The sequence below is a fragment of the Pholis gunnellus genome (assembly GCF_910591455.1).
Source record: "Pholis gunnellus genome assembly, chromosome: 18".
NCBI lineage: Eukaryota > Metazoa > Chordata > Actinopteri > Perciformes > Pholidae > Pholis > Pholis gunnellus.
The window spans coordinates 3541595-3593418 of record NC_136545.1 but is presented as its reverse complement, the minus strand read 5'-3'; the positions used below and the strand labels follow the sequence as shown (position 1 = coordinate 3593418).

Genomic DNA, 51824 nt, shown 5'->3' with positions numbered 1-51824 from the left:
TCTGATGTACTGTAAATCATCCAACAGTGCATTATTCAGTAGTTACTATCATATAAACCATTGATTATTGAAGGGTTGTCGGTTTCTTTAATGCTAATTGACTTGTCGATTGGCCGATTCAGCACTACCCGAGCTAACACACCGTCCTCTGTCCCCTTCAGGTGTCGGCCCTGTGTCAGAATAGCTCCAGCCTTCAACACGTTGAGTAACAAGTACCCACAGGTCGTCTTCCTCGAAGTAGATGTTCACGTCTGTCAGGTGAGTCAGTGATTTAAGGAGAGCGATGGCTGTTGAATCACTTTCCTCTGCAACCCCAGGTGTAGCATTGATGTTAATGTTTATTAGATGATTATCTGAGTGTCAGGCCAGACTAAAGCCAGGCCGGAAAACCTGTGGGGATCCGGTTAGACTAATGACTTTCCTGTTTAGTTTTTTTAATGTTGTTTTTTAGTGTTGAAGCAACATTAAATAAAAAAGAAAATGATCTTTTTCATTACTGAATTCCTTTATGAACCAACAGCAATAAACAATGGCGCTGACAAGTTTTACTCACGTAATCAAAGTTTTTCTAGAAGCTTTCATCTCATCTCATTACATTTTTGCTTAGGTAACTAGTCGACCAAACTTCCCCCAAAAAGTCAGTGTAGTCTGAAGGAAGTAGAGTTTCTAAAGGATAAAGTTGTTGTTGGTCAATATTTTTAATATTATCAACAAAAAGTCCAAAACCAATGATGTGATATTCCTTCACTCAAAGCCTTTGACTTCCCTATCCTCACTGTGTCACTCGACTCCAAGCGCATTGGTGCTTCTGAAGACTTGAATCTTTAAAAGTGGCTCCCAAATATAGAGTGTCGTTTTCTTAAAGGCTCAGTCATTTCTTAAAACAGCTGATCACTGTAGTTTGGAGCCAGTGTCACTCAAACTCAAATTTCAAAAGGAAATAGCACATTTGTTGGGGGACTATTTTCTTCGGCGCATTAATCCACTCTTGGTGCTCTAGTGAGTATTTGGGGCAGCAGGGTGTGGCATTGAGTCCCAAAGAAACTACAGTATGTGGGTGTGTTCATGGCCACATGTCACCCAGTGAACCAGTGTGGCTTGTTGATGTGGTTTTATAGTTGTTCTGTAACAATGGAGCTCTTTGGCACAGAGGAAGAAGATACTGTATACCAGACTTTAGCTACACAAACACAAACTTGATAGCAGGATCAGTTCAGTGTTGGTTTGGTCTTTTCATGAGATTTGTTCACAGTAACAAAAAATCCAGAACTTCACCAGACTTGTCCTTCAATTTGAAATGGCACAAGAAGTCGTTACTCTCCCAAGATGTTACCAGCCATTAGGCATTAGAATTCAAACTCTCTGTGAAGTTGGCTTTGTGAAAAAGTTGGACCCAAAAAACGTTAATTTCCTGTGTGTCAAAGCAGCAGAAAGTTGATCTGTAACAGAAATGTAAAAAAAAAATGTTTTCCTTCTCAGGCAACAGCGGCCGCCAACAGCATCTCAGCCACGCCGACGTTCTTGTTCTTCAGGAACCGGGTTCGGGTGGACCAGTATCAGGGGGCAGACTCTGCGGGTCTGGAGGAGAAGATCAAACAGCACACAGAGAACGACCCGGGAAACAGCGAGGACTCCGACATTCCAAAGGGATACGTGAGTTGACAATTTCTGCCTTTCTTTTTTTAAATAGTTCCAAATACCCCATAAGCTATTTTTGTAGGAATCCAGACATAGAGGGTAAGAAATGACATCTGAACACAAGCATGTGCAGAATTAGTGTGAACCGGAGAGGATGCGAGTCAGTCAGATGCCTCAAAAGGACATGTATAAATGTTTTTTTTTGTCTTGTTTGGTTTGTTTGCAGATGGACCTCATGCCTTTCGTCAGCAAAAACGGCTGCGAGTGCCTCAACGAGAGCGACGACTGCGGCTTCGATAACTGCCTAATCAAAGACTCCTCCTACATGGAGTCCGACTGTGATGAGCAGGTACGAGCTGTTCACTCAGAATGTCATTTTCCCCTTTCCCAATATTTGTGCAAAAAAAAAAAAATTACGAAAAATGATCTTACAGGAGAGCCGTGTCAACCTTAGCCACCACACAGCACACCAGCGTTGGTCAATCTGCGTACTCGTAGCTAAACACGTGTGGTTGGTTAATTGTACTGAACTATAAGTTGAACTTGATGGTAATGTGTCTGTTTTGTTGCCGTCCATTAATCTTGTCTAGTTGCTGATAACTATCGCCTTCAACCAGCCTGTGAAGCTCTACTCTATGAAGCTCCTGTCCTCAGACTTTGGTGAGTTTTTAATGCCGCTCTACATCTAAATAATCGTAATCTCCCATCTGGAGGTATTGTGATGAAAATACACTTTTGTTCTCCGATAGCTAACGTCCTTTCCTTTGCTCCCTCCTCTTGCTGTCTCCCTCCCTCTCGCCCGTCAGCCCAAGCCCCCAAGGTGGTGAAGGTGTTCATCAACCTCCCCCGGTCGATGGGCTTCGACGACGCCGAGCGGAGCGAAGCCACTCAGAGTCTGGAGCTGTCGGAGGAAGACTACAAAGAAGACGGTCTGATCCCGCTGCGCTACGTCAAGTTTCAGAACGTACAGAGCGTCACGGTGAGGGCCAGGTTGCCAACACATACTGCTGAGACAAAGCCATGGTCAGGCTTCAGACCACATGTCACGCTGAATGTGCTGAAATGCACCGGCTAATGTATTTCAATCAGGCGAGACACCAAGTAGTCATTTATTGGCTCAGTTTCTTTCTATGCCCTTTGTGTTTACAGTCTATCATGAAAGCCATATTTGAACCCACAAGAATAGTTTCTGATTTAATGAGTGAACGATCAACTGGGGGTCAGAACACCAGGGGCCCGTATTTATCAAGCAGTTCTGAGTACGAAATCTGGAGATAACTGAACGAAGAAAATCTCATAGTTAGACATTTCTGGTCCTTTTATAGTACTAAGAGTGAACGCGTTTTATCATCACGTGTAAATTTACGCTCGATACATGCATACAGTCTTTTCAAAATAAACTTCCGACCTCGCAGGACACTTACTTAGTTAGGTTTAGGAAAACAACAACGTTTAGATTAGAATAACTACGGGCATAGCATTATTTAAGTACGGAGGTTATGCATCAAATAGATGAAGCATGACTTCCCGTTTCACACGGGGAGCGAACAGCGGCCTCCTGGGTGAAAGATCACTATTCGTTTGACCCGCCTGCCCTATGTGGGCCTTTATGAGGCCTGGTCCATGATTACGTGGATTACATCCGTTTTGTTTTGTCTACCAATTACAGCGAGTAATGAGAGCAGCCTGACCGGTTAGTGTGTTTATTGACCCCATTTATTTTTTTCACCAGTTGTTTATCAAGTCAAACCAAGGAGGCGAGGAGACGACAAAAATCAACTACCTGACGTTCATAGGCACTCCAGTACAGGCCACCAACATGAGCGACTTCAAGAGGGTACGGACCAGTTACAGCCGCCTGGGCTCTTTTATGTTCAGCTTTGTCTGTGACTCACTCGTCATTTTACTCTGTCGCCATGTAGGTCGTGGGAAAGAAAGGAGAGAGTCACTGAGCAGGAGAACCAAGGAGAGGACAAGAAGAAGAGGAAGAGGAGGCTGCAGATACATCCAAGGACTTTCTCTCTGCCAAAGCTGCCACACACACTCACACACACACACACACACACACACACACACACACACACACACACACACAGCCTCCAGCTGACCTCCTCAAGCTCTGAGGGAATTCTCCGTCTGTGGAGACTCAGTCTACAAATCGTTTGTATTGTAATTCTGATGAATATGACTGTAAATAAAACACAATCCTTTTTCAAAGGCATGTGAGTTGTGTCTGCTTTCTGTGGGAACTACTGGAGGACGAGGAGGAGGAGGAGGAGGAGGAGGGGGGGGGGTATCTGTAGCAGTGAATGTGGCACTGGTAACAGTTCTAGTATTGCAATAAAGACAGGAGCAGCATGGATGTCGTTATATATATTAGTATATATGTATGTATATACCATATATATATATATATATATATATATGCACACAATCTGTATAAATAGGTATGTGTATATATATATATATATATATATATATATACACAATATCTATGTATATGTATGTATATATACATGTATGTGTATATGAGGAAAGTGAGAACAAATTAATTCTGAGTCTGATCACAATAGTTTTCTCCTATTTATGATTTGAGAAGTTTTTCTAAAAATGGCTTTGCCAGGGTAATCTCTCTAAACTACTTAATCTGTATTTAATCTGTGAAACAGTAGAAAAGAATCATTTTTACAAATTACTTTCTTTCATATAAAAACAGGTGAAACAAATGTTTTTTTCTGTCAGGATCATTTTGTAACTGTTGGTTGTGTAATAGACCTTTCGGTTACAAGAGGCTGAAGTGCGCCACCTCCTTCCAGGTGAGTTTTAATTTCTCCACGCACTCTAAATACAAGCTTCATATATCTTGTGTTAGCAAGTTATGTAAAGTAAACAAAATACAGATGTAAGACACAAAACCTGTTTTCTTCTGTTAGGAGAGAAAACATTTGATATATTAGTTTTTTCACTTGCCTCTCATGGGCTTCCGAAGGATCATGATTTGTGAAAGATAAAACGATTTCAAAAGCTGTCAACTAACAGCACAAACATTTTATTTTCTACACTCTTCACAATTGATAAAACATGAGTGAGTGAACCAGCTTTGTTTGACGATCATGAAGCCCACTGATCCTGTCCGGGTTAGTGTCGTCCTGGAGTGAATCTAACCCTCATAGCTCCTCCTCCTCCTCCTTCTTCCTGCTCTCTAACGAAAGTCTGAGTGGTGAAATGGCGCAGAGAGGAATTCAGCTGGACCAGGACAAGCTCTGCTGTTCGATCTGTCTGGACCTACTGAAGGATCCAGTGACTATTCCCTGTGGACACAACTACTGTATGAGCTGTATCAAAAGCCACTGGGATGAAGAGGACAAGAATAAACTCCACAGCTGTCCTCAGTGCAGACAGGAATTTATTCCGAGGCCTTCCATGGTGAGAAACACTATGCTGGCAGATTTAGTGGAGGAACTGATGAAGATGGGACTCCAAGCTGCTCCAGCTGATCACTGCTATGCTGGACCTGAAGATGTGGCTTGTGATTTCTGCACTGGGAGAAAACTGAAAGCTCTCAAGTCCTGTCTGCAGTGTGTGGTCTCTTATTGTGAGCAGCACCTCCAGCCTCACTATGAATCCTCTGCCTTTGAGAAGCACAAGCTGATCGACCCCTCCAAGAAGCTTCAGGAGAACATCTGTACTCGTCACAATGAGGTGATGAAGATATTTTGCCAAACTGATCAACAATGTATCTGTTATCTGTGCTCCATGGATGAACATAAAGGCCACGACACAGTCTCAGCTGCAGCAGAAATGGCCAAGAGGCAGAAAGAGCTCGGGGCGAGTCGACAGAAGATCCAGCAGAGAATCCAGAACAGAGAGAAAGATGAGAAGGTGCTTCAGCAGGAGGTGGAGGATATCAATCGCTCCGCTGATAATGCTGTGAGGGACAGCGAGAAGATCTTCACGGACGCGAAGCGACAGATCAGATCGCGTCAGAAATCGGAAGTGAGTCACGTGAACGGGCTTCAGGAGAAGCTGCAGCAGGAGATCTCCGAGCTGAGCGGGAAAGACGCCGAGCTGGAGCGGCTCTCTCGCGCGGCGGATCACACCCGGTTTCTGCACAGCTACGCCTCGCTCTCGCGTCTCGCCGAGGCTACAGAGTCGCCCAGCGTCACGATCCGTTCCCAGAGGTACGCCGGGGATGTGACCGCGGCTGTGTCGGAGGCCAGAGAGAAACTACAGGGCATTCTCAGCGAGGAATGGAGCAGGATCTCACTGCTAGGGGTCGAAGATGTTTTACCGCCACAAGCAGAGCCCGAGACCAGAACAGATTTCCTCAAATACTCGTGTGAAATCACACTGGATAAAACCACAGCACATAAATTTGCGGGGATTATAAGTAGACTGCAGGTACAATACAAATTTACAAATGACCATTTCTATCCTGTTCACCCAGACAAATTCACTGACTGGCACCAGGTTTTGTGTAGAGAAAGTCTGACTGGACGTTGTTACTGGGAGGTGGAGTGGTATGGGGAAGGCGTTTTTGTAGCAGTCGCATACAAGAACATGAGCAGGGCAGGAAGAGAGAGTGCATTTGGAAACAACGACAAGTCGTGGGCACTACAATGTTTCTCCGACGGTTATGAATTAAGTCATAACAACATCAGAACCTCCATCTCAGGCCCTCAGTCCTCCACAGTAGGAGTGTACCTGGACCACAGTGCAGGTATTCTGTCCTTCTACAGCGTCTCTGAAACCATCATGACTCTCCTCCACAGAGTCCAGACCACGTTCACTCAGCCTCTCTGTCCTGGATTTGGTATTCACCTTAATGGAGCCTGTGTTCAAATCTGTGGAGCCTCAAACACACAAGAACTAGCGTAGAGTTTCTGTATGTAGCGTTCTATCTCTTCTCAGCCATGGTGGTTATCACTGCTCATGAGGACCAGCGAGTTTTCATCTTTTAAAAAACTTTTAGTCTTTCAAGTAAAATATGAAAGACAAGTACGAGTAAACAATTGCAAAATAGTCAACTTAAATGTAAAAAGACAAAAAGAAATAAAACAAAAAAAAGTGTAATTAAATACAAATGGATAAGCAGACAATTGTGTGAGGGATAGTGATAGAATAAAAACAACAATATTATATTGGGATATTTCTTGTTTTAAATATGTTGGGAAATAATAAGTAACTTGTTATGTTTCTTTTTATTTTCTGTAAATTATTTAAGGATTGTGGGAGACCTCTACATTTTAAGTAGAGTACAGCATTGTGGGATTTAATAATCATATTTTTGCCAATAAATAACTGAACAGAATAATTGATATTGTCATATAGACTTCTCTGAACAAACATTGGCTTGTTGTGATGATTGAGCCCCTCACCTGTTATTTGTAGGGGTGTAACGGTTCACAAAATTCACGGTTCGGTACGATACAGTGGTGCCACGGTTCGGTACGTTTCGGTACGTTTTCAATACAGTAGAAAACTATAAATGCCAGAGAAACATACTTAATTTTTAAATATATTTATTCATTAAAACTAACATCATAAAGTTATTCTTTGACTTTGAACAATGATGGAACTATACCTGAGTGACCCATCTTCTGGGGTGTCTTCTTAGCAACACATAAGCATAAAAAACTGCTCCTTAATTAAAAAAATAAATGTAGTATTGTTACTTACATCTTCCCCATCATCATTTTACTGCCGTTGTGCTTCTGTGAAAGAAGGTCACAATCTTTCTGATCTTTGCTAGGAGGCCAGAGATCTGCTGCACTGCCGTTGCTTTATGAGATGCTGGATTAATGACATGGGCAAAGCATCCTATTTGTGGTCCTACTCCAGCAGCTCCAGCAGCATTTACTATATCCCTGGCATTATCAGTAGTCACAGGAATAGTTACATTAGCTCGCTCCAACTTTTACTTGGACCAAATCTTCGCTCGTGTGACTCTCAAGTGGTCTGCAGAACGTAGCTCTCCATCTCCCGTTCAGCGGTGAGGTACAGTCGGGTAGATTTGTGTAGCTTGACGTCCAGGCATACGTTGTCAGAGCAGCAGCGGGTGCCTCGGACATTTGATTCTCTATTTATGCTTTTGTTTTCTTGTACAAAACAGGAATTACGGTTTAGCTGAAATGGGCTTGTGAAGGAATTGTGTAATGGGGCTCAATAACATTCAGCAGGTTCATAAAGCGTTTTACACTACAGAGTCCGGTCTCATGTCCGCGGCTATAAATGGACCAATCGCCGTGGTGATCGCTTTAGCCTTGTTCGAATCGGCAGGGAACAGCTGCTTAAACGCTTCAGGGAGAGTTTGAAGCGTGTGTGCTGCTCCAGGTTTTCGTTTAGTTCCACCCACTGCCACACTGCGGTGATGTCGGCGTAAATGGGTTAACATGTTTGAGGTGTTCCCACTGATGTAGCCTACACTCGTGTAGCAAATGCGACATACCGTTGTTTTTGTATCCACCACTCTCTCGCCATCGCCCTTATAGTTCACAGAGAAACCAAAGTGGCTCCAAACACCAGACCTGTAGGCCGTTGGAGGATCTTCTATTTCTGGTCTATTAGCCATATTGCACCGAGCTAGCTTTGTGTAGCGTGTCTCACGGCGCAAAAGTGCCCGACTGGAATTGTTTTTCTTTGGCGTGTCAGAGAGCACGCTGTCCGTTACGTCATGTGTGTTGCCAGTTTGAGAACAGTGGCTCCACCGAAAACATAATATTTCCCACAACTTCTGCATTTTCCAAATGGACTAGTATTATTAAAACGTATTGTTCGGTTCGTCATGCATACCGAACCGTGAGCCTCGTACCGAACGGTTCAATACGAATACGCGTATTGTTACACCCCTAGTTATTTGGTCTGTATAGTTTGATGTATGTTTGTATTGTTGCTGTAATGTTTTCAGTTATCTCTGTTCAGCTGCATGAGGCACTTCTCCTTATCACAGCATTTTAATAAATCAAACATTAAAACCCCTTCTGAGTCAATGGTTTAATAATTGACCCCATCACTTGCCCAAATACCTTAAAAATTAACTGAACCAAAAAACGATTTTATATTATTTCATTTTAACTCAACATTATCAGTTTAGTAGCGTAGTATTTATGTATAGTATTGCGTCATACACTTTTTTTTTTTTTAGCAAAAACTGATTTGTCTCAAGATTGACGCTTTTTGATGAGTTTTTTTCTAATTGGCCAACCAGATAACCGACAAGTAAGACAACCAATCGGATTCGGTGTCAAGGAAGTGACGTTTTAATGCTCGCCAATCAGCGCTGGTGAAATATGCACAAAAAAAAAATCGGCGAGTCGACTCACCTCTTCCTCCTCCCGTGTCGACAACCAATGACAGCGAGCTGCGGCCGGGTTGATGTAAAGTTGCATTTCCGCAGCTGAATAGACACCGCCGACAGTAGCGTCTGGGGTTTCGTTTCCATTTTTCCCAATACAAAAATATTTAGTTCCCCCTCCTCAGCGGACGGTCGAAGCACCTGCGCAGACATGGCGACGGAGTTAACGAAAGGTGTGGAACAAGTATCAGTGGGTAAGTTAGAATTAAACAGCTAGCCAGAGCTAGCCCGTTAGCTAGCTCCCAAAGACATGTGTGTCTTGCATATTGCATCATTTGCAGTGATGTTAGCAGTTAGCATGCTAGCTAACGCCGATATCTGAATCTGTAGGTGTCAGGTTAGATATACGGAGCCGGATTACACAGTCGCATACATTTTGTGTGGATACCGAACGAAGTTGAACATAAAAACTGAGTCAGAGAACGGGCATTGTGTGCTAACGTTTAGCCATGACATCTGTCAGTCTGTCTGCTGTGCAGCAGCTAAGGGGCTCCGACAGCCATTGAACGTTAACGCGGTGTGATTTTGCTTTGTAGTTTTACTCTTTTAGTCAACGGAGTGTAAAATAGTCTGCAGGGTTGCTCTCAGTAACACATGACGTTATTTGTCTTTTGAGATTCAGCTTGTGACGCTTTTAGTTTCATTTCCTAGCGTGTCACCATATGCAGCGTGAAGATGGTCTGGATCCATCCACAGATACCTATGGTTGGTGTGTGTGTGTGTGTGTGTGTGTGTGTGTGTGTGTCTGTGTACCAAGCCAAAAGTCTTAAGTGTGATGAGCTGAAGGTTTGTATCATTATTCATCCAGCAGCTTGTGCCATATCGGCCGACATCAGTGTTGGTCCTCACTAAATGCTCTCCTGGGGGCAAAATCAGCTTGTGAGCCTCAAACCGTGGAGGCTGTTCAGGAGTGTTCAGACGTCCACGTACTTTCGGCCATGTAGTGTACGCTTTCTGTTGGGGTTTTGCCTTTGATTGATGGGTGTGTTTGCTGGCACTCTTCCCAAAATGTGGACAAGAAATGCTGGTGAGCAGTAAACCTCCCTGCAGACTCTTGTTTTGCCAACAATCAGAGAGTTGAGAACTCAAATATCACAATGTCTTTTGACCATTTACCCGGTCGATATCGTATGGGTGCTTTTACTAAATATTTGCACGATGAGATTTTTTGATCAACAACCATCAGCAATGTGGATGTAATGACTTAAGTGGGTAAAGGCAAATAATAGAACAGCTAAAACAGTCTGGTAAGTTATGGAAATTACACCACTTTAATGTAGTTTTTAAATGCAGGAAATGATCAAACTTATGCCGTATTACGACATCCAAAATCTAAGACGATATCTAGTCTGATCCAATATCGATATAATACAGTTATTGGTTATTGCCCAGCCCTACCAACACTACATCCAAGTTGTCTATCTCTGTCCAGCCTAGTAAAGCTGCAGATGACTAGGCTCTTTAGTTTCAATTTGGCTTCAGGAGGCTAAAGTTCAAAACCTGACTCATCCTTAAGCAAGACGGTGGCAGGTTCACTGGAAATAGACTTGTGTGGACGTTGACGTGAGACGGCCAACTCATGGAATTTATGTTTCAGGAAAATCAAAATAGTCACCAGCTATTCCTCGCAGTAGCTTTAAATCCAAGGTATTTAATACGACTGGGAGGGAGTGCTGCGTCTCACTCTGCCTCTGCTTCACAGGGGAGCTGTATGTGTCGGACAAATGTGGCAGCGACCAGGACGGAGACGGCACGGAGCAGAAACCCTTCAAAACTCCCCTCAAGGTAAACGGTCATGTAGCTTAAAGTACATCCTGTTATCTGCCTTAACTCTATTCAGGCGTGTTGTTTAATATGCTTAATGCTACAGGATGTAGCGTCATCAGGAGAAACAGTGGGCATATCATCGATATTTGCGCCAATGTCTGTCAGCATCTCATTGTGTTTGTGTACAAATCTCCTCACAGGCTCTGATATTTGCTGGAAAGGAGCCGTTCCCCACCATCTACGTAGAATCACAGAAGGAGGGAGAGGTCGGTTTAAAACATTTTCTTTTTAATGTCTTAAACTTTACACAGGAAATTATGGGTCAAAAATCCTCTCTTTACTGTTTTCTACACTGTTTAAACTTGGCAGGTTCACCCCAAGGTTGTTTTTTTCTCGCTGTTGCAGAGTTTGACTTCAGTAAAAACCTGCAGAATTAGAAACTCATAAACTGCACTTTATACGTTGCTTTTATTTTTTCTTATCCCATCATATATGCGTTCCTCCTCTTCGTCTTCCTCAGCGTTGGGCGGTGATCTCTAAGACGCAGATGAAGAACTCAAAGAAAGCCTTTAACCGTGAGCAGACGAAGTGCGATTCCAAAGAAAAGAAGGAGGTGTGTGTCACATTTACTTCACTTAAAAGGAACTCTGGGCACATTCAGGGTGTTTCTTCCTCTCTCTGGGCGGTTTTGCATAGTTGAGCTATAATTCATAAGTCTATTTGATTAAGAAGCAGAGGTAGTGTCTTTAAATGTTTGCTTTGTGTGTCAGGCAGAGGACACCGAGAGGAGAGAGAAGAACCTAGAAGAAGCCAAGAAGATCAACATTGAGAAGGACCCCAGCCTGCCTGAGCCTGATACGGTCAGCCATATTGTTTCCACTCGTATATTCATCTAATAATACTTATTGGATATTGGCTCAAGTAACCACTAAAACATTGTATTGTAACCTGCATTCTCAGGGTTTATTACCGTGTTTGTCTTAAATAACATAAAGCGTTGGTAACTGGTGAACAAACAGTTACTGAACATAGTTAATAAATCTGTTCATATCTGTTGAATATTCAAACAGTGGCTCACTCTTCACGTCAGGCCAAACAACGGCCCATAGCTGTGAGATAATCCCAACATATCACAGCCTGAAGTGAGCTGTTTATTTGATCAAATACTCATCAAGTTCTAGATACATTTAATTATATATATTTTTAATGAATGATATTTGTTCACAATAAAATAGGCCGTCCTGGGATAGCTGCCTGCACATACCGAGGCGGCTGCTTTGGAACGCACACTAGCAGCTAGAACATTTCTGTTTTTAATAGGAGGCTAGTGTTTTATTGATTTCATCATCCGGCTCTTTTTTACTTTTATTTTGCCATTTATTGTTCAACTACTGAGAAGACCCAGGTCAGATAGTTTGAGTCGTGGTGGTCAGCGCTGTAGAACTTCCTCTTTACGTAGCGCTGCATGTCGTTCAGAAAGTGGATCGTTTTTCTGGAGACGGGGCACTGCTCAAGCAGAACTTATCCGTTAAATGTTTCCCGTTGTAGCAGCTGACTTTGTTACTTTGTATTGTCGGTGGAAGTGATCCAGCTGTGTCAACACATACTGTATCTCAGACAAGGAGTGATACTGAAAGTGCAAAGGAATTAGTTATGGAATATGTTATGGAGACAGTTCAGACTGCATTTCTTTCCTAAAGTAGGTTTTAGTTGTCTTGTGCTGCAAGAAGCCACGTAGGTCCTTTTTAAAACGAGGATGAACACTGGGCTCGTCTCAGTGTTAAATGTTGTCTAAAGGTACACAAGCCGTCTAAAATGAGCAAAATAAAGTTCTTAATCAGAAACTGTCTGAGCAAAGAACATATAGAGAAGATCACAAATCTGACCAGATAGTCGGTACAGCTTTCAGTGCTTCACAGTTGTTGATACCCAGCCCTAAATCCAGCTGTGCCCTATTGTGCTTGTGAGCTAAAGGTGAGTGTGGACTGTTTTGCAGGTTAAAATCCATCATCTGGAGGCCAAGAGAGGGCAGAGAGTCAAAGTGTTCGGATGGGTTCATCGCCTCAGGAGGCAGGGTGAGGAGACCGGCACATGAAAACAAAACATATAAATCGAACTGCTGAGTTTGTCTCTGGTCTTTAAACCCGAAAAGGCAACACTGAAGGCCTTTACACACTTGTTTTTGATACACACTTCAATGTATTTGTTAGAACTGTTGTTTTTGTCATGAATACTTTCACACAGAATGCAAATATTATTATGGATGAAAAAGTAATATTATCTGAAACAAGTTTGACTTTTCTGAGCTCTAGCACTGAGAGTAAAGGCATCAACCAATCACGTGTAAAACGGACATATTCAAGACTTCCACTTTTAACAGAGTGTGAACCAAGACGGTAAACTTTATGTCTACTTTCAACCTGACAAAGGTCCAGATCCACTTCTTCTCTTCTTACCGCTCACAAGAACAGCCCGAGACTTACACAGAGGGAGCTTCAAAGGAAACTCAATAAAATAGCTTACAGTAGCTTAGCTTAACCCTTTCCTTAAATAGTGTTGTTACTGTCGCAAAATCTGCATCACTGCCGGTATGAATCGTTCTGAAGCAAAATATCAGCAGGCGAGTATTTCAGGTTTTCACGTAGTTTATTCGTAACGCTGGCGGTGTGTAAAGGCCTTTGAATTCAGAGTGTCTTCCTATTTGAACCTTTTCTCTCCTACAGGGAAGAACCTGATGTTTGTCGTGCTGAGAGACGGATCTGGTTTCCTGCAGTGTGTCCTGTCTGATAAACTGGTACAGCTTTACAACCCATTTTAGTTTTGTTTTTAATGTGTTACATCATTGTGCAATTCATCAGCAATTCAAGCTTTTTTGTCGTTTTGTATTCTTCCCGCTGACTAACACTTGTCTCCTCGCTCTCGCCTCCAGTGCCAGTGCTACAACGGCTTGGTGTTGTCCACAGAGAGCACCGTCGCTCTGTACGGGACCGTCACTCCAGTTCCTGAAGGCAAACAGGTAAACACACCCGCTGCGTAACAGACGGAACCTGCAGTACGCTCCGTGCACGCCACAAGCTCAGAAGAAATCAGGTTGTGCAGGAAATCAGACAACCTGGTTATATGAGCTGTAATAACCTCGTCATTGTAAGATCCACATATACACGCAGCAGGGTGGAAATCAGATGTTTGGTCATGCTCACCTGACCCTGCTTTGGATCAGTGTGATACTAGTTTGATCCGCTCTGCTGGCAGACACACTGGGAGATACTTTGAAGTCATACTGCAGTACAGAAACATGACGAGGGTGGTCAGTGAGTTCCTGTCTTCCTCTTCCAGGCGCCGGGAGGCCACGAGCTGCACTGTGACTTCTGGGAGCTGATCGGCTTATCTCCGGCGGGCGGCGCCGACAACCTGCTGAACGAGGAGTCGGACGTGGACGTCCAGCTGAACAACCGACACATGCTGATCAGAGGAGAGAACGTCTCCAAGGTCCTCCGGGTGCGCTCCACCGTCACGCAGTGCTTCAGGGAGCACTTCTTCAGCCGCGGATACTGCGAGGTGACGCACGCCAGCAACACTGAGAAATCTTTTGTCTCCCCCAGGCTTTTGCTTTTTAGTTTCTTAGCGAAGAGCATTGAATAAAACCAGGATTTTATCCAGTCAGAGTGTTGTTTAAATGATGGCAGATTATATCAGTCCAATTGAGGAAAAAAAGGTGTCAGGTTTCTCAAAGTCAACGTGTTGACCTTCACTTTAATAAACCAACAGTGTGTGCAGCTTTATCTCCTATTTCAACCACTATATCTGTTTCTTCTGGCTGTAGATCACTCCTCCCACCATGGTGCAGACGCAGGTGGAGGGCGGCTCCACGCTGTTCAACTTCAACTACTTTGGCGAGGAGGCGTACCTGACGCAGTCCTCTCAGCTCTACCTGGAGACCTGCATCCCCGCCCTGGGCGACACCTTCTGCATCGCCCAGTCGTACCGGGCCGAGCAGTCGCGCACCCGCAGACACCTGTCCGAGTGAGCAAACCGTCCGACACGTTCACAAAGTACACTCAGGTCGCCCCCGTGTAGGAAAGGCACAACAAGGGGGATTAGATTCATACGTATTAAGGCTGTGAATTATTTCAAATATTTGCCCTGAAGCCACACAATTGGTTAATTAACAGTACGCTTTTTTTCCATCACTACAAAGACTTTAGAAGGTTGAGAGCAGACACAGAGACACGTTGTTAATCAGGCCAGCTAGTCTGGGTGAACTGTTGTGACCAGCAAACATGTTTAGAGGCCGTGGCAGGTTTGACGAATTGATTAGCAGGCAGAGGTGATCAATGTGTGTCTGTGAGTACTACTAAGGAGTACTACTACATGTATGAGAAAAAGGTTGTATAAAGGCTTTTTATTGCTCCGGAGTCTGATGAAGAAACCCTGCAGTAGTGGGTTTACCTGGGCATAGCTGTGTGTAAGCTGAGAGCCCTCTAATTATAAGACGTTATAGACAGCAGCACTGTGTGATGTGGCATTTCCTCCACAACGAGGGTTGCTACAGCAACTGTAGCTTAAAGGGATGATTCGCCACCTTTTTTCTCTGTGAATGTCCAATCAGTGTTGATGGTAAATGTAGTTCAATAAAGCAATACATTCCTCAGTGCGTGCTATGTTGACCCAGAATGCTAAGTTTTCCTGCCGTGCCAGCAGTGCATGTACCAGGATGCATTGCGCTCGAGCTTCTGATGCCCAGGCCCCCCCGCCCGTCGGCCGTCGGCCGTATCCTCTCATCTGTCCCACTGCGTTTCTTCAGCCCGCTCCAATAAATCCAGCTGAATATCCGAGTGAGCCCAAACACTGTTGAACATGTATCCCCTCCTCTGCACTGTTGGGATGTTGGAAACCTAGCTGGTTTGAAATACAAGTGAAGGGGGGAAAAAAGGAGGTTCAGCAGTTCTTCCTTGCATCCAGCTACGTCACTGTCACACCACATGGACCACATGGTGGCGCCGGATGCAGGAAAAACAGATTTTGCACTGAGGAGTTTATTGCTTCAATCGACCTCATTTACCATCGACACCGATCGGACGAATTTTCTTTTAACTTCTAACAAAGGACAGCACAGTATATACCCATTAAAAAAACCCGATATGTTAATCACACCAGAGCCACACAACACCTTGTGTCATCTCCTGAATCGGAGCCTGTCGGCCTCCTGCGTGTTGATTGGTTGATTTGCCGTCTGTGTTCAGGTACACTCACATCGAGGCCGAGTGTCCCTTCATGTCGTTTGATGATCTGCTGAACCGACTGGAGGATCTGGTGTGTGACGTGGTGGACCGAGTGCTCAAATCCCCCGCCGCACAGCTGCTCTACGACATCAACCCCGTACGTCATGTTATTTTTTATGTTTCACAGTTTTCATCCTAACTTATAGTTGCGTCGTGCTGAAACACATGGGGGATGGAGAAAGTTCATCCATTACATGATCTGTCTTAGCCTTTGATCACACGCCCTTCATAAGAACATGGAGTTGATGTTTTATATTTCTCTGTATTTTCATTGTAGTGTTAATATTTTCTTTGATGGTGTAGTTTTGATGGTGTGTCCCCCCCCAGAACTTCAAACCCCCCAAGAGGCCGTTCAAGCGGATGAACTACACCGAAGCCATCGAGTGGCTCCGAGAGCACGACGTCAAGAAGGACGACGGCTCCTACTACGAGTTTGGAGAGGTGACGACTGAACACGACACACACACACACACACGTACACACCCGTCAGAGTATCTAACGCACACATCGTTCTACGAATGAGTTCTTGTGCACTGAGCTCCCATCGTGACTCGGTAGCCCAGAATTCACTTTGATTTCAGGCCAGCAGCAGTTTTATAGGAGTATGGTGTTGGTTTGTACTGTCCTGTGTAGTTTTCCGGTAGTTATCCAGGGTCTGCAACAGACAACTGAACAAATAATAGAAGTTAAACAAAACCTTACATCAATGAAAGTTTAAAAATAATAATAAAGTATGATTTAAGAAAAACAATTCAATGTTGGCAAACTCCCAAGAGACAGAATAGACTGGTCAAAGGAGCAGGGGCTGAAAGTTAGTACCTAGCATAGATCCTACATTTCCCATAATGCAACTCAACCGCATCTTTTAATTAGACCCTGCCTGCATGCTGAACTCCTACATCTTTCAAACTCCACTCGTCCAGTTTGTTCCAGATGTGCTGTCTCCAGGGCTTGACAAAGCTCCTCCAGAGCCACAGAAGTCATTCTACGGTTCTGACGGGCCTGGGTGGTGCTCTTCATGACGACAAACTGAACTTGACGTGTAGACTTGATGGGGTGCCCCTTTAATGTCATTATTGTAATCCTTTAGTTGTTTAGCAGGTAGTTAAAGAGCTTGTAGTTTATTGGTCATCAGCTCCCCTGCAGTTGTCAGACTCACCTGTAGAGGGCATGAGTGTCTTCTCTGTCAGCTGTATGTCAGAAACATGTGACTGCTTTGATCTGTGTTCAAGATGTTTCTGTCACCACGTTCAGTATTCTGTCTACAGTCCTATTACTTTGAAAAACCACGTTAAATTGTATTCATTCAATTTCAAAAGCTATTTTGACATTTTTAGACGGCATTGAAAACAGAATTGTCCTCTTTGTGGAGTTTTCTTTTTGTTGAAATAACGAGGCCGGAAGTAAATTGTTACCAAAAGTTTCTTAAATAATTGTTTGATAAATTCTGTGTTTTTTTTTTTAAATGTATTTTTAATCTTCCCACTCTCAGGACATCCCCGAAGCTCCAGAGAGGTTGATGACGGACTCCTTCAACGAGACCATCCTGCTCTGCCGCTTCCCGGCCGAGATCAAGTCCTTCTACATGCAGCGCTGCCCCGAGGACAAACGCCTCACCGAGTCGGTACGAACCTCAGGGGTCAAACTCTGGCTGTGAAACCTGGAGGTGTATCAGGGTGCTGCGTGGCTCCCTCCTGCTGTGGAGCCAAGATGAAAGCTCTCAACCTAAAGACACATTTTTGGGGTGCAGGAAGCCCTGAAGTTACTTTATAACTGATTAGCTGTCTGATCTTGTGTGTGTGTGTCTGTGCCGCAGGTCGACGTGTTGATGCCAAATGTGGGTGAGATCGTCGGAGGCTCGATGCGTATCTGGGACGCTGAGGAGCTGCTGGAGGGATACAAGAGGGAGGGGATCGACCCGACCCCGTACTACTGGTACACCGACCAGGTAACACAAAACTCACTGTGTCACATCTCGGCCCAGAAAGGAATAGAACTTCTGTAATAGAGCGCAAACTACTTCACCCTCAAAACGACCATTTGTAAGTCAATGACTCACCCGGTGTTCCCTTAAACTCTTGAAGAAAACTGTCGAGTTTCGCGACAGCAAAACTTTATGAAAATGTCCGTTTACAAACTCTCACACAACTCGTGCAGGTCAATCCATGTCTCATTTATCTAGTCGTATGCTCACTACTTCACAAAACAGTGCGTCTTCACTAACACCGTACTATCCACAGTCCCAGGGAGGCGGGAGTTCCAGCGTCTTTAGCTTCTGTGCTCTCACAGTGAAACTGAATTTTTGAGCGATGTGCAGTTACAAGAGGGATTTCAATCAAATCCTTCGCTTTTGATTGGGCCGCTAATAAGTGGGCGGACTTAGAGTTCAGAGCGATACAGAGCTACAGAAGAACACACACACACACACACACACACACACACACACACACACACACACACACACACACTCTGATATCAAACACACTCCTGTCTCTCTTTAAGCTGCTCCGACCCACAAACTGACCCGTGTGGTCAGCTCGCTGACCAAAGTCTCATGTGATTGGATGATTTTTCAAGTGCTGCATGAGTCCTCAAACATTTGAAACCAGAAGAGAAAAGACAGACTTGGTGCAACATATACTCCGATACTGCTTTTATTTGACTTGTATATGAATACAGGGACAAATGATTCAAATTGGTGAAATCTATTCTTCATTTTACTGGGTCTTTAAAAGCACTTCCTCCACTACTGTCTCGTACTAGAGCTGTGAGTCCGTGCATGAGACGGTAGTAGCGAGTAAATATGTTTTAAGAGAGTAGTCGTGGTTACCACAATCCCAGCCGGTGAGAGGGAACTGTGAGGCTTGTTTGCAACAAATGATGTAGAGGATGTTTGAATCTGAGGAACAGCGGGACGTGGACGAGGCCTACGCATCTCAGCAGAAGTGTGTGTTAACAGGCTGCTGTGTGTGTGTGTTTGTTTCAGAGGAAGTACGGCACGTGTCCTCACGGCGGTTACGGTCTGGGCCTGGAGCGTTTCCTCACCTGGCTGCTGAACAGACATCACATCAGAGACGTCTGCCTGTACCCACGCTTCATCCAGCGCTGCCGACCCTGAGCATGCGCGCACACACACACACGCACATTCTGTTGGTATACCTGGACCCTGGCATGTGGCAGCATCCACATAAAATGTGTCTCTATAATATTAAATTAAATCAAATCTAAAGGAATTCTATGTTTCGTCCCTTTTGGGGGGTTTCTGTTTCTGTGTCAACACTCTGGTGAAGAGTTCAAATCATGACGTCTCACCGGTTAGATGCCGCCCGCTGTGCTCCGCCTCACACTTTACAGCTTCTTTCTTGTTTGTTGTGACTCCAAACCTTCTGCCTCAGCTGGTGCTCGTGGGCTGGTTTAGATAAGAAACACTGTAGTTTCCTGTGATTCTTCACCTGAGGGGAAAGAAATCGCTCAGTCATAGCTTTTCAACTTATTTAATTATTAGTCAGTGAAATGGTCGGTGTGGTTCAGAGATGTGACGTCGGGGACTCGTCATGTTTGTGTTTGTGTCGTGTTTCCATCAGAAAATACATTGAACTCAATAAATGTGACTCAAACGGATGGCTGTGTGAGGGTTTTCTTTAGGTTGGGTGTGTTACCGCTACTGATAACTGTGATATTTTCATAATGAAATATTGATATCATCTTAATAATGAACATGTGATAATATTGTATAAATAATCCAGCCCTCTGAAATCTTTGTCTACAGTTCTGGTTACAGACTCCATCTCCCTACAAATGGATTTTGAGTGTAATTAATATGCCAAAAAAGAGACAAAATGCACAATAAGTTAAAAGATGAATTTTACTAATAGCGTTGTACTTTTTTATTTTCTACATTTTTATTTTTCTGATAACTGCACTTTATTTAGGAAGGGCTTTTCAAGAAGCTCAAAGACACTTTACAAAGGACATAAAGAAGAGAAATATTTAAATATACATGACAGGATATCATTAGGATTTTTTTGGGGGTCACAAAAATGTTGATAATCTGAAATGACATCTGTGTGAGGACTTCCTCACACTTCTACCTTGTCTTTGAACTGTGGCTAACTCACTGACCAGTTAATTCTGTAAATAACTTTCATGCTGCTTCTCTCTAAACTTAAGGCACATTTTTCATTTTAAAGGCGTTCAGAGTACTTTACAAACGGTTAAACACAGGAAAAAGAAAATTCACATTTTAAAAACCAATTGAAATGACTGGTTGAGTCCCAGTTCTAGTATAACTGGTAGAAATATGCAAAAAGGTAATTTACGTTTGAACACTGAACAGTACAGGCATCATACACTTAGAAATAGAAAAAATAGACAACCTTTAAAAAAAGTATAACTTTAGCTAAGTTTCCACACTAACTATGAAAGCACTAAAGGAAACCTTAAGTTTGATTCAGTGTAAGAAAACAAAGATTAAGAAAATAAAATGAGGCCTGTATAAAAATACAAGCATTAACACAAGTACCACGAAAGTGCCTGTTGAAGTAAACTGAACATTCACTGTAAAAGCACAACAACAATATCACCTTAGAAACGAACTACTATGTATGTAATGATGTAGCATTAAAAAGGTATTGTCAATAAACACCTCGGTAGAAGTTCACTTATTCAAACCTTAACGGACTTAGTAAGGGAGTGGAAGAGCGTTGTGTGATGTGCTTCGAATATAAACTATCATATTACAAAGTTTGGCCAATAAAGGAATTAAAAGTTCCTATTGAGTTACTTGAGGATGAAAAAAGTCTATGTTTTGATCAATCTTTTCCTAAATCGTGTTAACATTATTAGCACTTGCCTTTAATAACAGACAGAGTCAACGACGAGCTTGTGTGAGAGCGCTCCCTTCTTTAGGAGCAGGTGTGTGTTTTCTTGCTTTGTGTGTTCTTTAATCCACTTCCTGGTTCCTGGTTCCTCTTCGGATCTCTGCTTCCTTCTATCGAAGCGATTTTGAAAGGAGGAGGAAACCTCAGATCGAGAAAAACTGGTCTCATTTCATAAGAACCTGAGTAGTTTTAAAAACACTTAAACTTAAACTGAGCAAACAAGTATTCTCCAGGAAGACAAAATGATTTCTCCCCACGCGCTGATTTAAGTTTTGATCGTGCTGCATATATTTGTCATTCTTTTATTTATTTTGATTTGAGCAAGCCATTATATTGGTTCGTGTTGCTTCAGTGATGCTCTCAAATCTCTCTTCTCAAAAAGCTGTTTGAATTCCTTCCTTGGAACCAGAAAGCGGGTTGAACAGTGACTGTTACAACCACGGTGTTTGTAGCTGATAAACTATCTCAGAACAGGCACACGTCTCTGTAGGGGGTGTGACCGGCGGGGGCGTGGTTATTTTATAACGTAGACAAACGTAGTTGTGACGCCATACTAAGATAGCGGCCCTGCGTCAAGAAAACCACACTAGACCGGAAAGTAGCAAAGTGGTCTCCACAATAAAAGCATAAAATTATTCATATTTCAAAAAAATATGTATCAAAATACAATACAATTATTTATACAATCACGACTCACAAGCCATGGCTTTGAATTTACTTTCAGTCCCGCAACTTTTAGAATAGATTTTCTTTTAAATATTTTTGTATTAAATGCTTATTTTCTCCGCGGATCCTCACAGAGTCTTTTCTTAATGAAAACAGACAACAAAGAGAACACATAAAAAACAACACTAGCCTATTTAAAACAGTAATTAGATAGCAATGGCAATTAGAAATTAGAAATGAGTAAGTCAATAACATATTCATAAAATAAGGGATGAATCCCTGGAATTACCACTAATCAAAGTCTCTGAAATGTTGCATCATCCCAGGTTCGTTCTATTTTGAATTTAAAAACCGGAAGTGTTGTAGCCATCGCTGTGGAGCTTGACAGAGTCTGTACGCCGGTAGCTGAAGGAATCCGGCTGACATATCGGCGTGGCCAGCGAGTCACTCAGTGAAGGGAAACACTCGTGGAATCGGCCGCAGAGAGCACAAGTGTCCAGCCTTCATCACAGCGGGAACGGAGACTTTATCGGCGGTGAAAACAGGAAATGACCATGATGGCAGTCCTGGGCAGCACCGGTCGCTTGATCCAATGTGAGTGTGACTATGAGCTAACGTTATATCTTAGCCTGGCCAACGCTGCGCAACGAGCTCAATCAAGTTTCATGATTGAGTTCAGCATTTAATGTCACGGAGTAAACTGTGCTCCTCTGCTTCTTTGCGGCAGTTTGAAGGCAGTTTTGAGTGATGGAGCTTCGTTGCTCGGTCCAACGGAGTGTAAACTCAACAACACGCTGACATTGCCGTCAATATTTTGTAATGGGGCGTTAAGCTAGCAAGGATGGTGGAAGTCCAACTTCCTGTTAGGAGTTTCACAATACCATCTTTGCTGTAATATTAATGTGCAATTCTTTGAATTATTTACTCTTATATCGTCCACGTCCATGTATTCTTACTCCAATGAGTCACGAATTGTATTCCTTTTCCATGTTTGCCGTTTGGTCGGGTCGAAATCCTAATATTAGCTGAACGGTGACCATTCATGTGCTTTTATTTTCTAGACAAATAGCGGCGTTTCCGTAGCTAGCCAGTCGCTAAGCCCAACATTACTGTAGGTTACAGATTACAGGTTAATGCTACACAATGGACTTGTCCGGTACTTGTGCAACGTTTAATATAAGCCAATGATCCGTAAACAGTGCCCGTAGTCATTGACGGCCCGTGTTTTTCACGGTGAGTGAGGAGGAACTAAACATTTGCACGGAGTTACACAATTCCAGCATTGTGAACTTGCATAATCACAGTGGGCCTCCTGGCGACGTTGCGGGGTACTGCAGCTCAGGTTATGAAACTAAAGCCGACCCTAAAGACGGAGTTAGAGTATAAGTCACTAGAGCTATCAGACCGTGTTTACATAAATCAGTACATACTGGTTTCGGTGTCCTGTGCAGCTTGTAGTACAACGTCTTTTTTTTTTTTCACAAACTGGTTTGGTGCTAATTAGTAAAGTTAAGGGCACTTAATGTGATAATATGTAAGAGGACGTTATAGAATAAGTAACACATTATTTTTACTTTACTTTTGTTGCATCTGTCAAGCCAAAGTCACGTTTACCGGATATTATTTGTATGCATTTCTGGAGAAGATCACCGACTTTCCAAATAGGAAATGCACCTGGCTGGATTTTAGTGTAAAGTGAGTCACATGACCCCTAGAATATTTTAATTTGATGAAATGGTGCAAGGTATCATGACCAATAATGTGTGACAAAAGCAGACGTACCACTAATTATAAGAAGGGCTTGAGGATGCAGTGTGTTCACACTAGAAAAATCACAAAATAAATAAAATAACAGACACAAATATAGTATATTCAAAACAGTCAGTGTGCATGGTAAAATACTTTTGAGTGTGCTGTTAGTGTACTTTATTGTCATGTAAGTTGTAACGAAGTAGCTGTTCACACCTGGATAAAGCTCCCGGAGCCCCTTGGATAACGAATAACCGTTGAGTAATAGGGGAAAAAAACAACATTTTGCTGTCTCATTGTTAAGTAAGGAGAAAGTCAAGAGGTGAAACAAAATCCGATTTGCTTCTACCAAAGCAGGTATGGAGTATTAATAAAAGCAATCATTCATTGAAATCATTAATTGCTATTATTTTCTAAAACTTTCGGAGGCAGGAAATGTTTGTTTTGCATGCCCAGTAATATTCACTCACCCGGATAAAATAATGTGTGTGTGAGTGACTGATGAACACGTTTCCTTCTTCTGCTTTAGTTGCCAGGAGCGGCGTCAGTCTGGGTGTAAGGAGACGCTCCACTGCAGCAGCTTTAGCCCAGACTTCGACTCCAGAACCACAGGACAACAGGTGACACTCTCACAAACAACACACTCTGTGGCAGTTTTATACTGAGTGGATGCAGACGAACATAAATACACACTTTAGTAGCATCGATGCAGCTTCAGAGAACCCTGACACAACCTGACAACAGTCTGTCCCAGGTTACAATCACAGGTTTTTCACAGATTCAATGAGGATGACTGGTTGATGGTGCGTGAGCAGAAAGCTGATTGGCCAGATGTGATAAAAGAGAGAAATTAACAAATAGAGATGAAGAAAAACAAAGCAAGAGACACATCGTCCTCATTAAACCTACACCAAAGCTTTGTGAATCTAGTTTGTTTTATTTGTCTTCCTGAATGTTTTTTATTCTCAATACAGACGGGTGACTTCTCTTCCACCTTGCCAGCCGTCTGTAGGCAACTTTTGCTTTCCGTTAAAGTCATTTGTCACACAATTCTTCTCGTCTCTGTCTGGCTCTTATCTGTGCTTTGAAGATGAAAGCCAAACATTATTTATGAATGAGACGGCAGATTCTTCAGGGGCATTAAGAGTCATTACAGCACCCATCAGAACTTGGTGACAAGCTAATGTTAGCTGCTGACACTGAAGTTGGCTTCACAAGCCGACAGAACAAGCTAACATTAGCTGTTTGAGCTAACATTAACTTCATAGACTAAGAGGAAAATACACACTACTTGAGTGCATGTTAATTTCACAAGCTGACAGAACAAGCAAACATTAGCTGCATGAGCTTGTGCTACTTTCATAGACTGACATAACCAGCTAGGATTAGCTGCTTGAGCTAACATCAGCTTCATAGATTGTGAGGAAAATATACAGAATGCTTGAGTGCATGTTCATTTCACAAGCTACACTACAAACCAACATTAACTGCTTGAGCTCAAGTTATTTCACTGTATAAAAGAGCAAATTGCTGCTTGAGCTGAGCTGCATTTTACAAGGTGACACAACAAGCGAACATTGGCTACTTGAGCTAACGCTAGTTTCATAGACTGGCATGACAAGCTAACATTAGCGTCATAGATGGCGCGTAAAATACACATACTGTGTGCATGTTCATTTCACGAGCTACCCTACAAGCTAACATTAGTGACTGGAGCGAGTATGAATTTACCATGATGGTCCAGCTCCTGTAGGTCTGTGTAACATTATACATTTAAACAAAACCGCTATATACTTTTTCATTAAATAGGTTTGTTATTTAGCTTCTTTGCTCTTAACGTTATCTAAGTTGTTACTTATTCTTTTTTATGCTATTTTATTCTTTGTTTTTTTTAACTGAATCAGGCACAAAGCTAGTCATTTGGTTCATTGCTCTGCTGCTTTTTTCCAATAAATAAAAACAACATTTCAAAAAGTTGGCTTCTGGAGCTAAATGTAATATCGCGGCTGACCGGACAAGCTAACTTTAAAACGTGCATACGATGTCCCGGAAACTGGTTGAAAGCCCAAGACACTGGTATTCATTATTAATATACTATATATTTGTACAAATGTATGTACTACAAATTGTGTATTTTGTTAGTGTAATGACATTGGCAAACAATAGTTTACAATAATCTGTGCACAAAGACAGATAAAGTAGAAGATAAGAATCTATATATTGTGAGATATAGATGTTGAAAGACTCATTGACTAAACATCAGTTCTAATCAATGAGATACATTTTCTTTTAGGGAAGTCGAGGCATTGTTAAATATGAATTATTGATTAGGAATCCCTGGTGCCTGCAGGAAACCTAAGACGGGCATCTTGATGCTGAACATGGGAGGACCTGAGAAACTGGAAGACGTGCACGACTTCCTGCTGCGGTTGTTCCTGGACACAGACCTGATGAAACTCCCCATACAGAAGTAAGCACCGTGGACACACACACACACACACACACACACACACACACACCTACACACACACATCAACACCTAACGGCATGTCTTCGCCAGTTTCATGGCAAACAACATCACAGTTATCAGCAGGTAGTTAATAAGTGTAACATTCATTTAGTGTGTGTGTGTTTGTTTTGAGGATAGAAAACCTGGCCAGGGACTTGCACTAGCTGTTTTTACATCTAAAAATAACATTGCAAATGCAGTCTGGAAAGCACAGCTGATGGCCTCTATAAATCATGTGTGCACACACACACACACACACACACACACTATGAGCAGTTCAACGATGTGTTTTTTGCTGAAAATGTAGTTGTGACACTAGTTAAGGGTGTCGCATATTACATGTTCTTTTTTAAAGTTGACACACACACACTAAAGAGAACAGATGGGGGAAGGTTGTTAGGTCACATGCTTTGCTGCATCTCTGCTCGTTTGTTTAATAGTAACTGACCAGTGAACCAACAAAGTGTTTCTTGTTCCTGCTGAGAAGAAAACATGTATAATGAACCACACTGATCCTTATAAAGCACTTGTTTCCAACCTTTTTGGGCTTTATGGCTCCTTTTTTAAAAAGAAGCAATATTTTCTTGTGATCCGTTATTGGCAAAAAAGGAAACGTTTGTGTTTTTTATATTTTTTATTATACCGTTTAATCATCATCTGAGTCCTCAGATTCATCTGTGAACCTGGACAGCCTTTGGTCACATGATACCATGCCCTTGACTGACCCAAAACAATAATGATTTGATTAGCACATATGTTTTTTCTACATGACTCTAAACTGAAACTTTTAGTTTTATCCTGATGTTAGAGGGATCACATCTCTGGGTGTGTAATTCCCCTCTGTGGTTGTAAACCAATAGTACAAAGATACTGTTTTGGTTTTGCATTCCTGAAATATGCTAAAATGTGAAATTTGGTTCAGACATTCAAGCCCCCCTCGGGATAAATTTCAATTTGATCCTCTGACCTTTCATTGAAACGCCATCATCAGTTAAAAATGTTATTTTGTCCAATACTTCCCTGGTATATGGTGTGTTAAATTTAGTTTATTAGTATATTAATCTACTGTAATAACATTTATTGAGGCAGTTCTATACTGTTAGCTGCTTGAGCTAACGTTAGCTTCATAGACTCAGAGGAAAATACACATACTGTTAATTTCTCATGCTGCACTACAAACCAACTGCTGCTTGACAACATTCGTTATTTCACCGTACACAAAGAGCAAATGGCTTCTTGAGCTAAGGTGCATTGTACAGTAATGTACTGTTTTATAGTCTACGAGTGTTGTCGTCAACAATCTGCCCTTTGCTCTGCAGTAAGCTCGGCCCGTTCATCGCCAAGCGCCGCACGCCAAAGATCCAGGAGCAGTATAGCAAGATCGGAGGAGGCTCGCCCATCAAACACTGGACCTCCATGCAGGGGGAGGGCATGGTGAAGCTGCTGGATGAGATGTGTCCTGAGACGGGTGAGACAGTCCCAGATCTCTTCTACACCGCTGCCTGTCTGAGCTCTCACTCCTCACTGTCGTAGGCTTTAGGAAGTCCAGGTTTAGAGTAGGTGCTAATCGTCAGGGGAGGATATATCATCATGGTTGAAAATAGACAACAAAACAGAGCTCTTGTGTTTCCTGCTGGTGGACTCCAGAGATGCCGAAAGAGTGTGAAGTGTAGATAGGGACAAAGTGAGGGCGTGTGGTGGCACGCCTGCACACACCTCACTGATAACGACCCAAACGGCGGTCTGGAAACTGATCACAACTAGTAACAACTAAATACTTCCCGTTATTACTTTCTTTACTGTATTTATTTGATTATTCCAATATTTCAGTATTCCAGATTTGTGTTTTTAACACAGTAATGAGTGTATTTCACCTGGTTGCCAGTTGTTGACTGACGGTCTCTCTGTCCAGCTCCTCACAAGTTCTACATCGGTTTCCGGTACGTTCAGCCGCTGACGGAGGAAGCCATCGAGGAGATGGAGAAGGACGGAGTGGAGCGAGCCGTGGCCTTCACACAGTATCCTCAGTACAGCTGCTCCACCACAGGTGACAGTCACACACAGAAAATCAAATTTCACGATATATTTGACCAATTACACAATGAGATTTTTCATAAACAATATGAAGTGTTGTGGATATGACGAAGTGGGTAAAGGCAAAAAAAAACATCCATTTTGAAAGTGCAGCGGCCAATGAGTGAACAGCAACACTCTAGCTACTCATTCAGTGACAGACTTTCGTGTTGATTGGCCCCCGCTTTGCCAAAAATAGCATCAGAAAAATGGGCACAAAAATATTGTCAAGTTAATGCTCATTCAAGGGAAGGTTGTACTGTGTACATCAATCTTTACCTGCAAAAAGCTGCACATATTTAGCATCAACCATTTAGAACAATATTTCAGTCTAGTGTGTATTTTGTTTCACATCAGCACCTTATTGTAATGATCTCAACCTTTCCCAACTTTATGGACTTTTATTGTCCAGGTTGCCACTGGCTGCCATCTTTGTTCGGATTTGGAAACAAAGTCGCAACTTCTGAAATGTGTTAAAATGATTTTTGGTCGAGCAGCTGAAGAGTCTTCGAGGATTCTGGAAAAGTGTTGTGAAGGCTAAACTGTGGAAGGTCTGAAAGCTCTGTCCCTCTAATGTCTATCTGGGGGGGTAGAGGGAGACCACACAGCCAAGTCAGATCACATAACACTGTTGACCAGTCTGCTGTGTTTTAGGAGGAGAAGGAAGTTCCGGATACCTCACACTGCACTTCAAACAAACATCTTTAAATCATAAGAGCCAAAGTGTTCGACAGAGGAGAACCTGGGACCACTTATGGATCACATATTCTATTGAAACTCTACATGTCTGAAAGACGGACGATGTGCAGTATATCATTTTGTTTTTAAATGTTCGTAAAGGAAACGCTGGCTCAGACGATGCTCCGCCTTGTGGATTAGTTTCCCCTCTTCGACTCTTGTACCTTCGAGCAAGGCACTTAATCCCAAACCCGCTCTCAAACCGAGGACTGCTTGTTGCGTAATGGAACACGTTTCTAATATTAGTGCGTTGTGTTTGTTTGTTTGTCGTGGACACAGGCAGCAGTCTGAACGCCATCTACCGTTACTACAGAAACAGAGGCGACAGGCCAAAGATGCGCTGGAGTGTCATCGACCGTTGGCCCACACACCCTCTGCTGGTGGAGGTTAGACACACACACACACACACACACACAAGTGCCCTACAGGCTCCTCCTCCTCTCAGAGACAACCAAGAAAAAGATATATCGGATAATTAATTGACGAGGACAAGAAGTCGTCATAGCAACTAATGAGCTGAAAGTGTCCGTGCTTGGTCATCATAGCAACTAACAAGTCTGTCTGTATTTTTAGATCTCAGCATGTGTCATTAGTCAGAAACTTCTTTTTTAATCAGTTGAGGAAAATGATTATAGTTTCAGTACGTCAATAAAAAAAAAAACCTTTTAATACAACAAATGTTCAATCTGTGTGTGTGTGTGTGTGTGTGTGTGTGTGCAGTGTTTTGCAGATCACGTCCGTAACGAGCTGCTGAAGTTTCCAGAAGACAAGAGGGAAGATGTTGTCATTCTCTTCTCAGCACACTCACTTCCAATGGCTGTGAGTACTATGAAGTACTAGTGCTGACACTACTGGTACTAATATATTAATACCCCTGCCTGTCACAAGCCTGCAGGACTATTGACGTGACTAATGACTTGTCGAACTCGAGCCTTCAAAACGTCCACAAACCAATGTGTGACGTCACGCTGACTACGTCCAGTCCTTATAGACAGTCTGTGACTACCACTGATGGTGCCGCTGCTGTGTTCCCTGTGCAGGTTGTAAACAGAGGCGACCCGTATCCTCAGGAAGTGGGAGCCACTGTTCAGAGAGTCATGGAGAGACTGGGACACTGTAACCCTTACAGACTAGTGTGGCAGTCCAGGGTGAGTGCGCACACACACACACACACACACACACTGGACCTAGAGACATGAGCGAAGGGGCGGTCTTACAGTCGGTTCTCCAAGCCGTTGGGGGTTCGATGCCTTGCTCAAGGGTACCACATCAGTGTGTTGTTCGCTGAAACTGAACCGTGACGAAGACAACCAGCAGTACTAGAACAGTCAGTTTGTAACGCTACATCTACACAATGAGCTGAAACTCACTTTAAAGCTGATAATTATCTGTAGGTTCGTCAGTACAAGCCACACCTTTCACTTGTTCACATTCACAATGTTAATGTTATTGATTATAGCCTCTAAAGTAAACTTAAGCAACCAGCTGAAACCAGTAAGCGTTGAATTGGTACCTGATTCATTCAATGAAATGACACTATAAATTGCAGGCTCCAACATCACCTGACATTTGACCTTTTTAAGTAAATCTGCAGGTATCAGACAGCAGGGGTTGAAAGGATTTTGCGGCCACGTATTTATTAATAATTCACAAACTCTGATGCTGCACATCACTGCAGGTGAGCAGAAACCTTTACAGCATGTATAATTATGTAACAACAACTTTGTCAGGATGATGAACTCAAGTGTAGTTCAGTGCTGCTGTCACAGGATGTTTGTTTGCTTGGAATGCCACAAGATGGAGCCACCCGTCCATCTAATACTGTGAACTGTGTTAGAGCAGGAACCTCAAAGCTCTTAGTCCTCAGGTCTCTGTGTTCCTGCAGCCTGTCAGCTGCACACAACAGAGGAGGACTGGGGTGTGTTGCTGGCTACCCGTTAAGCAGAAAATAAACCTTATGTTTAAATACTACTACTATAGAACACATACACAATGTGTACAACGCAGCACCGGATACATAAGAAATAATTCCTGCGTGAAGAATTTCTGAGTCGTTATGGCATCTTTTCATTTACCTTTTAAGGCGGACATTTTGCTCGTTGAAAAATGAGACGCTTCCAGTGGAATTCTTTTATGGGGCAGTCATGTTAAATTGAGGTGAAGTCACGCCTCACAAGCTTGATTTAACAAGACTTTTCACACCTGTGGTTGGGTTCATTTGTTCCGGACCAAGAAGAAGAAGAAGAAAAAAAGGATGGTTCACAAATAAACCAAGAGGAGTAAACACGAAGTTGTAGAGACTAAAGCCAAAGGTGTAGTTTCCGCGATCGTTGGTACGAGAAGGTCTGCGTGACGTAAGTTTCATCATATGACGGGTGTACGCCAAAGCTCCGTGTGCATGTGTGGGAGGAGCAGACAGTATGAACAGAGCTATTACATGTCCGTAGTGTCCGCAGTGCAACCGAGTCTGACCAGGTAACTCTGTTATTGGACAGTTGTGCCGATAGTCATCCTGCATCATCAGGACCCATGTGAAGAATTCCAGTGACCTACAGAAGTCAGCACTCGAATGCTTTGGATGTGTACAAGCAGAGCAGTTTTAACAGCTTTTTGACTTATCAATCAGGGAAAATACCAACGCTGACACGCATACGTGTTTGCATAAATAGGTTATGTACACGGCCTTACACAGATCAATTATAACGATCGCTTCCTAAACAGATGACGCCATCTGCAGATTTATTAGTAGTTTAGCTTTTGAAATCATGCTAAAATCTCACAGCTGCCATCATAAAATCTTAGCTTTTGTTTTCACACCACAAACGAAATGTTTTCAAGCGATCTCGGTTCGGTTGTTTGGACCACGACAGGGTTTGATTTGCATTTTTTCCACCAGCCCAAACTAACCGGTGAGGTGTGAAAGCCCCCGAAGATTCTTGAGTCCTTGTGATGACCCGTCGCCGCTCTAGCGTTCATATAAACTCAATATCAAAGTGTTGGACAGTACAAACACACTGATGATTCAGCTATTCTCAGAGCCTCCCCGGTAGTGGAGTTCAGTTTGTAAAGTTTGTCCTCAAGGTGGCGGTAGGTCATGCGGAAGGTCATGCTTTCATTAAAAAAATCAAAAGGGACCATCCTCTGGGGACCAGGACCGGGTCTGGAACCAAAGCAGTTAGAAACAAATGGACGAACCGTTGCATCACGATGACACAAAAACGGGAGCCGCACATCTCCACCACAGTGAAACTGAACTGTTGTCATGTCTCGTGTTTGGTCATTCAGGTGGGGCCCATGCAGTGGCTCGGCCCCCAGACGGACGACGTGATCAAAGGCCTGTGTGAGCGAGGGAAGAAGAACATCCTGCTGGTGCCCATCGCCTTCACCTCCGACCACATAGAGACTCTACACGAGCTGGACATCGAGTACGGACAGGTGCTGGGGGAGGAGGTAAGGAAGAGCAAGCGCTGAACAATGAGCAAGAGGCGCGTTTTGAGAAAAGAGAATGTGGTTGTTTCTTGCATCGAAAAGAGGGGACGCTGTTCAGCTGAGCGACCGTGAATGCACCAGCAGGGAGCAGTTTGGAAACAGTCCTTGTTTTGAGTTCATTCGTATTGGGATCAATTAATGATGGTTTAACGTGTGTGTGTGTGTGTGTGTGTGTGTGTGTGTGTGTGTGTGTGTGTGTGTGTGTGTGTGTGTGTGTGTGTGTGTGTGTGTGTGTGTGTGTGTGTGTGTGTGTGTGTGTGTGTGTGTGTGTGTGTGTGTGTGTGTGTGTCACCAGTGAGGTGACCACCAATCAATGTGAGCGGTGCCACAAAGGCACACACACACTCTTTCTACTATACTTGTGAGAACCGTGACATTGTTCAAAATTCATCCCCGAGCTTTTAACCGTAATATGAAATATAAAAAATGAAAACCGCTGTTGAAAATAATTGGAACACTCAGAAGACAATTATTTTCTTTCTTGAAGTCCCCGATTAAAAAAAAATCATTATCTCGACTTTAATGCTACTTTTTTCCAGTACGGATAGAGAGGTTTGTTTGATTTAATTCATATGAACTGTGGTGCCTTTGCATGTTTGGTTCCGTTATAAACGTGTGCCAACGACTTGTTCTGTGTTTCTTTCTTTTCTGTCTTCAGTGCGGGGTGGAGAACATCAAGAGAGCGGAGTCGTTAAATGGGAACCCTCTCTTTATGAAGGTACGTTTCACACACACTCAGCTCACTCATCATGTCTACAAACATTAAGGGCCGACGCATAAAGTAGGTAACTATCCACTCATTTAAATGGAATTTAAAATGGAGCGGCAGGTTTAAGTTTGTTCATGAAGGAGCATGTCTGTGTTTAACAAACAAGAACAGACTTTCAGCTAGAGAGAGAGACAGACAGAGAGAGAGAGAGAGAGAGAGAGAGAGAGAGAGAGGGGGGGGAAGATACAGATTGTGAAATGTTCAAATAAGTTTGGGTAACGGGAAAGATGATTAAAACACAAAAAAGAAAAGCAAATAATGAGAAATAGATAAAGGATTGGAAGAAAGGAGGGAAGACTGTACGAAGGCAGGAAGGGCTCTAATAATAGAAAAAGGAGACCTCTGTGAAGTAAGCGAACTCCAGCGCAGGAGATGGTCAATACATGGATTCCTTCTTCCTTACTTCCTTTCCTCTCTCTCTCTCTCCCTTGTCTCCTTTCTTACGTCCATCCTTCCCTCCTTTCCCTTCCAACCTCCCTCCTTCCCTTCATCCTCAACCCCGCAACCTTTCTCAGAACAGGCAACTCCTCCAGCTGCGTGCGTGCATGCGTGTGTGCGTGCGTGTGTGTGTGTGTGTGTGTGTGTGTGTGTGTGTGTGTGTGTGTGTGTGTGCAGGGTTTATTAAAGGAAGGGGGCAGATCAATGGGAACCTTTAGAGCTGACTACAGTAGAACTGAACCGCCCGGCTGGCTGGCTGGTCAAACCCGCCGCGCTCAGAGACCCCTCGCCAAGTCTCTGAGTGTGTTTGTGTGTGTGTGAGAGTGAGAGAGTGAGAGAGAGAGTGTATAAATCAATATCCAGAGGATGATTAGTTGGTAGTTACTGAAGGATGGTTTCCTTGGTGTGGTTTTAGTTTCTCAGTGAGCAGCATCAGTCTGCTGCCGTCTGCTTGCAGCTGCCGGCTGGAAAATAAAGCAAAATACATTCACCACCATTTTTAACTGCAGAGCCCGGCTGGTGTCAAGAGTTTATTTCCTGATAAATCCCCGCTCAGAATGCTATCTTGTACGATCAGCTTACTAACTATATTTTCATTTAGACATTCTTACCTTTGAATTCTCTCTGATTATTCTTTTGACTCAAAGATAACACGTGTTTACAAAAGCCAAAACCTCAAGTATAGACATTTATTATAAATACAAGTGTGAATCAAATAATAGCCATGACCAGCACAAACGAATGAAGGTCGAATCTAATAAAGGTCAGGGAACAAGGTGGGGGAATTGTTTGCACTCTAATAGCCCACATAGTTCCCATCAGAACAACAAAAGTCATGTCATACTCTTAGTTTTGGAATACTTCAACATAAATGGGTGTTAGAAAAATTCACGCAAGACCGAATGGAAAATCATAAATCAGTTAACATTTATTCTTTGCAAAGAAGGAGACAGAGTTGATTCACATACAGTATACATGGATCAAGGCTGCTCAGAGGTCTGACTCTGAGCCTCGGATATTTATACCAAGTAAACAATACAGTGTCACAGGCAATACGTCACGAAAGCATAACACACACACACAAAATGGCTTCCACACCATGTAGTAGTCAGGAGGCTATGTTCTCATAACATAGCTCTGTACCCATCTTAACGCTCCCACAGTCCTTATTATCATTTCAATCCAGGACATGCTGCTGAGTGTTCTTTCGCATAGACTAAACAACTGTGGTGAGGCAGTTCACACAACAAGGACACATAAGGACACCAAAATTTTAAAGCACACCTTATAATTAGTCATTTAGATTTTCCCCAACAATGGGAAAAACATATATTCAATTTGTTGTCGAGATAGATGAGAAGATTTATACTACTGTCATGTTTTCAGGTAAACGTGAAGCTACAGCCAGCAGCTGGTTAGCTTAGCTTAGTTTAGCTTAGCTTAGCGTGGAGACTAGAAACGGTGGGAAACAGCTAGTCTGAATCTGTCCAATGGTCATCTGCTTACCAGCACATTTTAAAGCTCACTAATTAACCCATTTGTCCCCGTTTCCAGTTTAATGCTAAGCTAAGCTAACCATTAAGGCAAAGAAGCCTATTTCCCAAAATGCCAGACTATTACTTTTAACACAAGTACTGTTTTTAATCACTACTTCTTTTCAGTTGCTTCACCTCGAGCAGTTTCTCTGAACACAGTTACATTTCTGTAAATTAAACTCAACACCTGCAAATATTTCAAAATAAAAGCCTGCTAGGAAACCGAGGGATGATGCTACAGACTAAAGTTATATTCAGTGCAAATCACCGAAGTACATAGTGTGTATCCTTGAGGTCTCACAAAAGTGGGTAAAGTAGTAGTCTTCTTATTTCCTGCTTTTTGCTGGCCCATTACTGTGCATCATGGTTTGTTACCGTCTCCTATAGATCAGTGGATTAATGTGACACCACTGGAGGGAATGTGTATCAAGGCGGCAACCTCCGGTTCTGAAAAGTGAAGCAGAGGCTGAAATGCCTTAAAACTGCATTCTCTCTCCTGACCATCAGGGGGCGACTCCTCTGGTTGTATAGAAGTCTATGAGAAAATGACTCTACTTCTCTCTTGATTTATTACCTCAGTAAACATTGTAAACATGAGTTTATGGTCTCAATCTCTAGTTTCAAGTCTTCTTCAATACAGCATGATGTTCATTTAGTAAATGATGGTCCATTTAGAGTCAAACAGACCATAAAGCAGAGTATGATTTAGGGCGGGGCTACCTTGTGATTGACAGGTTGCTACCAGAGCCGTATACGACGTCCAAATATATTTACTTCTGTTCATTGGTTGCAAAAAAACCAAAAAGGGGACCCGCTTATTAGAGCTGGTTTGATTTCTGGGTTAGGATCTTAAACCGGTTTGATGACCGGTTTAACAACAACCCTACCCTCCTCTCATAGATAAACACCTCCATAGCGCAACTGGAGGTCAAAAACTCCACAGGGTACTTTTTAAATGTGAAAGCATGTGTGCAGGAAGTGTTATTTACTGCATATTTAAACTGGCGGAAAATCTGCAAAGTTGAAGCGACTGTAAACAACTAGTGAATAAATGCAGTATTTGCGGAATGAATTTAACCGTTTTTCTGGCAAAACAACCAGCAGTTCACAGCGCTAAAGAAGAGAGCAACCCCCTTCATTATTTCTGCCTCAATACTAACTGTATGCCATTTGTCCTGTCCAGGCTCTGGCGGACCTGGTCCAGTCCCACCTGAAGTCCAACGAGTCCTGTTCCCGTCAGCTGACCCTCCGCTGCCCGCTGTGCACCAACCCCACCTGTGGAGAGACCAAGGCCTTCTTCGCCAACCAGACGCTCTCATAGAAACAAACACGCACACTCAGGTGCCCTTCCTGCAGCACAGCTACCTGTGAAGAAACTTGAGGCCTTCTCCAGATAAACAGATGACTCACGCGCGCACACACACACACACACACACACACCGAAAAACGGGACAAAATGGTTTCTGCAAATACATTGTTCGTTTAACCACAGCAAGTGCTTTACTTTATGGGGGAAATAATTACAGAGCAGAAAATGTGTCTTAGCATTTTGTAAATCATATTTTAATAATCAGAGGAATAGATGGGATTGAGATTATTGGTGATTCATTTCAATGGCTGTCGAAAGATGCAAATATGATCAATAATACGCAAAATGCTCATCAATTTGAAAATATGACCCGGTGGCACGAACATCTGCCCCTAACAATCCCCTCAGATCAGCTGAATATGTTTGATTAGCTAAATAGCCCCCCCCCCCCACACACACACAAAAAAAGTGCTGACACTCTGCAGAAACCGCTCGCATCAAAGCTTCAGGGAAAGTCCTTGCACTAGTTTTTCTTTTTGTTCTTTTTGTTTTCTTATTGCAGTTCCTTTGGTTACGATACATTCCATTCGCTTGGCCCCCTGCAAACCCCCATCAGAGACCCTGTTTCAATTCTTGCTAGCGCTAAACGAATAACGGTCGGCCATGACGACAACGACGACGACGCCACTCACAAGGGATCCGGTCGGTTGGCTGTTTCCCTCCCCTGCCTTCTCACCCGCCATTGACCCCCATTATTTAGACAGAATCCTGTCACTAATTATTTGATCAGTTACTGAAAGCCATTTTGAGGCTCTGAGCTAACTGTGTGCAGATACCACTGTTCCTTACCAACACTGATCTAAGACTGTTCCTCAACAAAATAGAAGTCTGATTTTTAGATATATTTAGCGGTTAACGGGAACCTTTTGTTCCGTTAACCACTAAATATGTACTGTATAGGCTGTACAATTTAAAGTGATAGGACAAAAATGTTTTTACAATTTAATGCTGATAATATTATATCCTTGTAGGTGTGATAAGAGCAGGAAACGATGTCACTGCAGGAAAAGCGTAGAAGAGCATAAAAGTACAATGACGCCGTAATAGTCCTTCAATAGCAAGATGCAAGATGCGGTATGTGTTCCGTGTAGAGAAGTAGCACAGCTGTAAGTGTAGGATCAGAGTTTAGTATGAATGTAGATTGACTCTGACTTGGGTCTTCCTAGACTCTTTTTTTTTTCATCCACTCACACTTCCCTGATCAAAGTGCAGTAACTTAATATGAAAAAACGAATCGTATTAGTTAATAGGTTTAACTAAATACATGCCATCAGGTGCTACAGCTCCATTAAATGTCTTGAAGCTAACAAGTTTGATCCCATTTGGGATGAGACTCCCTAATAAAGTGTACACTTTTTTGTGGGTAGTAACTTGACCTCTGGCCCTTTTATCCCCTCTACTGTTTTCGTCCTCTTATGCCATGATGATGTGCCTTAACACTGGCTATTTAGAAATACTGGCCTTTATGGTTATATTTTCGTGTGCTTAACCAAAACGCTGACGGGAAGAATCCACCCCGAAATGTGAATTTCCATATTCCTGCTGCCATCGACGGCTCTCTTTCCGCATTGAACCGCTCATCACTTGCAGTTGCATCAAGGAAAATATCCACTCTAGATTACTGCAGGGAGGATGGTTTTTTTTTGTAGGTTAACCTGGAGTAAGCGTCGCCCTGGTTCCCTCAGCAAAGAGCCAGTGGGATCCTTTGCGGAAAATAAGTGGCAAACGTTTACGTTTACTTATACGTTCTGTTCAGAGAGATATTCTTCACTAATGAACGCCACTTTTTTTTCACGGTCGCACGAGTGCAAGTATCAACACAACGAGGCTGTAAAGGTGAACTAGTCGGCGTGAAAACGCGGTTCAATGCCCCAGACAACCTCTGTAGCCTCAGTTAGCCACTTGATGACAACCGCCTTTTCTAAGACACGTAATGGCTTCACATTTGACAAGAAGGGTGTTGGCTGACGTATTTTATATTGTAGAAAAAAACGTTAAAACTTCTTAAGCTTATGTTAACCACATGCCTCTTACTTCCGGGATCTAACAAAAAAAACCAGGGACTTCGAGGCGAGGCATATTTCCGGGTCTGTAGATTGATTCAAATATTTGAGAAACTGTATATCTGGTGTCGCATGGGAAGGAAATGCTACAAATATGTAACTTGATTTAAAAAAGTAGCTGATATAGGCTACTTATACGTCGGAATGGGGGTGGCCATTTTGGAATAATGCACAAACTCTCCCTGGTTGGAATATATTCCCGTTCCTCCAGTTCTCCTCCGAATGTGCGCAAATACATCTGCAAAAATAACACTCGCTAGTTGGTTAGCTTGCTAACTTGTGTTTGGCTTTTGCAGGAGCTTGTTGCACTCAGATCAGCCTTCTTTCCAGTCAGTACAGACAGCGTACATTGGTGCTTTTGGATGTGGTTGCCATTGACGTTTCAACTCATATTCTCACTCAATACAAACAGTGTTACCTTGTGCTTTCAGTGCTCTTCCACAGGTTTGATGGGGATGGTTTTGTCTTCGAGGAATGCTTTACCCAGAGTTCTTTGTTTTATGTGTCTGCATGCATAACTGAAGGAATTCTAATGGTGGTATTAGCAAAGCTTAGCTCAATTACTGGATGTTAGTGTGTTCAAGTGGCAACTCAGTTTAAAGGAGCATTTGTCCCTTTTTTTTTTTGTCTTAAGCTGCCACCTGATCCCACAGACATTAAGCTAAGCTAAGCTAACCTCGCTGTGATGCGATACAGTCAAACTGCATGTCGGTGAGACAAAGGTAAAATTCCTCTAAAACTCAACTGTCACTTTAATACAACTATATACTATACTATACTATATAGTCCAGTTTGTGCAGGGATGGCAAAATGTTCAGGGCAGGAACACATGCTAATGTCTGACGGGCGGGTTTTCTCTCCACCAACACGTTTTCATATTTATTTTAAATGATCTTCTGTTTGTCTGTTTTGACGAATCTGTGTGCTCTGTCTGTAGCTACAACTGCAATTTGCAGAGTTTGCGTTGTACATATAATAAAGACGCTACAGATTTGTTCCAGCTCGAGCATACTTTTTTGTTGTTTGGAATTATTTATTTTTGTCTTTTTGATTGTGTTCCAGACCACACAAATTATGTCTCCGCTGTTGCAACACGTTTTTTTTTACATATATATTTGAGACACGTAGGATTAGCAGTGCGAGTCTAGTCTTCCTTAAAAATGAAATACAATAAAAAAACTTTAAAAAAACTGGTGTTTGTGTTTTTTTTGTGTTAAGCCCCTATACACAAGAAATGCAATGTTTGGCTTTTCATCTAGGATGATGGTTGATCGTGAGAGTAATATTTGGGGTGGGAGTAGACCAGGATGGTTCTTTCTTGTTTCTTTTTTTTTTTTGCGGGAGGGGCCCGGGGTAGACCCAATACTCTCTTGTGAGATTGGATATCTCGTGTGTGCTGCGGACGCCTCAGGGTTCCCCAGGAAGAGCTGGAACACGTTGCTGGGCAGAGGGACTTCTGGAATCCTCTGCTAAACCCCAAGCGTAAGTGGAAGGATGGATGGATTGACCACGGTTTTTAACATTCATTGCCAACATAAGTGACCTTTTAGCCTTTAGACCCTTTAGTTAGTTAAAATATCATCATACAACCTTTCGTATGATATCTCATGAAAAGTTACTCCTCGTTTTTCGTGCTTTCTACACTTGTCAATTTTCACTTGTCACATGCTTAGTCTTTTCAAAATAAATGTGCGTTCACAGGAAACAACTAAGTTGGGTTCAGGCAAGAAAACAAATTAGTTAGGTTTAGGAAAAAGATCGTGATTACTTAGGTTTAGGGAAGGTTGACGTTTGGGTTGAAAAAAACTACGCAAGTGCCGTAACTGAAGTACGCAAGTTCCGTGACAAACAATTGAACGTAGGTTTCTTGTTTCACATTAAGAACGAACTGCGGTCTTTTGGCTGAAAGACCGGACCCATCAACCTCCCCAGGTTTGTTTTAATCATGGACACAATTTTGCCAAACTCTAGCACCACCAAAGTCAAATGTACTGTAATATGCATCCTGTGAAATATATCCACATTTAAGGATGGGTGGATAGACCTTCAATGGTTCCCAGACCACGAGGCCCTCTGACTTTAGTGATCCATGGACTTTTCCACTGGTGCCACACTGAGGTTGAGATATGTGGTTTTGAGTTCACACAATACATTCATGTCCTCAAGATAAATAGTTATCACTGTAGTGAATTTTTACCGTAACGCTCTTGTCCGTTTCTCCCCTCTATTTATGTTCTCTACACCCTCACCCGTTTTCTGCCCCCTTTCATCCCATGATTTTCCCACCTCTTCCTTTTACCTCTTCTCCTCCTCCCTCTCCCTCCCTCCTCCTGCATCTATTTTTTTTCCTCCCCCCCAAACACCCTCCTTTTCCCTTTCCTCCCTCTTATCCTTTCCAATCTTCAGTCGTCCCCCTTCCTCTTGCTCGCTCTCCAACTTCCTCCCTGTCTTGCCGTCCTCACCCCCGTTTTCCCTATTTTTCCAATCTTTTTCTCATCTCCCCCCCCCCGCCACACACACACCTCCCCATTCATTCCTATCTCGTTCTCTCCACCTCAACGTCTCCTCCTCCCCTTCCCGCCATCTTTTTTTTTCTTCAGTCCCCCTGCGGTGTTGCAATCACCTCTGCTGCTGTTGATTAAGCTGAGAGAGATTGGCTGTCCACGACCCAATAACCCCTGAGGGTGCCGGGCTGGGCACCCCCCCCCCCCCCCTTTCTTCCCCCTGTATCTGAGCCAGCTGCAATCTCTCCTTTTCATTTTATTTTCTTCTTTTTTTTCCTTCGCACCTTCCCTTTCCTCACGTCCACCTCCCTGACCTTTTTTATTCTTTCATCGGTTCCCTTTCCTCTTGTATCCTTGTCTCCTCTTTCTCAACCTGGTTTCCTCTCCTCTCTTCGTCTCATGTTTTTGCTTCTTTCCTTGCCTCTCGTCTTTTTGTCTCCTCCTCCACATCTCCCATCATCTCTTCTCTCACCATCTCTTGTTTCTCATCCTCTAGTCTCCTCTTTTCATTCTCTCTTTCTTTCCTCCCCTCTCTCGTTTCCTCTGACCTCTTGTCTCTTCCATTTATTTTCTCTTCTCACCTTTTGTTTCCTCTCTTCTGTACTCACATTTCCTCACCCCTCCTCTGGTCTCCCGTCTTAGAGCTCCTCCCCTATCACACACCTGTACATTTGTTACTAAATACTAAATCAACTTACTGGCTTTTCCCCTTGTTTTCACCCACATTAAACGTGTCATTTCCCTTCACTCTTTATTTTTCATGTCCAGATTTTACGGCATTCTATTATCTCAAATGACTTAAAAAATGCATATAGCTGCGTTAAATAGGTCTAAACATCAGCCTGAGGAAGGATGTCCTTGGACCCCCCTTAGGTTTGGACTGAGCCCTGAATGTTTACGACTGGCTCCGCCTCCGCCCCTGGTCCTCATGTCAATTGTCAGGTTTTAGTGGCGCTGTTCTGCTGTGATTTAGCACTTCATTCAATACCCATCATATTAATGTGTGTGTCCCGCTGTGTGTGCTGATCGTGTCAACACAGTGCTCACACTGCGGTTACCGCTGATTACCCAACACCCACGGTGCTCTTTAAGCACTGTTGCTGTTGTTAACTCCGTTAGCTGCAAGCCGCCGACTCAGACATCTCCACGTTCATAGCGGTGTGTGTGGGCAGGCAACCTCACTGTGGACCAATCACACGTTGCATTGGATTGATTGATTGGCTGAGAGGAAAACCGGACAAATTGTAATTTCTTTTTCTAGATCTGGCCACGAAAACAATAATTTGCAGGTTTTGTTTGATTGGAAAAGTTTCAATGCTACTTATGTAATATGTTATTTTGGTTGGTACCTTAAAGGTATCTAGTACCTTTAAAGGCCCTAGCCTTGACAGGTGATTTTAGACTACAGAACCTATAAGAAGACTCAGGGACGTCCTCATCCACTTTTTTTCTCCTCACTCTCCTCTTCATTCTCTTCACTGCCTTTCGTTCTGACTTCCACCCTCTCATTTCAACATCCAAACTGTTCTCCTTTCATTTTGAAATCTTTACTCCGTCCTCTCTGTCTGGTGGCCGGTCAGCTCAATGGGGGAAGGGCTGTTCAGGACAAAAAGGTGTATGTGTGTGTGTGGTTGGGTGTGTTGTGGTGACTGCAGGCTGCTAGTAATTGAAAAGCCGGGACGCCAGCGACTGCAACCCCCGTGACCTCCTATTGAGAGAACAACCATTGATTTCTACACAGAAGGAGAGAGACAGAGCGAAGGCTAAAGAAAAGGAGAAATTAGAAGAAAATAAAATGGGAGAACAGAGAGGAAGGCAAAAGGGCAGGGAAGACAGAAGGTGAGGTAGATACAAAACTGAAGGAAAGCATTAGAGGTAAACTATGAAGTATGAAAGACGGGGAGAGAAAGAAGGGTGGAGACAAAGGAAGGAATCGAGGAGGCAGATCAACAGAGGAGACGAAGCACAGAAAATGTTAAATAAAAAAACTGCAGGAGGAGAAAAAAGGAGTAGAGATGATAGATGAGGAGGGAGAGAGAGAAGGATGAGTGGACAGTAATTAAACAGTTGAATGTGAAAAACAATTCAGGATAGGAGAGAGAAAGTAAAGGAAAGATCAGGGCATACATGCTAACTCAGCAAAAAAAAAAAAAAAAAAATGGGAGGGAGCTGGAGAGAACACTATCACGAGGATGTGAGGGGGAAGGGTGGTATCAAACATGTCAACGTGCATGGGACAAGAAAGCAGAAAATGAACGTTTAAAACTTTTAAAACACATTCATGCTCAAATCATCTGACAGAGTGAGACATCTCTACAGTTGTTGTGATTGTAGGTTGGCCTATTAGAAGCTAGTTTGATAGCTAGCTTTAGCGAGATAGGTTCAATTTACTTGTCAGTCCATTCGCCCTAGAATTGGTGATTATCACAGATTTGAACTTTGTCTCTTTGGCTTAAAGTGAGACATTTTGAAGCTTGTTGCTAGCTCAGCCAACGTGAGTTTCTCTGTGTCCCCACTCTTGACTAAGAAAATGGCAGATACTCGCGGGTGTAATCATAGCGAAGCCAACCACAATCCAACAGTGGATAATTTAGGCTTGGATAACAGCAGACTAATTGCACCACTTCTACGGCAGATCTGGACAGCTAGAAAATTGCATTCGTACCTAAGAGAAAATACAAAACACAAGAAAATTGGTGAATGCAGCAAGTTCTCCAAAATCACTTGTACGGGCCACTAAAGAACCAATCTGTTCATTCAGGTGATTCTTGCATGAGGCCCAATGATCTGGCGGCAGAGTGTAAAGGGAACTGAAGTAGATTAACTGTACATTTCAATAACCATTTGCCATACTATTTACTATGTCAGAGAAAGATTTAGTATGTCCCAATCAGGTGACAACCTCCGGTTCTGCCAAGTGAAGCCGATGCGGAAGTGTCTAAAAACTTGCATTCTCTCTACTGACCAGCAGGTTGCAAAAAGAAGACAGCTTGTACAGCAGTCTAGAAGAAAATGACTCTACTTCTCACTTGATTTATTACCTCAGTAAACATTGTAAACATGAGTTTATGGTCTCAATATCTAGTTTCAAATTATGGTCCATTTAGAGTCAAATAGACCATAAAGCGGAGTATGCTTTAGGGCGGGGCTAACTGTGATTGGCAGGTCGCTACCAGAGTCTACGTCACTCCTCTGCATTCCAAATATGGTAACTTCCGTTCATTGGTTGCAAAAAAACCAAGATGGCGACGGCCGTAATCTAAGATGGCAACGGCAAAATCGCAGAACTTGGGGCTTCATAACGGCAGTCCACAAACCAATGGATGACGTCACCATGACTACGTCCACTTCTTAAATACAGTCTATGGTCCCATTACAAGATATATCAAATACCGGTTGCATTTTTCAGTATGCAAGCCAGCCTTTGGCAGCAGTGGTGGCCAGAGCCAGCATTATTTTCAAGATTAAATTTCCAATAAATGGTTCCACGTCTCCGGTGTTTGAGGTGGTGCGTGTGGACAGGACGCGAAGGGTTTCAGGATATTTCAAGGCTAAAGTGACACACAACAACAACAACAACATCGGCCAAAAGATTGAATCAACTCTTATCAGATGTGAGCTTCACAAAGACAGGATTTGTTGCAGGTCTGCTGTACTGGATTAGCTTGTTCATATCCCTGCAGAGTGTGTATGCGTGCACTCAGAGCAATGAGGAAAATATCTGTTTAACACAGTAACTACCCCCCCCCCCCCTTCAGAACTCACTTGTGTTAATGAAGAACAACATTTTACAAACGTTTAAAGTGAGTCGCCCTTTGGTTTCCCACCCTTTGTCCTCCTTATCAGGCATCTGACCCATGGGTAATAGAAAGACAATGTCACCAGATTAACAGCTACAGAGTGGGCCGCTGTTTCCCTGGCAACGGTACGAGGAAGAGGAGCAGGAGGATGGGACGGAGTGATTAAAAGAGGAGAGGGGGAGGTTAAAGGAGAGAAGTGACGAGGTGGATTGATGAGAGGAGATGGATGCTGGGATGATTACACACAGAGCGAGAAGAAAAAGAATGAAGGGGGCAAGAGATGTAGAAAGAGACAGAGGCTGATAGAGTCATTATAGACAGAGACAGGACAAACTAGGTAGATTGATGGATGGATTGGTTGAAAAGAAAAGAGGGAAAATGAGCAGGTGAGAAGAGAAACTGACTGGACTTATAAAAGAAAATTAAACTTTAAACATCTCTGTGGGGAAATTAGTTTGCTGCAGCAAATGCAGAGAGATCTCAAGGAGAAGCAGAGACCAAACAAGTATGTTGCCCTTGTCTATTTGTGTTTTGGATTTCATTTTATTAAGTTTCAACTAAACAAGAGGGAAAAAAAGATCATCTAAACTGAGCTCAAAGCACGGCAACAACCCTGGGACGACCAAGAGGTTGAAATAGATAAAGTCATAATGGTTCAAACAAACCAACATCGATTGTTGGGTTGGAGACAGGATGTGAATTGTGTTCTCTGGTGTCAAAGTCAGACCCTTTTTTTTATTACAAATAGGGGGGTGGTCAAAGTAGATGGCAGGCACACAAAGGACAGTATTTTGACACCAGAGACAGAGCTTCTTATTCTGACTCCCCAACCCGTTCTCGCTCTAGCTACCCATTGGCGTCACTTTATGTAAGTTCAGTACCTTGCGTAACTTAAATAAGTAAACTTTTGGTTTCACACTGGACACGAATACCGTTCCCCTAGGTGTAAGTCCTGTGTTTGTTTGACCCATCCATCCAACACACCTCTATACATGGACTTTGTTGCTCTTTATACTACGACACCTGACCTCCAGTGCAGTTGCTCTGAGCGTCTGATATTGCCGCGGACGGCTTTACATTGGAGTAACTTGAAAGCCTGATGCGTCAAATACAATCCCCGGAAGGAACCTTGTACATTCATATCAGACACGGTGACAAAATGTTGATATTTGACGCCCTTGGAATGAGACCGGGGTGGACTCACCCAAGTAGGTCGAGGCAGAATGAGCGCTATGGTTGAGGTTAGGGAAAGGTCATGGTTTTTGTTTTCAATGTTAATAAACACGTTGTGTCTAAAGTCTCTGTGGACCACGACCTTTCCCTTAATTGTATTGAATATCCTTTTAATTTTAGTTGAGAAAATTCTAATAAAAAAACAATATGGACACCTAAAAAATCTCGGAGGTTTGGGTGTAGCCAGTTGATATCCGGGCCAAGACTTTTCCGTGCGCTGCTTATTGTTTACAGCTTTCGAAACTGCGGTAACGTGAGCCGCAGAGTGTTCAACTGTGTTCAAGACGAGGCTTGAGGGAGCGATGGACGTAGCCATGCTAGCCAAATAGTTCTAGAGGGCTATTCTGCTGTGTTTACTGCAATCTTTAGCTATCTGGAATTGAATACAGTAACCAGTAATGTGCGTACAGTTTTGAGGTACTTCTACTTTGGTTGAGTGTTTTAATTTCATATCGTATAGTTCTTCTCCACCACATTCCAGATGGAAATGTACTTTTTTATTCTCTATTAAAATCCCCAAATGTGAAATCTAAGCATGTGATATTTCTAGTAGAGAAAAAAATAACAGGAGGATGAGTTGTACATGGATAAGACCATTGTGATTTCTTTATTGATTTTTTTTCTTCTTTTATACATAGAGTGGAACAACAGTAATTCTCCCAATATCTCCTTCATGTTTGATCATCGTTTTATTCCACACCACAACTTTTCAGTCACTTCTCTTTTTCTGTTCTAAATGTCTAAAATAAAAATGCATCATTTGATTTTTGATTACTGTATGACAACCATATAAAAAAAAGGTAAAAGAAAAAGAAAAGGAGAAGAAAGGGTCAATAAACAAATGTTTGGGGTGGAAACTGCTTGAATAAGTAATCCGATACAGTTGAGGGTTAGCGTGGATGCCTATGGTAACATAAGTGCACTGATTGTAATTTTGTTTAAATACTGATGGATCTGCCACTTTGACCTTTGACGCCTCACTGTTGGTGTTGCAGATGCTGGAATCAAAACGTTTGTTTTGTTCTAACTGTAACTGCATATCATATTTGATTTAGTCTGATTTGTTCAGTACGGAGCCCCTGTAACGAAAGTCCTGAAACATTATATTGATGATAATGTACAGGAATTGCTTTACAGCAAGCAAAAAAAAAAAAAAAAAAATTATGCAATTTGATAGCCAATTTTTTCATTTTCAAAATATATTCCAATCAGAAAAAAAACCAACAAGGGTTGGTTGATGCTTGGAAGCTAATCAGGAATGGAAGACAAGCAGGACTGGAAGGGCTCTAAAATGTACTTTGGTTTTCCCTCAACTAACACCGCATGGACTTGAGCATGAACACAAAACATTATTTTGGCGTGGAGTTGATATTTACCTTTGAAACTGTTGATTTCTTTGTTTTTTGCCTTTACTCTCAATTTGTTCATTGGGCCATTTGTTCTCTCACTCTCATTCAAAGTGTCCAATTAACAGTTAAATCTACTGTTCAGTGAAAAGCGTTTGTGCTTCCCCTGCAACAACAGCTGGTGTCTAAATGTACCCGTAAACAGTCGGTAGCTCGCGGTACACCTCACGGTGACGATGATTCTCTGTGTAGACGCTGACGCCTCGCCCTCTGAATCTGATTTCAACAGTTTGCAAGATTTATATCAGCAGGTCAAACGTCACACTAATGCCGGATGCAACCCTCTTCCGTGTGTATAGCATACACTGTGGGAAATGAAATGAGAGGATGATAATAATAAGGTTAATAATAAGTATCACAATGCATTACACGGCTAACTAATCGTAATATACTCATGCATAAAATCTGGGCTATAGCACTGCTGTCTGGGTAATGTAACGGCAATGCTAGCCTTAGAACAGGGGACAAAGGACACCAAAACTAGAGTTAAAATAATGAACAAATGATGCATGAAAATCAACTGAAACGTGGCTGGATTTTAAACAAAACCGATGGATCAAAGAAGCTTGTATTATTCTGGGCGTCGTTCCAACAATGTTGCCAATCCCAAAAGATTCCACATGAGGGGACAATGACCCCTTCAAAACAACCAAGAGACCCCCCCCCCCCCAAAAAAAAGATTTGAAATTATAAATCCCTCAATCCTCGGCAGATGGGAAGGAGAGAAAAAACAGTAATACATCAACAAGAAAGAGAGCATAGAAGAAGACAAGCAATTTTCATTTTTGGTTTTAGCGCACCTTTTTAACGATTACAAAAACAACTTAAAAATGTTTAAAGCTTTTTTTCCCCACATTTGTTTGGTTTTTAAAGTTACAGTCACCATCAAAAAAAAAAGGAAGAAGAGCAAGTGAATCATTTATGACATACGCTATTATTACATCATCCTAACACTAGTGTCTATGAGGTATATCTGCAACAGTTTGGTAAAGAGAGCGCGGTCTGCGCACAACTCGCACAAGTTTGCCTCCGTGGTTTTTTCATCATTTAAAGCTTTGCGACCGTTTGAAGAAAGAGAAGGAAGAGGGAAGGAGCTGGGTTCAATTTCTGCGTTTTACTTTCTTTTTTTTCAGCCAATGTAGCTGCAGTTTTATCATCTCAAGTCTGTGTAAAAACACAAGGGAAATCAGATTGGACTTGGTGTCTCCTTTGGACAGCTGTGAGAAGATGACGAGCTGAAGAAAAAAAAAAGATCAAAACCCAGCTTGGAAATAAAAAGAGAAATAAAAAGGGAAGGGATGGATAGTCAAAGAGTCGAACAGAACGGGAAGCCTTTTGGTAATCGCTCTGGATTTATTTGCGTTGATTGCATGGCAAAGTACCAGTGAGCAGAGAACCGAGAGGTCTAGACGTCGCTTTGGTTCAAGCAAGGCACTCATCCAAGGTTATCTCATACTTTGCAACAAAAGCACTCTCTACGTCTTTGTTTTGGCCTGGTTTTGGAAAAGTACGAGTCCAAAAACTGACTCAACAACAGACTTTAACCCCAACAAGCCACACATTTGCTCTTGTGTCATTTGGCTTCCCTGTTTGATTTGTAAGCCAAATGCTTGTAAAGGCCTTTATACAGCGGATGTTTGTTTTTTTGGGTATGATTGAATCGCCAATCTTTCTCTTGAATCTTTTACAGCCAGACGTGTCTGCTAAGTATAAGGTCCATAGAGTATCTTTAGTACAATATATCTCCAGTTTAATTTGTTTTCATTTTTGTGGGGATGCTGATTATTTGGACTGCAATAATCAACAATTGTCGTGGCCCTCCCAGATCTCTACTGTGCTGGTTACCCTTTGGAATGACATACAGTATCAAAGTCATATTTGGATTTTTAGCCACGCTCCTCTTCCAATTTGATTTGACTTAACAGACAGTTAAACGGACCACGAGTAGTTTATCAGGCTTGCTACCAATCAAACGGAAAAGTTCAGCCGTGAACTCACAGGGTCAGAGCAGCGTTGGATCACTGTGGTTGCTACGCAGCACAAAGCTGGTACCAATCAGCCGTCTAATTGCTGTACCGAGATGAGTACAAACAGAACAAAAAAAGAGGAGCATGTTGTTGGGAATAAAGCCCAGTGAAAGCTTCTTGTTTATGAAGAAACGGGATGTGGGTGTCTGGATCAGAACACCAAGAGATTCTTCTTCTCAAACTTTTTTTTCTTCTTGCAAATCAAAGTCTGTACGTCATTACGCTTCGAACAAAGCGCTTGTCAGATGGTGTAACAACTTCTGGGACTCTGTCTTCGATGGCGGGATTGGGTAGTTCGATCCTCTATGACAGCAGACCTTTCTTGCCATTGTGTGACCATTAGCAACAGGTACGAACGCTTTTGTTTTTTGTTTGTTGCTACGTAGTTCGTTTGAAGCATACCGAGGCCTTAAAACTGTGGCGGAGGCAGGAAAACAATGGACAAAGCAGAACCCGCCGAGTTCATATTTGATCCATCCATCATATTGTTTCTCATATTGCTGAATTTGAAATTGAAACATACTCTGCTCTAAGGCTCATTAGCCAGAAAAAATGTAGATTTGAGTATTTATGCTTATGCACTCCCTGATATCCAGCATCCAGCCGGACCCCGCGCTACACCTGCCTCTCACCGTTTCACACGCATTCTTTTTGAAGAGACGAGACGGTGCAAGGCCAAGAGTGAAGGAGGGAAAAGAGAGAAAGAAAGAGGACAGGGAGAGAAAAGGAGAACGTAGAAAAGAGGACGACGTGAGGCGTCACCATTACGAGGTGAGAGCGCAAACGCACGGAGGTGAGCGCAGACCGCACTGAAGAGGACAAAAAATCTTTGGTTTCTTTGGTTTCATCAACACGATTAAAAGGACAAATGGAAAGTCAGTGAGGTAGCCTCTCTGGTTCTCACTATTGAAATAGAAAGTTTTTTTTTTCTTTTTACACACACAAAGTCAGTCTTGGAAGCAGCTATAGCTTTAAGGGACTCCTCAGTTTTTCCTTCCTCAACGGGTGAAACAAGTCGGTGTGTTTGCATTCACGCAGTCACACACACACACACACATCGATGTTCGGGGAACAAATGGGAAACACAGCAGGTATTTTTCCTGTCGAGGTAGTGTGTGTTAACATCACATTCTGTTTACAGTAACCTGGATAAGCTCTTATACCGACACAGAGTAGAAAAAGTTGGGAATGAGCATTGTTTTTACGGAATGTTGGAGAGGATATTCTGACCATTACTATTCGCATGGGTAGCTTGACATAATTATCTGGTGATCATCAAAATGTTGTCAAAAACAGCTTGTTGGGTCCCAAAGTGTACACCAGACACTAACGAGAAATTAAACACCCTGTTTTAGCTTGAATACACCCCCTTCACAAAATGCTCTGGAAAAAGGAAAATACTTATTTGTTGCAATAAACGCAAAAAAAAATGAAACCAGGATTGATAGAAAGTGTAATAAAGTGACAGTACTCGTAATTTAATAACTCTAAATAGTGAATTTAGTGTTAAGATACGGTTTAAAGTTTGTGGTGCGCACCATGGACCACCGTGGCAACCTTCGCTTCTGAGAAGTGAAGCCAACACAGAAGTCCCTTAAACTTGCATTCTTTCTAATGGCCATCAGGAGGCGACTCCTCTTGTTGTAAAAAGAAGTCTGATTGTATAGAAGTCTATGAGAAAATTACCTCAGTAAACATTGAAAACATGAGTTTATGGACTCAATCTCTAGTTTCAAGTCTTCTTCAATACAGCATGATGTTCATTTCATAATTGATGGTCCCATTTAGAGTCAAATAGACCATAAAGCAGGGGATGCTTTAGGGCGGGGCTACCTTGTGATTGACAGGTCGCTACCATGGCCCAAAATACAAGAAAATGCTGAATTCCAGACTTTAAAAACCGCAGTCCACATAAAAGTTTTTGCTATCCATGTCCTCTTTAGCCCTCCATTGACTCTATAAGAGCATTTTTGATATTGTTAAATTTAGTGAGCAGATGTTTGAGACATCGCATGGAACTGAAATCTGTTTGATTCTAAAATGCAGTAATCTTTCTTTTGGGGGAATAAAATGGTGCTTTTATGTGCATACTGTATAACATTTTTACTAAGTCGATGTAGGAATAAGACCTTAACCAGGGTAGAGCTGCGTGGATGTAAACACACACTGTTTGTTGGCCTCTCAAGGATTCCAGTTATCTTTGGTGAGTCAGTTTATGTCAACGCGTGGCCTTTACTTCACCTGATCAAGTGTCACTAGAACATCAGTCTGAAATTCATTGCTTGTTCAACAATAGTCAGCAGGAGGCAAAGAAATGAAAAGCAAAACAACCAATAAATTAGCCATACAAATCCCAAGGTGGAAAAGAAAAACAGATGCAGTGCTCATTATTTGGTAGGCTATTATTTGTCTTAAAGAGATTGTTTTCATTTTCAAAAAAAAAAAAATCACGACCAGGACAAAAAACAAAACTAGATTGTTTAAAAAGTGAGAGCAAGTGTTGACATTCAGAAGTACGCAAGTCTAATCTGACAT

General features: G+C 42.5%; 4 protein-coding genes across 5 annotated transcripts in view; all 4 read left to right on the top strand.

Moving 5' to 3' along the window:
• Positions 1 to 3859, top strand: part of txnl1 (thioredoxin-like 1) — a 5111-nt gene extending 1252 nt beyond the window's left edge. Inside the window, exons 2-8 of the mRNA XM_079178522.1 lie at positions 162 to 258; positions 1480 to 1653; positions 1865 to 1987; positions 2229 to 2298; positions 2445 to 2617; positions 3371 to 3475; positions 3561 to 3859. Coding sequence (XP_079034648.1) covers positions 162 to 258; positions 1480 to 1653; positions 1865 to 1987; positions 2229 to 2298; positions 2445 to 2617; positions 3371 to 3475; positions 3561 to 3590 — 772 coding nt within the window. The 3' untranslated portion in view covers positions 3591 to 3859. The remainder of the gene's footprint in view (positions 1 to 161; positions 259 to 1479; positions 1654 to 1864; positions 1988 to 2228; positions 2299 to 2444; positions 2618 to 3370; positions 3476 to 3560) is intronic.
• A 997-nt stretch (positions 3860 to 4856) lies between these two features.
• On the top strand, positions 4857 to 8606 carry LOC306710097 (tripartite motif-containing protein 16-like). Its single transcript, XM_079178482.1, has one exon. The coding sequence runs from the start codon at positions 4864 to 4866 to the stop codon at positions 6514 to 6516; it is 1653 nt and encodes a 550-aa protein (XP_079034608.1). The 5' UTR covers positions 4857 to 4863; the 3' UTR covers positions 6517 to 8606.
• A 382-nt stretch (positions 8607 to 8988) lies between these two features.
• nars1 (asparaginyl-tRNA synthetase 1) lies at positions 8989 to 19656 on the top strand. Of its 2 annotated transcripts, none has more exons than XM_079179439.1 (15): positions 8989 to 9165; positions 10695 to 10777; positions 10960 to 11025; positions 11280 to 11372; positions 11530 to 11619; positions 12756 to 12834; positions 13483 to 13553; positions 13689 to 13775; positions 14096 to 14317; positions 14583 to 14782; positions 16003 to 16138; positions 16369 to 16482; positions 17534 to 17665; positions 17858 to 17989; positions 19028 to 19656. In XM_079179439.1, the coding sequence occupies exons 1-15, from the start codon at positions 9144 to 9146 to the stop codon at positions 19157 to 19159; spliced, it is 1659 nt and encodes a 552-aa protein (XP_079035565.1). In that variant the 5' UTR covers positions 8989 to 9143; the 3' UTR covers positions 19160 to 19656. The 2 variants fall into 2 exon arrangements, with proteins under 2 accessions (XP_079035565.1, XP_079035564.1); XM_079179438.1 differs by having other exon boundaries at positions 8989 to 9186.
• A 2343-nt stretch (positions 19657 to 21999) lies between these two features.
• On the top strand, positions 22000 to 39479 carry fech (ferrochelatase). The gene is made up of 11 exons (XM_079178484.1): positions 22000 to 22181; positions 23866 to 23956; positions 25687 to 25806; positions 27165 to 27313; positions 27758 to 27892; positions 28936 to 29042; positions 29377 to 29475; positions 29697 to 29804; positions 31942 to 32106; positions 32804 to 32863; positions 36071 to 39479. Exons 1-11 carry the CDS (start codon positions 22136 to 22138, stop codon positions 36206 to 36208), a joined length of 1218 nt encoding a protein of 405 aa, XP_079034610.1. The 5' UTR covers positions 22000 to 22135; the 3' UTR covers positions 36209 to 39479.
• The last annotated feature ends 12345 nt before the right edge of the window (positions 39480 to 51824 follow it).

Coding starts and splice junctions, on each gene's coding strand:
- fech (XM_079178484.1), top strand. CDS start 22,136: ATGACCATGATGGCAGTCCTGGGCAGCACCGGTCGCTTGATCCAAT. Junction 22,182..23,865: donor CACCGGTCGCTTGATCCAAT/GTGAGTGTGACT, acceptor CTTCTGCTTTAG/TTGCCAGGAGCGGCGTCAGT. Junction 23,957..25,686: donor CCAGAACCACAGGACAACAG/GTGACACTCTCA, acceptor TGGTGCCTGCAG/GAAACCTAAGACGGGCATCT.
- nars1 (XM_079179438.1), top strand. CDS start 9,144: ATGGCGACGGAGTTAACGAAAGGTGTGGAACAAGTATCAGTGG. Junction 11,026..11,279: donor AATCACAGAAGGAGGGAGAG/GTCGGTTTAAAA, acceptor CGTCTTCCTCAG/CGTTGGGCGGTGATCTCTAA. Junction 13,554..13,688: donor GTGTCCTGTCTGATAAACTG/GTACAGCTTTAC, acceptor TCTCGCCTCCAG/TGCCAGTGCTACAACGGCTT.
- LOC306710097 (XM_079178482.1), top strand. CDS start 4,864: ATGGCGCAGAGAGGAATTCAGCTGGACCAGGACAAGCTCTGCTGTTCG.